This window comes from Hyperolius riggenbachi, chromosome 7 (assembly GCF_040937935.1).
Source record: "Hyperolius riggenbachi isolate aHypRig1 chromosome 7, aHypRig1.pri, whole genome shotgun sequence".
Lineage (NCBI taxonomy): Eukaryota > Metazoa > Chordata > Amphibia > Anura > Hyperoliidae > Hyperolius > Hyperolius riggenbachi.
The window spans coordinates 102,188,999-102,261,087 of NC_090652.1; positions in this window are offsets into that span (position 1 = coordinate 102,188,999).

The following is a 72,089-nucleotide window of genomic DNA, read 5'->3' on the forward strand; positions in this document are numbered from 1 at the left end:
CAAAACCTGTCAGCTTTGTCAGAATTTTACTTCTTACCATAACTGCCATCAATATAAAAGAAAAATAATGTATAGTGCATTTTAATCTGCGGTAAAATACTTCTTGCATGCATTAATTTTACATTTGAATTTTTTTTTTAGCGATAGTGGTCCTGTAACACCCACAACAGTTGGAATGTCTTCATTATTTGGTCCTCACCTATCCATTAAATACAGATATTTAATTAGAATGGATCTTTGGAAGGTGGCAACGGGTCAGCCGCAAACTGGGCAGCTTCCAACTTGTCAATGAATTAAGTTCTTAAATTCGGCTCCAGTCGATAGAGCTTGCGTCTCTGAGATCAGCAGGTGGATTAATTAGATGTAATTAAGATTTCTCTCCACGAAAATGTTTTATAAAGATGTTTACTTTCTGTCTCTTTCCCACCCTCGGAGAGTTACTCGAGAACGTTTTATTTCCTGCTCGGCAATTAACGGTTGCTGATTGTGCCTCCAGCGCGGTATTGTTGTACTGATAACAACTGAATCTACGACAAAGGCAGGGGAACGACCACTCTGGAATAGCTAATTTACTGGCAAAGCTCTTTTATTTTGTTTTACAAGCTGGCCTAGTTACCCTGCCCTTCCCTCCTTTGTCTCAGTTCAAAATTTAGGTGCCAGCTGCTGGCTGCAGACACCGAGCTGAATGCTGAATTGTTAAGTTGTGGGCAGCCTTCTGCCCATGCAAATAACTTCAGCTTACCCGTATGCATATTCATAGGCCTACAGGTGTGCATAATTACAGTAATCGCATGACCGGCTCAGCTACAGTATTTCTTAATCTATAGTTTGGGATGCAGAAGATACAAATTACCGTGCTGCAGATGCCTGGCCTCTTGAAGGTAACGCTTTTAGATAGCTTTGAAAATCCAAAACCACTCAGCAATTTAAATGCTGCATTATATCCATGAAGACAAGTCTGGTTATTGTGAAACAGCTGGAAATGTGTATTATTGTTTGGAATAGAGGCCCTGGGTAACAGAAGGCTTGTGCAAAGTCCCACAGCTTCATTGGTGTAACTAGATGGGAGCAGCGCTGTTTTTGGGCCCTAACTATTAACCTTCCCTTCCTCCGATACAGGGGACTATACTTCAGATCCTGTGATTTTGTGGCTACACTTGTTATTGGTGTCGAAGATCATGATGTCCATACTTGTTTTATGACCCAGACTGTGATGGTCAGCAAGGGGTTGGCAAGTGATTGGGTGTAAACGTTGGGAGGCCCCATCAAAGTTTTGTAATTACGCCACTGCACAGCTTCCCATAAAGCTACAGATATGCATTACCTTCAAATGTTCTGAGGAGCACTTGCCTACATGACTATCAGAGTAAGCAGAAGGCACTCCCCGAACATCCAGTTCAAGATAGGTAGCCCAATCACTCAACTGCTCACAACGGTTAGACCACCAGGGAATCAACCAGTCAGCACCGGGACCAAGAGGAGGTTCAGACAACATTTAAGCTGAGGTGCAGAAAAACTTGTGGATAATTCGCTAGCCAATTTTTTTTTTTATGCAAGCCTATCTGCAGAAATTGCCCCCTCTTACCGCTAATCGGATGCCTCCGGCACCAAAATTTACATTCATAGCCATATGTTACGGCAAAGAAGGGAACATTGGGCGTTCTGAGGCGCCCGCTAGCAGCCATCGCCATGCGCCCAAATTCCCATATCATGGCGCAAAATGCAGCTTTTATTATAGGCGCCTCTGATGGTGCCATTTTTACCAAAAGGGCTCCTGTGCCCTTTTTTCCTGCTTCGAGTAGTGTGAGTCTCAAATGATATGTTGTTTGGCATAGCCACAAAGCCACAAGCAATTCTGAATGCCCATGTTGACCCCCATCCACCTGCACAAATGTCAGCAATCTGCACAAGTCCATGGTGCAGGATATTGTGTCCTACCATGCTGCAAATATTTTTCAGGAATTCTCTGAGGAACGTGACAACGATTTCAAGGTGTTGCTTTTGCTTCTTAATTTCTTAGATCTCAGTATAATCATGCATCTCTGAAATGTGCTGGAAAAACAAGTCTGACTTATGAAGCTCCCGTCCAACTCACAACCTACAGGAGTAAACTCCTGCTGACATCTTGGCACCAAATATCACTAACACCTTCAATGGTATTAAAGGAAACCTGAGGAGCATAAGGTGACAGCCATATGTATCTCCTTTCAAACAATACCAGCTAGAATATCGGTTAAAATACTGGTATTCTACTAGTTAATTCCGACAGTAAAATATCAGTAATTTTTACCAATATTTTACTATAACCTAACCCTACTCTCACACAAATCCCTCCATCTACCAATGCTCCCCTCGGAGATGCTTAAAAGAGCCAAGACACTGATTGCTATTAGTGTCAGAGGCGCTCCAGGGCCCCAAACACCACCAACCCCTTATTCTTTCGTTTTCCAGCTAGCAATCACTGCCATATATACATTTTTCTTATTTCTGTAACGATCGGTGTCAGCACACAGAGAGAATCTGATTGTTGATGATCTGCAGAATCATCAACAATACAGATGTATACCTGATTATGGATGATCTGCAGAATCACCAATAATACAGGTATGACTAACCTCTGGACACCTAATGAGTAATGTGACTGATGAACTGTAGGCTATCTCCCGAGGAGCGGGAGATATAAGTGACTCGGCCAAGAGCCACCTGAGGGGCAGGTGGCCCTGGGCAGTGCAGAAACTATCTCTTAGATAGTGGGGACCTGGTAACCAGGGATAACAGTATTAGATGGTGAACTGTACTGCAGCCAAAGGAAGTGACCACTGGCTGCTAACAGGCCGGACTCTCTGAGGTGCGGGAGCCCTGGTTGCAGCTGACACCTGGTGGAATGGTGTCACTGCTAATACTGATAAACTGTACACTCAGGGAGAGTGACAGCTAGGATGGTCGGGCAGGCCAGGTCGGCAACACACGAGCAGATGAGGTACAGAGACAGAAGACTGATTCGGTAACCGGGTACAGGCAGGGTCTGGCAACAGATAGGCAGATATGCAGAGGTACCGAATCAGAAGGCAAGAGAAAGGTCGACAGAGCAAATAGTCATAACACCCGGGAACTAGTCTAGAGTATAACACAGTATTGACACACAGTCCCTAAGCTTGGGTGTGAGATCCTTGGTCACAACACCCTGGAACTGGTCTAAGGTATAACACAGCAATGACACAGTATCCCTAAGCTTGGGTGTGAGGTCCTTGGTCACAACACCCTGGGACTGGTCTAAAGTATAACTCAGCAATGACACAGTATCCCTAAGCTTGGGTGTGAGGTCCGTGGTCTCAACACCCTGGAACTGGTCTAAAGTATAACACAGTAATGTCACAATATTCCTAGGCTTGGGTGTGAGGTCCGTGGTCTTAACACCCTGGAACTGTTCTAACATATAACACAATAGTAATCTGGCTCAGTGTGAATTCCCAGGTCCTCCTGGTTCTAACACACTGTGGGATCTGACTGGTCTGAGTGCTCACATGTAAGTATTCGCAACGGCAGACAACCAGCAACTGACAGGAAAGAAGTATATATAGTGCAGCGCTCCTCAGCGCCGCCCAGCCCCACTCAGCCAATCACTCCCTGCGCTGAGATCAGCTGACAGTCCTGATCAGCTGATCCCTCTCCTATTGGCATAAAGGTCCTGCCTCCTAGCGCGCGCGCGTAGCTCTCCATCTGTGTGCACTACTAGGCTCAGACACACCAGACGCATGCTGCTGTGCGGAAACCGCCGGTCTGAACGCGGAGACAGCCGCCCCGCTGCCAGACCGCGCGGCGGTGTCTCCGCAATCCTTTACAATTTCTCTTTGCTTCAAACACAATAAGGGAATGATAGCTAAGTGAGTTGTGTGCCCCTTCCTACACTGCGCCCTGAGGCTGGAGCCCTTCTCGCTTCTGCCTCGGCCTGTCCCTGGTGCTTAACCTTAACCTCCACCCACCTGGTGGTGCCTAACCTGAACCCTCTAGTGGTGCCTAACCTTACCCTCTCTGCCAGAGGCACCTAACTTATACGCCGCCAGTGGAGCCTAACCTTAAATAACCTGCCCCCCCATGCATAAGCCTAAACTTCCCCTCTGCCTAAACCTATCTGCCCGTAGCTATTATCATTAGAAAGGACACAGGAGACACCCATTAAAATAGCTTGTGCAGGTGCCACCCACTTTGAAAACTGTAGCTACAAATAGCGATTAGGTACTAGCCTGGCAGTTTGTAACTTTAATTGCTGTCATAGGCATTAATGTAATTGCCACGATTGGTGGCTATCAGCAGAAAAAAGGGGCTCAATAGAATAGTGGTTCGGCTTATAGCCACTAATCGCAGCAATTAACATTAATGTTTATGACATTCCATTTTTACCTTATTCACCCTGGCAGATCTCGTTGGTTGCAGTAGTGTCTGAAATATACACCAAAAACAAGAATGTGGCTAATATTGTCAAATTTGGCAATTATGTCAGAAACACCAGATCTGCTGCATGCTTGTTCAGGGTTTATGGCTAAAAGTATTAGAGGCAGAGGATCTGCAGTATTGTTGGGCAACTGGTATTTACTGTTTAACTCTTTCTGGACCAGCAGCCTCTGCCCCCTTAAGTACCAGAGGGTGCTGGTCCAGCAAACCGCCGCTTCCCGACGAATTGCCGCAAGTTACCGTCGCTCCCGCCAGACAATAATTTTATTCTGTCCAGGTTCCCTTTAAAGGGGAACTCCAGTGAAAATAATGTAACGAACAAAAGTGCTTATTTTTTACAATAATTATATATAAATGGTTTAGTCAGTGTTTGCCCATTGTAAAATGTTTCCTCTCCCTGATTTACATTCTGACATTTATCATATGGTGACATTTTTACTGCTGGCAGGTGATGTCAGTGGAAGAAGCTGCTGCTTGCTTTTTTGGCAGTTGTAAACAGCTGTTATTTTCCACAATGCAACAAGGCTCCAACAGTGTGATGTCAGCACCATGGTCCTGACATCACACGGTGGGAGGGGTTTCAACACAATATCAGCCATACAGAGCCCTCTGAAGATCCGTTTGAGAAAAGGAAAAGATTTCTCATGGGAAAGAGGGTCTGATTGGGATGAAGTTTAATCCATGGTCACGGTTTTTCTTTAAGGGCCTTTCCACACCAAAAATTGCCAAAATGCAAATGCAATCACAATAGTATGTGACTGTGATTTTGTCTATGCAGTTTTCTTACATTTCTCTTTTTTGCGCTCATATCAATTCTATAAGGCTCAAACGCCAATGAAAATTAGAATCAGCACAAAAGTCACCTGTCCCAATGATTTTGACTGTTAGTAGTTATTGTCACGTGACTGGGACTAACCTCTGGCTTTATCAGAAGCAACAAGTGATTGGGTGAGAAGACATGTCTATCTGGCTCCGTCGCTGTACATCTGCTCCTCCTGTGATGCTATCAGCGGCTCTGTTGAATCCTCATTACTTTAATTCGGAGAATATTCATTTATCACTGTCCTGTTGGCAATGTGTAATTTTCAACACTTCCAAGCGAGATTAATGGTGAGTTATTTATGTAAATATTTCACAAGGTCTCAGCTAAAGGAGGACAATAGAGAAATATTTCCCTAGCACCTGCATCACACAGAGCCCTGCTAATTCTCCCACTTGTCAACAATCAAGCCGCAGTTTAGGAATGGAAGGGAGCGAGGCAGAGGATTTAGGTGAGTTTATAAATAATTGCCTGCTTGTAAATGGCTGCAGCTGCTTACAGAACAGAAGGAACGCTTTGGGAAATGGATGCAGAGGATATAAGTCTTTGCTTCCAAAAATCATGGCACCTGAGCAGAGGCATAACTACAATTCATGCCACCCCCCCCCCCCCCTGCAATACTTTGATGGGGCTCCCCAACGGTCACTCTCTTCCCCTTGCCTACCCCTGGTGACTTTCACAGCCTGAGGACCCATATTGCAAGGGTCATTAAACAAGTGTGGCCATCATGATCTTTACACCAGTGATGGGCTCACGAGTAGTAACGAGTAGTCACCTTCATGATTCAAATGAGGCTTAAAGGGACTCTGTAACAAAAATGTCATTGTGTTTTCTACCATCCTACAGGTTCCTAAACCTATTATAATGTGCTCTGGCTTACTGCAGCACTTTCTATCACCATCTCTATAATAAATAAGCTTATATTTCCCCTGTCGGACTTGTCGTCCTGTGTCTGGAAGGCTGCCAACTCTTTATTGTGATCTGCTATGTATGCCCCCTCTATTCACACTCCCCTGTGTGTGTTATTTACATTAGCCAGCTTTTCTCTGCTCTCTTATCTTTTACAAGCTGGATAAATCCTCTGTTCACATACTGATGAGTCACATACTGCAGAATTACAGACAACCGGGCAGAGCTGTCTGTAAGAAACAAACAATCAGCTTGTAACTCTTCAGTGAGGGAAGAAACACACAAATGATCTCTTGAGATTCAAAAGGAAAGCTGTATACAGCCTGATTATGTATGGATGTATTTTCTATGTGTGGACATACTGTACATCAACCTACTTCCGGTTTTGGTGGCCATTTTGTTTGTTTACAAACAAACTTTTTAAAACTATTTTTAACTACTTTTAATGCGGCGGGGAGCGGCGAAATTGTGACAGAGGGTAATAGGAGATGTCCCCTAACGCACTGGTATGTTTACTATTGTGCGATTTTAACAATACAGATTCTCTTTAAATTCCTCAGCTGTGTGCAGTATCTTCAGATAGATTTTCATGGTAAATTGGATACTCTTGTAACTGGGTTGCCAGTATCACACAACCATTAAGAAGCTTTTGGGGGAATGTCTTCTACCACGCCCCAACTGGTTTGGTATCACTAAATTGGGATCGCTCCATGCCATACCCTTCTTGATGGGAGAAGTGAGACTAATGAGGTGGGAATGGTATGAAATCCCCTAGGAGCGGAGGTAGGGATAAACTTAGAAGTATAGGCAGTGGCACCCCCAAATGTATTGTATGAAGGAGAGCTTGCCTTTTTATTACGTACACTAAACGTAGGCATAATAGTTATATAAAAAATGTAAGTGGCGCTTATAGATAGGAGAGGAAAAGGTAATGAAAAAATGAAATAGAGTGAAAATGGTTTCAATAAATTAAAAATAAATTTGAAAACTAAAATCAAACAAGGGGGCGGAAAAAAGAATTTCCTCCTTTTACCTGCTGCTACCTCACTATGTTGGAGGGCCCCTACCCCCAACTTCACTTAAACAACCTTATATATAAATTATGTGAGAAGCGCTGGTAGTTTCCAAAAACTGATCTTCCTTTATTAATCAAATTATATATGCATAACAATAAAGCAATCCATATGATTTTCACATACACTCCTCTTACATCCACCCACACACAACACTGGGAGTATGCTGATGAGCTTTCCAAAAAATTGTGTGCATATAAAAAATATTTAAAAAACTTTGAACAATAAAAAAAGTATATATGCTTAAAAAACTGGATAATCCCTGTTTCAGTTTCAAAGGTATCCAGAGTATATAAGAATCTCCAATTGCACTTTATCTTATAGTACGTATGCTTACGATCCTATAGCTTAAAGTCTGTATCTGGTTTCGTATTACAGTTATAGTAGTGATGAGCGAAAATGCAAATATTCTTTTCGCCGAATTTTCGCGAAAATAAATACTATTTTCGTTTCGAAAGGCGAAAATTCGCCGAATATTTTATTTTTTAATTAATTTTCGCCTAAAGTCCGTTTTTTTCGCGTTGAATATCTAAGCCCCCTTACAAGCTAGAAACACCAAATTTGCAGGGTATATTAAGGAGATATGTGGGTACAAAAGGGAAAAGACATTTTTCAAAAAGACCTTATAGTTTTTGAGAAAATCGATTTTAAAGTGTCAAAGGAAAAAAGTATACATTTAAATGCAGTAAATGACAGTTACTGTAGCAAACCTAGCAGTAGTGTAGGTTTGCTGTACTTGGATCGCACTCACTCTGGCGGAAAGAGCAGTGGATCGTGTCTCTCACTTATTCCTGTTTTCGTGTATCTGTCTTGTCTGCTACGGACGCTTGCTGGAGGCTCGGTGAGGTAACCGTTAAGCAAGCGCTCGCGTCCTCTGTTTCATGTTTGCCTGTCGGTGGTTAGTTAGGCATGCTTGTCTCTGTTGTGCTTATCACGCGGAGACCGCGCAGAAAACGCGTTCACTGTTGCGAATGAGTGCGGTGTTCGCGTTTAGTTAGCGTTTGTTATTTTCCTTATCTTCTCATTGTATGATTTGCTGTGCCTTTGCTACTCTCGTGCTCTGCCTTGCTGTAGCCTTGTGTCACCTCTGGCAATTGCCTCTCTCGCGATTGCGTTCCTACTTCATATCTGCTGTTGTGTGTGCACCGTCGCGGGTTGGTGACTAGATTGGGGCACATACATACATTCTATCCCTGTGCTCATTCTCTTTCGCAATCGCTTCTCTTGCGATTGCGTTCTTACTTGGTTTCCTCTGTTGTGTGTCTGCCGTCGCAGGTTGGCGGCTAGATTGGTGGACATACATACATTCCTCATCTGTGCTTATTCGGTCTTGTGTCGCGGTTAGCAACCGCCATCTCCTGCAATTGTCTTCTCACCTTATCTTCCTGGTTGTGTGTTCATCGTCGCAGGGTGGCGACTAGATTGGTGAACACACATACCCTCTGTCGCTTTGATCTCTCTCTTTCAGGGCTATCTTGCCCTGCGTTTCTTCCCTTCGTGCAATTCCTGTCTGGCGTGTGTGGCAGGGCAGAGGAGCTGTTCCTCTGCACTCCACAGCTCCACCTGCCGACAGGAATTTCACTCTACAGGTGCATTGCACCTTTTGCTGGGTTCCCTCAAATTATACGCTTGTGGAGGATTTCCGCAGTGTCAGCGCACGTCTTGTGCGCTGATCACGGAGAGAATTCCACAATCATTACAGTTACACCTCGTTCTCCACGGCAGTCACCAGTAGTACTTCCGGCTCAAAGTTCTGAAACTTCCGTGCGTCTCACCACTGTTTCCTTGCGTTCCGGCTCTCACCAGCCATAAGATATCCGCTGGCCCTGCTTGGAACTTTTCACAGAAGGACAGCATATTCCAACTGATCCTATGGGGCGCCCCAATATGATCACATTAACATGTTTCAACACGCGCGGGTGTCTTCATCAGAATGATTGGAATAGTTCAAATCAATGGTCACCATCTTCTTATAGTATACAGACTCCTTCCTTCACTCCTTCCTTAAAGTAACAGAACACTATATATATATATATATATATCTACAAACTTCACTATACATTGTGTATATCCAGTTGTAGTTATATTCCTACTTGCTTTCCATTTAAAAAATTTAAATTAAAAATTGTGTATACACAATTTTTAATTTTAATTTTTTAAATGAAATATCGGAACACACTTCTTATATACATTCAACATCAGAAGGAGGTACAACTGTAGATAGAGAATTGAACAAGTGTAGCATTTTTTTATGCTGGTATGATGTTGATGGTAATTATTTTCACATTTCTTCTTAGCCAAAACACATATTCTATCCATTCTGCTACTAAGTTCCTAAGTCAACTTTTGAACTCAGAATTTATGATTTCTACATGCCAGTTATGTGATGCTTGAGTCAACAAGGGTCTATATATTTGTCATAGATTAGCAAACATCCTTTTATGCCCCTCTTTGGATGTTCTGTTGTAATTCAGGCATCTTGATAACATTTATCTATATTTGAAAATGGTTTTTAGAATTTGATTCATGGTTAGTAAATTAGCTGTTGTGTGATGTTATTTTTTTTTTTCTGAGTGTCCGAAAATGATTTAATGATAATAATAGTTGAAATTGCAACCTATCATCTTGTGCCAAAACTCAAGATCTTCATCAGCAAATATTTCATGCACGCTGCCACTTTAATATCTTTTCCCTGCTGGTCAGACAGGCAGAGCCTATAAGCACAAAACAGTGCGAGAATAGATCAAATATATTATTTACCGTGAAATCATTTATTTTCTTCGGCACGCTGTACATGGTGGGAGTACGAGTCAGGACTGCAGGCAGTTGTTTCATTTACAATTTTGTGTGTGCCCCATAATTCTCTGCAGAGGTCAAGGAGAAAGCGACAATGGAATGAAAGGCTCGGAGTCAGCAGATGAAATGCATTTTCTAAACTCAAATGCCAGGATGAGAGACAATACAAAATAATAAAGTCGGAATGACAGCCTTACAGAAAATGAATACTTGTGATGTAGACTCAATATTGCGATGGCGATCTTCGATATTAAATCTCATGAAGCAGCCAATGATTAATGTGGAATGTTTAAGGGCCTCTATAAGTGGTATATCTCAAATGCTTCATCTATTTTATTAAACTCCTTCCAGTCTTTTACATTTCTTGTAGCCATTGTTCGATTTGGAGAAATCATAATAAGACGCGGTATGGTACTCCGCTGTGCTGTGAGCAGAGATAGTGAACGTCTGCTGATGACTCATTTAGCCCTCGGAGGTGTCGTATCTGTCTTTGAGGTTCACTATGTATGCAAAACAATGTTAACTGTCACGACTTTGTGAAGAGTGCTTCTCATTTTTTTTCCTCTTGCCAAGATAATTCCTGGAATGACGATGACATTACTTTTCTGAATGCAGATTGACTTGTTCTGTGGCATTTCCAATTTTGTTGGTCCTCTAGATCAGTGGCTCCCAACCTTTTCCGGCCCGGGAAACACTGTCTGACCACATTTTTCTCCGGGGAACGGCGTGGGGGGGGGATGCGGCCCCCGGTTGTTTGCGCGACCTAGTGGACAGTGCCGTGCGCAGCAGGCTATGGGGGGGGGGGCTGGGGTGCGGCTGCATAGCTAGCATAGTTGCCCCAGTGTTGGGAGTTTAGTTGCCTCAGTGTAGCTAGTATAGTGCCCCAGTATAGTGCCCCAGTATAGTGCCCCAGTATAGCCAGTATAGTGCCCCAGTATAGCTAGTATAGTGCCCCAGTATAGCTAGTATAGTGCCCCAGTATAGCCAGTATAGTGCCCCAGTATAGCCAGAATAGTGCCCCAGTATAGTGCCCCAGTATAGCTAGTATAGTGCCCCAGAATAGTGCCCCAGTATAGCCAGTATAGTGCCCCAGTATAGTCAGTATAGCCAGTATAGTGCCCCAGTATAGTCAGTATAGCCAGTATAGTGCCCCAGTATAGTGCCCCAGTATAGCCCCCCAGTATAGCTAGTATAGTGCCCCAGTATAGTCAGAATAGTGCCCCAGTATAGCCAGAATAGTGCCCAGTATAGTCAGTATAGCCAGTTAGTGCCCCAGTATAGCCCCCCAGTATAGCTAGTATAGTGCCCCAGTATAGCCAGAATAGTGCCCCAGTATAGTGCCCCAGTATAGTCAGTATAGCCAGTATAGTGCCCCAGTATAGTGCCCCAGTATAGCGCCCCAGTATAGCTAGTATAGTGCCCCAGTATGGCCAGAATAGTGCCCCAGAATAGTGCCCCAGTTTAGTGCCCCAGTATAGCCAGTATAGTGCCCCAGGATAGTCAGTATAGTGCCCCAGGATAGTTCCCCCCACCCGTCTCCGCCGCTGTTATTACCTTAACAGCTGCCGCCCCTCCCCTCTCCGGCGCATGTATATTTCAAGCAGCGTATCTCCGGCTGCTCTGTGTGATGCGGAAGGAGGCAGGGCAGCGGCTTCCTGTAACGGCGATATGTATCGCCGTTACTATGGAAACCGAGCCCTGCCTCCTGCGCATCACACACAGAGCAGCCGGGAGATACGCTGCTAGAATAAAAACATGCGCTGGAGAGGTATGTGGTATAACAACAGAGGCGCCAAGTAGAGTAAAATTAGTTAAAATTGTTAAAAAGGGGGAAGTGGGTGGACTCACCTCCCTTCTGAAAAAATGGCCAGACAATGGGCAGGTTACTTCAAGTTTAAAGTAACATTTATTATGAGCTCCAAAAGAACGCGTTTCACGGGTAACAGTCCCGCTTCTTCAGGCAAACAATTTTTGGAGGGAGCAAAGTCGGGTCAAGAGCCAGATATAGCGCTATATCTGGCTCTTGACCCGACTTTGCAGGGCTAACTAATTTTACTCTACTTGGCGCCTCTGTTGTTATACCACATAACTGTTTAGTCCACCCTTGGTGGAGGGGTGTATCCCCATTTCCTTCTATCTACAGAGAGCGACTTCTTAACCCTGAGCGGGGTCAGGTTACAATTCTCCCCGCCTGCTTATCCAGTGGTTGCCTTGGAGGCGACCCGTCCTTGTGAGTATAACCATTGTGTGTGTTTGCATCAGACATCACCTCATTAACATACTACACCATATTGGGCTCTCGGTTCTCCCCCTTTCTTTCAAGCATGCGCTGGAGAGGGGAGAGCGGCCGCTGCTAAGGTAATAGCAGCGGCGGCCGTGGGGACGTGCGGGAGGGGGGATAAGAGCACGGCACACCAGGCAACACACTGGTTGAAAAACGCTGCTCTAGATGAAATGATTGAGCTAATGCAAAGAAAATTGCCAAGAAGGGATATATCTTTGGCTAATGGTAGAGAGGCATTTCCTCCCTCTGTCTTTCCTAAAAATGATTAGAAATGTCGCGAACCTCCGATTTTCGGTTTGCGAACCCCGTTCGCGAACCTTCGCGGAAGGTTCGGTTCGCGGAAAAGTTTGCAAACTGCAATAGACTTCAATGGGGATGCGAACTTTGAAAAATAGAAAAAATTATGCTGGCCACAAAAGTGATAGAAAAGATGTTTCAAGGGGTCTAACACCTGGAGGGGGGCATGGCGGAGTGGGATACATGCCCAAAGTCCCGGAGAAAAATCTGGATGTGACGCAAAGCAGCGTTTTAATGGCAGAAATCACATTGAATGCTAAATTTCAGGCCTAAAGTGCTTTCAAACATCTTGCATGTGTATACATCAATCAGGGAGTGTAATTAGAGTTCTGCTTCACACTGACACACCAAACTCACTGTGTAACGCACCGCAAACAGCTGTTTGCGTAGTGACGGCTGTGCTGGACTGGTGCGCACCGTGGCCAGAGTGTAGGCCGTGGCGGTTTTCAAGCCCATATGGTTGCCGGGCTGTGGTAGCTCAATGAAAGAACAGCAGTGACTGTCCAGCTGATCAAATTTGGTCTGACCACAATGAAGCAACCACCTTATTATATTTTGTGTCCCATCCCCATCCGAGACAATCAAATAGCCGGCGGTCATTGCTTCATTACATGCCTTTTGTTTTTTTGTTGCAGCCGCCCGCAGTGCAGCCAGAAAAATTAGGCAGTCTTGTACACGCACCAGAAAAATTAGTGTAGCGGCCGCTGCTAGCAGCGGCCTTAAAAATTCTGGAATCCACCTAGAGTCCTGGACCCTGTTGGTGGTGGCAGAGAAGGCAAGCGGCCTGCAGGCAGAGATGCTGTGTGTGGGGACTGACTTAGTCTTCAGTCATGCAGTAGCCCTCCGTGATCCATTCCTCATTCATTTTGAGAAAGGACAGGTACTGAACACTATCGTGACTTAGGCCACTTCTCTTCTCAGTGACTATGCCTCCAGCTGCACTGAAGGTCCTTTCTGACAGGACGCTTGCAGCAGGGCAAGAGAGAAGTTGGATGGCAAATTGGGACAGCTCTGGCCACAGGTCAAGCCTGCGCAACCAGTAGTCCAAGGGTTCATTGTCGCTTTTCGCAGTGTCTACATCCACACTCAAGGCCAGGTAGTCGGCTACCTGCCGGTCCAGGCGTTGGTGGAGGGTGGATCCGGAAGGACTATGGCGAGGACTTGGACTAAAGAATGTCCGCATGTCCGACATCACCCTGAGATCGCTGGAGCGTCCTGTCCTTGCCTGCGTGGACTTGGGAGGAGGAGGGTTACTGCCAGTGGTGCCTTGATTGCGTTGTGCAGCCACATCACCCTTAAACGCATTGTAAAGCATCATCGACAGCTTGTTCTGCAAGTGCTGCATCCTTGCCACCTTCTGTTGAGTTGGTAACAGGTCCGCCACTTTGTGCCTGTACCGAGGGTCTAGTAGCGTGGCCACCCAGTACAGGTCGTTCGCCTTGAGTTTTTTGATACGGGGGTCCCTCAACAGGCTGGGCAACATGAAAGAGGCCATCTGCACAAAGCTGGATGCAGACGTACTCTCCATCTCCTCTTGCTCTTCCTCAGTGATGGGACGCAACTCCTCTTCCTCCCCCCAGCCACGAACAATACCACGGGAACGTGGAGCAGCAGAAGCCCCCCCTGCCACGGTTGTTCTTCTTCCGCCGCCTCTTCCTCCTCCACAGAAACACCTTCCTCATCACCATCATCAGAGTGTGACTTCTCTCCTTCCCCACACGACTCGTATTCTTCCTCCTCCTCCTCCCCCCTATGTGCTGCCGCAGGTGTTGTGGAAACATCGGGTTCGGATGTAAATCGCTCCCACGAATCCTGCTGCCGTAACTGTTTTCGTTCACGCTCCTCCACAGCTGTATCCACCACTCTACACACGGCACGCTCCAGGAAGTAGGCGTAGGGGATCAAGTCGCTGATGGTGCCCTCAGTGTGACTCACCAGTTTGGTCACCTCCTCAAAGGGCTCCATGACCCTGCACGCATTTTGCATCAGAGTTCAGTTGTTGGACCTTGTACTGTAATGATACAGGTACTGGGTGACGGCTTTCTCCTGGTCTAGCAGGCGAGAGAACATCAGCAGGGTGGAATTCCAGCAAATCCGGCTATCGCAAATCTGGCGTCTCACCGGCAAGTTGTTTCTACGCTTAATGTCCGCAAAGCGTGCCATGGCCGTGTAAGAGCGCCTGAAATGCCCACAAAACTTCCTGGCCTGCTTCAGGACGTCCTCTAAGCCTGGGTACTTGGACACAAATCTTTGCATGACCAGATTCAGCACATGTGCCATGCAGGGTACGTGTGTCAGCTTTCCCAAATTCAACACAGAAATGAGATTGCTGCCGTTGTCACACACCATGTTGCCAATCTCAAGCTCGTGCGGGGTCAGCCATTGCTCCACCTGTTTGTTAAGAGCAGCCAGGAGAGTTGCTCCAGTGTGACTCTCCGCTTTCAGGCAAGACTTGTCTAACACTGCGTGACACCGTCGTACCTGGCATGCAGCATAGGCCCTGGGGTGCGGGAGCTGTGTAGCTGGAGAGGAGATCGCGGCACCAGCCAAGGAGGAGGAGGAGGAGGATGACGACAGCGAAGAGGTGGCAGCAGGCGGAGAGGAGGTGGCTGGAGGCCTGCCTGCAAGCCGTGGAGGTGTGACAAGTCGGTCCACTGCGCAGCCACGTACTCCCTGCTTGCTGCCATCGGTCACCAGGTTGACCATATGGGCTGTGTACGTAATGTAGCGGCCCTGCCCGTGCTTGGACGACCAGGCATCCGTGGTCAGGTGGACCCTTGACCCAACGCTCTTCGCAATAGATGACACCACTTGCCTCTCAACTGCACGGTACAGTTTGGGTATGGCCTTTTGTGAAAAATAATTGCGGCCTGGTATCTTCTACTGTGGTGTACCAATGGCCACAAACTTACGGAAAGCCTCCGACTCCACTAGCTTGTATGGTAATAGCTGGTGAGCTAATAGTTCCGCCACGCCAGCTGTCAGACGCCAAGAGGGTGACTGGCAGACATTTGCTTCTTACACTCAAATACTTCCTTCACGGACAGCTGGGTACTGCTGTGGACAGAGGAGAAGGAACCGCTCAAGGGAAGAGGCGGTGTGGAGGAGGGTGGCTGTGAAGGTGCAAGGGAGAAAGTGGATGAAGATGATGCACCTGAAGGAGGAAGAGGAGAAGGAGGGTGGCTTGTCTTTTGGGTGCTGCTTTTCCTCAGGTGTTCTTGCCATAGCTGTTTGTGCCTGCTCTCCAGGTGCCTTCGTAAGGCACTTGTCCCTACGTGAGAGTTGGCCTTTCCACGGCTCAATTTTTGCTGGCAGAGAAAACAGATGGCTTTGCTCTGATCTGAGACACACATGTTAAAAAATTTCCAAACCGCTGAGCCCCCCTAGGGTGATGTCACTAATGTGGCATCAGCAGCTGATGTTGAAGGGCATGTTGGCTGGCTGTCCATAGCTGGCGATACATGGCGCCGGACACTGCCCTCAGCTGTTTCTGAGGACGAGCTCCCTCTGTTTCTATCATGGAGTCGTCGTCTCCTCCTACTCCTCTCTGACTCCCCCTCTGAACTGTCCCCCTGGTCATCTTCTCTACTGGGAACATACAGTACGTGGCATCCGTACAATTGTCATCATAATCCTCCTGCCCAGCTTCGCTTTCCTCAGACACCTCCTCAACTGCACCAACTTCAGGTGGTTCACCATCCCCCTCCTCACACGTTACGTCCATACTATCGCCACCTAACTCAGACGTATGAGGTGGTGTACCTGCGCCTTTTTCTTGTTGTTGCAGTAGTGGCTGGGAATAAGTGATTTCACCACCACCAAATAACTCCTGCGAAGTGTCAAATGCAGCGGATGTGGTACTTGTTGTAGCGCTGGTGGCTGTGGGAGATGAGGTGTTCTGTGTTAAAATGCACATTGGAAGAAAGAGGCGCCCTGGTTGGATAAAAGCTTCTAAAAACAGTTGAAAAATGAAAAGAAGGTGAGGTGTCTTACCTCAATGACAAAATCTTTGTAATAAACAAAAGATTTTTAATTTAGCACAGGCAACGCGTTTCGCGGGTCCCGCGAAACGCGTTGCCTGTGCTAAATTAAAAATCTTTTGTTTATTACAAAGATTTCGTCATTGAGGTAAGACACCTCACCTTCTTTTCGTTTTTAAACTGTTTTTAGAAGCTTTTATCCAACCAGGGCGCCTCTTTCTTCCTATGTGCATAGTATACCCCCGTACACAGCCTGTACGAGGGGTGGTAACAGAATATCTGTGGTTACCACCACGGTAGCCATCTGTTTCCTTTTTCGTCAAGAGAGCAACCATATCGAGGTCCATTGGGGACCACCCCGAGTGGAGTCGGGTTAATCATCTCCACCTGCTTCTTGCGGTCGGTTGCCCTGTGCAACCCACCTTTGTGAGTAGTATTTCACTTTATTATTCTTTAACATTAACTACTGACATATTTCACTACTGGGCTCCTGTTTTTGTTTCCTGTACCTTTTTCCACAGGGTGCCAAGACACCCCCACAACATTTTTCTGTGTTAAAAACTCAAGCACGTCCTCACAATTTTGGGAAGTGATGGCACGTGCCTTCTTCTGAGCACTGTATTTTGGGACTGGTCTGCACAAAATCACAGCAACACCACCTCGCACAGACCTGCCTGTGCCTAGTGGCCTTCCTCTGGGTCTGCCTATACCTCTTCTTCTACCTGGTTTGTCCATTTTGTCCATCTCGGGGGGATGCTAGGTATATGCAGTGAGCTGGGTTCACTCAACACAACAGATAGTTAGATGCAGTGAGGTGGGTTCACTGAACAGTAAAAGTAGTTAGATGCAGTGAGCTGGGTTCGCTCAACACAACAGGTAGTTAGATGCAATGAGGTGGGTTTACTGAACAGTAAAGGTACTTAGATACAGTGAGGTGGTTTCACTGAACAGTAAAGGTACTTAGATGCAGTGAGGTGGGTTCACTCAACACAACAGGTAGTTAGATGCAGTGAGGTGGGTTCACTGAACAATAAAAGTACTTAGATGCAGTGAGGTGGGTTCACTTAACACAACAGGTAGTTAAATGCAGTGAGCTGGTTTCAATGAACAGTAAAGGTACTTAGATGCAGTGAGGTGGGTTCACTGAACAGTAAAGGTACTTAGATGCAGTGAGGTGGGTTCACTCAACACAACAGGTAGTTAGATGCAGTGAGGTGGGTTCACTGAACAGTAAAGGTACTTAGATGCAGTGAGGTGGGTTCACTGAGCAGTAAAGGTACTTAGATGCAGTGAGGTGGGTTCACTCAACACAACAGGTAGTTAGATGCAGTGAGGTGGGTTCACTGAACAGTAAAGGTACTTAGATGCAGTGAGGTGGGTTCACTCAACACAACAGGTAGTTAGATGCAGTGAGGTGGGTTCACTGAACAGTAAAGGTACTTAGATGCAGTGAGGTGGGTTCACTGAACAGTAAAGGTACTTAGATGCAGTGAGGTGGGTTCACTCAACACAACAGGTAGTTAGATGCAGTGAGGTGGGTTCACTGAACAGTAAAGGTACTTAGATGCAGTGAGGTGGGTTCCCTCAACACAACAGGTAGTTAGATGCAGTGAGGTGGGTTCACTGAACAGTAAAGGTACTTAGATGCAGTGAGGTGGGTTCACTGAACAGTAAAGGTACTTAGATGCAGTGAGGTGGGTTCACTGAACACAACAGGTCGTTAGATGCAGTGATGTGGGTTTACTGAACAGTAAAGGTACTTAGATGCAGTGAGGTGGGTTCACTCAACACAACAGATAGTTAGATGCAGTGAGCTGGGTTCACTCAACATAAAGCTGGGTATATGCAGTGAGGAGGTGGGTTAAGTAAACACAACAGGTACTGGGTATATGCAGTACTGGGTAGTACAATGTGCAGCTCCCTGTCACACACACAGGTAGTCACTGAATGTGCTGGGCTGCTGGCAGTGGCACACACACTATGAATTAGCAAGGCTGTGCATGCAAAAAAAGTGTCAGTTTGACATAGTGTTGGGCGAACAGTGTTCGCCACTGTTCGGGTTCTGCAGAACATCACCCTGTTCGGGTGATGTTCGAGTTCGGCCGAACACCTGGTGGTGTTCGGCCAAACTGTTCGCGTTCGCCCGAACTGCCAAATTACTAGCCGAACAGGGCCCTGTTCGGCCGAATACGGCCCCCCTATGGGGTCGCAGGCATAAGGGGGGAGCATGCCCCGATCGCGGGGGGGGTCGGAAATTCCCCCCACCCCCTCCGCTAGCGCTCCCCCCTCTGCCCGCTTCCCCATACAAAAGTTGCAAGAAGTACCTGTGTCCGGGTGGTAGTGGGTGGCTGTCTGGCTGGCAGTGGGCGGCACTATGCAGTGACTAAATGAGGAGGAGGAGTCCGGAGAGTGACGCGTTGAGGGAGGCCGGGCAGCGGGCGGTTCAGCAGTAGTACTGCTGAACCGCCCGCTGCCCGGCCTCCCTCAACGCGTCACTCTCCGGACTCCTCCTCCTCATTTAGTCACTGCATAGTGCCGCCCACTGCCAGCCAGACAGCCACCCACTACCACCCGGACACAGGTACTTCTTGCAACTTTTGTATGGGGAAGCGGGCAGAGGGGGGAGCGCTAGCGGAGGGGGTGGGGGGAATTTCCGACCCCCCCCGCGATCGGGGCATGCTCCCCCCTTATGCCTGCGACCCCATAGGGCCCCTACAAGCGGGATGTTCGGGGAGTTCGGGGTTCGGCCCGAACATGCCGAACATTGCGGCCATGTTCGGCGAACTTTCCCGAACCCGAACATCCAGGTGTTCGCCCAACACTAGTTTGACACACAGAAAAAAGAAAAAAAAGTACAGGATGAGCTCTGAAAAAAGCTGTTGTGGAGTGCTATAAAAGCAATAATAATCAGCCAGGAGCAAGCTAACTAATCTGTCCCTACAAGAACAAGTCTGCAGCAGCTATCCCTAGTCTGTCTCTAGCAGGCATACGAGTGAGGCTAATGACCGCCGGAGCCTGCCTTATATAAGGGGGGTGGGGCTCCAGGGCTTAGTGTAGCCTGAATGGCTACAATGTGCCTGCTGACTGTGATGCAGAGGGTCAAAGTTGACCCTCATAGTGCATTATGGGGCGAATCGAACTTCCGCAAAAGTTCGCCTGGTGCAGGCGAACGCGAACCACCAAAGTTCGCCTGGAACCGTTCGCCGGCGAACCGTTTGCTACATCTCTAATGATGATGTCTCCAATTAGTGTCCTCTAGTCTGGTAACCATGAAGAGGAAAAGAGGGTGATGCTAAGAATGCATTAGGCAATTTTTTAGATACATTTTTTAAATAAAAGCATTGCATCTAATGATGATCTAAAAATAGAGAGAACCTTGCAAAAATACTAAATTTGGCTTCAATACTTCAAGATAATTAAGAACTTTTTTTCCTATTAATAAGATGGTTAGGTCCTTCCATATCCCAGGAGACAGGATATATGGGTTTGTTTTACACTCTGTGTCTGGTCAGTACCCATAGCTATCTAATTTACACAGGGATAATATCATGTAGGTGTCTGTCTGTGAATTGCAAGGAGGCATCCCAGCTGCACCCCCTACTTCATCCACTAAGTGGGTCCACTCATAATAACCACATTATATTTTTACCCATGGGAGGAGACACATCACATCAAGGTCACCTCTCTTTCTTCTGTCTTTTTTATCTAACAACTAAATTCCCCTAGATGGGGTAGAATACAAAGCATCAACATAAAACAACTGCATATTTTGAACCAAGACTCTAGCCATCCACTGGGTTCTTGTAAGAGGCTCATAAACCATGTCCAAGTGAAGCATTATGAAAACAAGTCCCAAAGAAAATAACACCCAATGATCCAAGAACATGTTCCTTAGCTAAGAAAGGCAAAAATGTAAATAAAATTGCTCTTTTCCTCAAACCATATTACTTTTGAGAACTGGCCAGGGTGTTTATACATTTCTACCATAGTCCATCGCCTGCGTTCAAGGCTGGGAGTGTGCATTCATAGCTAATATGTGCTTCAAGATAGCATGTCTGCATAACAACTCAGGCGCTCAATGGTGTGGTCCTAGAAGGGTTACCTACAGCTGTAGTGTACTTATTTATAGTGCATGCTCTTCCTGTTTTGACTCATCCTGTTGTTGGATTCATGGTTGTCATCTAATATGTTGCTGCCTTTAACTCTGCCTACATTGGTATTTTTTTTCACCTATTCTTCATTCTTACCACTTCTAACTCCTTTCCAGCTTGATGACTTGGCACTGTTGTTTACTTGCTGCTGATCACTTGGTATGCCTTTAACTCTACTTCTGTCTGTTGCTCTTGTGTCACCTACCAGTCTGCTTGCTTGACTCCTCTTCATTGTCTTTTCAAACTTTGCTGAATAATCTTGACTTGACCAGTTCTGCAGTGTCTTCCCAGTCAGTGCTCAAGCATTGTTTGGTTTTAGGTTTCTCAGTATCTATTCAAGACCTTACGGTGCATGGGAGTACATATTCTAAATTGAGTCTTCCATCAATGTACGTTTAAAGTGAACCCGAGGTGAAAATAAACTGATGAGATAAACAATTACATTTATTATTTTTTTCCTAAAAATGACTTTTTTTTAAGTATCCCATGATTTCCTTTATATGGCCCGGTGCACACCAAAAACCGCTAGCAGATCCGCAAAACGCTAGCGGTTTTTGAAGGTTTTTTTCTTATTATTATGAAGCGTTTTGTGTAGCGTTTTTTACTTAAAGTGAAGCGGTTTTGGTAGCGTTTTTGTGTAGTAGATTACAGATATTGTTACAGTAAAGCTGTTACTGAACAGCTACTGTAACAAAAACGCCTGGCAAACCGCTCTGATCTGGCATTTTATCATGCGTTTTGCTTTTTTCCTATACTTAACATTGGAGGCAGAAAAGCCTCCGAAATCCCAAAAAATGCTGCAGCCTGGGAGTATGCGTTTCAGCTAAAACCGACCCGCTCTGGTGTGCACCAGTCCATTGAAATACATTACCCAAGCGTTTAATCAGCCGCAAGCATTCCTAAAAACGCAACCAAACCACTCTGGTGTGCACTAGGCCTATTTAAACATTTGCAAAGTAGGTTGAATGTTTTACTGTCTCTAATCAGTGGCAGCCTATTAAGTGTCCCAGACTACAAATACATGAACTACTGACTTTTTTATATCTCTTCCCTGAGCTCAGAAGTTGTATTCTGCCAATAAATCTTTTATGGCTGTAATTTGCTTATCAGTGATGTTTACTATATTGCCCACAAGGTACCGACAAGACAGAAGCTGTCACTTACATGCCTAGAAATTAACTCTTTCAGGCAGCAAAATAAAACAAGTAAAACAGCCTGGTTATCAATATGTTTTGTACTATACATACACATTTATCTCATCATGTCACATGTCACCTCGGGTACACCTTAAAAATTGATCCGAAGGCTAGCAAAGAGCAACACCTATAATGTAATTTAATGCTGGTGATTCATTGCTCTCTGTTGCCAGAGAGTCCCCAGTTTGACAGAAATATTATTGTCCTTTAAACTTAAAGGACAACTGAAGAGAGAGGTATATGGAGGCTGCCATGTTTATTTCCTTTTAAGCAATATCAGTTGCCATGGCAGCCCTGCTGACCCTCTGCCTCTAATAGTTTCAGTAATAGACCCTGAACAAGCATGCAGCACATCAGGTGTTTCTGACAGTATTGTCAGATCTGACAGATTAGCTGCATGCTTGTTTCTGGTGTTATTCAGACACTTCTGCAGCCAAACAGACCAGCAGGGCTGCCAGGCAACTGGTATTGTTTAAAAGGAAATAAACATGGCAGCCTCCATAGTCTTCTCAGTTTAGTTGCCCTACAAAATAATTAGGAACTCTCACATGGTTAAACTGCCATCAGTGCACAGTTCAGTGCTCCTAAATATTAACCTCAAAAAATATTCCAATGTGGCTGATGGAAGCAACTCAATGTGTTTTGCTGAGAGGAAAAAAAATCAACCTATTTGCATACAGAATAGCGTTTGATATCTTCAAAAACACCTAAACAGGTCTGTAGTGTTGCCAGTTTCAGGGAGCCTTTTATCATTTTCAGCGATGATTCTGCAACGTCATTTTGTTCTCCAAGTTTTGTTCACAAATAAAGCTTCATCTAATTAGTCACATTAAAAAGCTTTGAGCAGCGCAGCTCTTTGTGATATTGTTTTAGTGCCTTCTACTTTTATTTATAGCTCCTCTTCCTCTGAAGAAGTTTAAATTGCAATATGTTATTTTGATAAGAGGAAGAAAAACCTTGACGGTTTTCTTTTTTCGGGAGCTAATTAGGCTGATTGCTTTCCAGTTTCCCAAACAATGCAAATGCAGAGGGCAACACTGTAAATCGTTGCATGTGTACAACTAAACAGGAGTTAAATTACCAGGTTGGCCAGGTATCTGTCTAGTTGGCAGGCGGTATGCTGTATTATGTAGGCTGGTGTCTTGCTGTGCTGATCATCTGAAGCATGCCAAGCTGCAAGCCATCAATTGTCAAGCCATTGTTGTTGAAATGACTAAAATAGCTTTAGAGGTCCTAGATAGTTTCTAGGGGGGAAAAAAAGTACAGAAAGGAGGCATAAGGGCTAGGGATGGTCATTCATTCTGAGTTGATACAAATGTTATGCTAATTTAATAAAAATGTATGCAGCTTGGGAACCGACTTTTGTATCTGACCTCTTGGGAACCACACACAATTACAGTGCTGCCCATAATTATTCATACCCCTGTCAAATTTTGACTTAAAAATAAAATTACTTTTATTGAACCAGCAAGTAATTTTTTGACAGGAAATGACATAGGTGTCTCCCAAAAGATAATAAGATGATGTACAAGAGGAATTATTGCGGGAAAAAAAAACATTTCTCAGCTTCTATGTACATTTGAGCAAAACGTTTCCAGTCCAGATCCAGAATTTATACCCTTCACAAACTGTCACAGGCTGTGCGAAAATCCCAAGTTCTATACCATTCCAAATAGTACAAGCTGTTCTAAAGCATCCTAATTACCCTGATTCATTGGGAACAGCTGCTTTAATCAACTCAACATGTGGAAAACAGCAGCTCTCTGCAGTTGATTTGTGGACAGTCATGGCTAAGACAAAGGAGCTCAGTGAGGACCTGCGGCTGCGCATTGTGGCTACTCACAAGTCAGGAAAGGACTAGAAGGCTATTTCTAAATGTTTTCAAGTTCCAGTGGCTACAGTGCAAAGTATTATTAAAAAATACAAGATGTTCCGCCCTGCGGAAAATCTCAGAGGATGTGGTCAGAAGCCAGAAGTGACACCTGTACTGGCCAGGAGAATAGTGACTAGTAAGAGAGGTGAAAAAAAATCCAAGGATCACCACCAACACCATCCTGGTGAATCTGGGCTCTTGTGGTGGCAATGTCTCAAGGCAGGCAATCCCACGGACCCTGCACACCGCTGGGTTCCACTGATGCAGACCAAGGAGGATGCCACTTCTCCAGATAAGGCACACAAAAGCTCGCTTGGCCTTTGCAAATGTTCATCTGGACAAAGAAGAACACTACTGGTCTTCTGTGTTATGATCAGATGAAACAAAAACTTAATTGTTTGGTCATAATTATATTTCCTTCATTTGGCATAAAAAAGGAGAAGTCTTCAACCAAAAGAACACCATCCCCACTGTCAAACATGGTGGCGGAAACCCCTATGCTTTGGGAGTGTTTTTCAGCGAATGGACCGGGAAACCTAATCACAGTAAATGGCACCATGAAAAAAGGGCAATACATGAGGATTCTTCACAACAACATCAGGCAGTCTGCAGAGAAACTTGGACTTGGCCACCAGTGGACATTTCAGCATAATGACCCAAAACACACAGCAAAAGTGGTGAAGAAAAGGTTAGCAGACAACAACATTAACGTTTTGGAGTGGCCTAGCTGGGTCCTGACTTGAATCCAATTGAGAATCTGTGGAGGGAGCTAAAGATCAGGGTTGATGGCAAGAAGACCCTCCAACCTGAAAGATTTGGAGCTCATTGCTAAAGATGAATGGGCAAAAACACCTCTGGAGATATGCAAAAAGCTGGTCTGCAATTATAGAAAGCGTTTGATTGCTGTAATAGCTAATAAAGGCTTTTTTTTATTGATTATGAAGAAGGGTATGAATAATTTTAGACTGGACACTTTTTGCCCAAATGTAAATAAAAGCTGAGAAATGTTTTTCCCCTCAATAATGCCTCTTGTACATCGTCGTATTATCTTTTTTGAGACACCTATGTCATTTCCCGTCAAAAAATGACTTGCTGGTAGAATAAAAGTAACTTTGAATCAAAATTTGCCAGGGTGTATAAATAATTAGGGGCAGCACTGTATATCTATGGTATGTCGTGCTTGTGATTGTTTAAAGGACCACCCCAGCGAAAAAAAAGTAAGCAGTTAAAATCTGAAAGAACTGACAGGTTTTGGACTACTCCATCTCCTCACGGAGGATTGTCTGGGTTTTCTTTGTTTTCAAAAGCATTTTGTGAATGGGAGTTGGTAAGTCTAATTAGGGCCGGTTCTAGCAACAATGGGCCCCCACGTGCAAAATAATTCTGGGGCCCCCTGACAGACATCCCCAAATAGAAAGTGGTGTTTGGCTGTTACATGATACAGTACATATGCCTGATTAAATAAAGCATTTTTGTTCTTCACCCAATATTGTGCAGACTACATCTTCTCTTCCAAACCAGAAAGTGGCATTAGAGTGCCTTTGTTGCAGCCAAATTTCACCCCAGAGCCAGTGGTGGCTGCTGATCCCTCCCCCTAATCTCAACTGTGCTCCCTGGGGCACCTGCAGAGTCTTTAGCTCCAGTCTGTGGCTACATGCACTCCCCAACTTGATCCCCATATGGGTACCTCTCCTCCATGATCTGGCGAATGTTATTACGTAATATCAAGGTGCAGCCAGCAGTGGATGGAGACAGGAGTGCGTGGAGCCATAGAGTTGTGTACCCGCTGGAACAGGTGAGACTCTGCTCTGTCAAAGAGGGGTTGGGGGGGCACCTTGGGGCCCCTACAGGCTCTGGGGCCCTTAGCTATTGCCCCCTTTGCCTGTATGGTAGTGCTGGCCCTGATTCTAACTGATAAAATAGTGTTCAAGTGGGTAGGAAGACTTGCTGCTATCTTGCAATTTTGGAAATTAGACTTAGCAACTGCCATTCAGGAAATGCTTTTGAAACCAAAAAACTCCTGTCAGTTCTTTCAGATTTTAACTGCTTACTTTTTTTTTTGCTGGAGCGTCCTGCCTGACACAGTGTTGTCTGGCTCCTGCCACAATCAGTCACATGAACCTCTGCCAAATTCAGCTGTCCAATGACGGCAGGGTTTGATGCAGTGATCAGGGATCACTATGAGTCAATCATTTTGATCACAGATATTTTTTTTTATTAAACAAAAAGGAGAGTTCTTGTCCTGAAGTGGCTGGAGCTGTGCAGTCCCAAGGTAGTTAATTGGTCTATTTCCAAACTGCATAAATGTGTATCTACAACACAACATTTTTAGCATCTTAATCCCTGTTTAGGGTGGGTGGGTCAATTTGATGCAAATAATTCTGACTTGATCCAGGTTTATGCAATTTTATTTATATTTTATAAAAATGTATGCAGCTTGAAAATCAGTCAATTGCAGTGATGAGCGAAAATGGTAATATTTTCCACTTTTTCACAAAAAACACGAAAAACCCAAAGATTTAAGCACTTTTTCACGAAAATTTTCTCGACGATGCGAAAATTAGTTTGGCGGAAATTCACAAGCAATACTGGTCAGTTGTATCCCACCTCAGGTTCATGTGATCGGTCCAGTCCAAAGTGCAACTAAACTTTCCAAATACAATTTCTCCTTGGATAGTCAATTTTCAGCATTCCTCCTCTGTGCTACTCTCATTGGCAATTAGAGATGGCTCGACCGTCTGATTTTCGGTTCGTGAAGTTCGAACTTCTGAAAAATTTTGCGAACCTGCGAAACTTTTCGAACCGCAATAGACTTCAATGGGCAGGCGAACTTGAAAAACTACAAACACTGTTTCTGGCCACAAAAGTGATAGAAAAGATGTTTCAAGGGGTCTAACACCTGGAGGGGGGCATGGCGGAGTGGGATACATGCCAAAAGTCCCGGGGAAAATTACGGATTTGCCGCACAGCAGGGTTATTATCCCGTAAAGGCAGAAATCACATTGCATTGCTAAATTGGAGGTCTAAAGTGCTTGAAAACATCTTGCGTGTGTATACATGGATCAGCAGGTAGTGTAATTAGTGTACTGCTTTACACTGATAGACCAAACTCACTGTGTAACGCACCGCAAACAGCTGTTTGTGTAGTGATGGCCGTGCTGGACTGGTGTGCACGATGGCAAGAGTGCAGGCAATGGCAGTTTTCAGGCCCATATGGTCGGGCTAAGGTAGCTCAATGACAGAACAACTGTCCACAATGAAGCAACGACCTTATTATCTTGGGTCAGGTGTGCCCCCCAAACACACTCATATAGCTATATAGGTCATTGCTTTATTGCTTTATTGTGATACGCAAGCCCCTTCACCACAGCAAGGTAACGATCACGAAGGGGAATTGACACATGTATATGCCTTTTGTTTTGTTGTTGCAGCCGCAGTGCAGCCAGAAAAATTAGGCAGGCATGTACACGCACCAGAAAAATTATTATTGTTTTTGTTAGCGGCCGCTGCTAGCAGTGGCCTTAAAAATTCAGGAGTCCACCTGGAGTCCTGGTCTGGACCCTGTTGGTGGTGGCGGAGAAGGCAGTCAAGTGACCTGCAGGCAGAGATGCTGTGTGGGGACTGACTTAGTCTTGGGGCAGGACTTCACATTGCGTGCAGGCAGAGATGCTGTGTGTGGGGACTGACTTAGTCTTCGGGCAGACAGTAGCCCTCCGGGTTCCATGCCTCATTCATTTTGATAAAGGTGAGGTACTGAACACTTTTTTGACCTGACTGCTGGTGGTATAATACAAAGTGCAGTCACACAGAGGCAGTGAAAGGTATGCACTGAATGTGCTGGGCCTGGCACAGTACAGCAATTAACAAGGGCCAGCTGCGACAGACAGGGCTGTATATGCAGTGTCAGTGGCACACACACACAGAAAAAAAAAAATCAGAAGAACATAAGCTCTCAAAAGAGCTGTTTTTGGGGTGCTTTTCATTAACAAATATCAGCAAGGAGCAACCTAACAGACCTCCTAACTATCGCTTTCCCTATCTCTCCAATGTCTCTCCCTTCTCTCACTAATACAGCAGCACACAGAGTGAGAACATTGCCGACGCTGCTGTCTTTTATAGGGTGGAGGGGGCTCCAGGAGGCAGTGCAGCCTGATTGGCTGCCATGTGTCTGCTGACTGTGATGTAGAGGGTCAACGTTTATCCCAATGATGTAGTATAGGGGGTGGGTCGAACTCGCTAAGTGTTCTCCGGCGAACCGTTCCGGCCATCTCTATTGGCAATTCCTATCTAGTTCCTCTTTGCTCACTGTGTACTACCACATTTACTTTTGCCACAACCTCTCTAGCGTGTTTATAAAAAGTGATGAATGGCTTTGTTTTGCAGGGTCGGTGGGCTGATGAGGTACATCTGTGTTGCAGTGCTGGCCATAAACAGTTAATACAGTAGTGGGAGTAGGTTGACTGGGTTGGGCTGTCTGCTTTGTGCTGCGGAAGGACCTCCACTCTCCTGGCAATAAGGTGCTACTGGATGCAGCCAGGCATACATTTGAAAAGGGCGCCTGAAAAAAGGGCACCTAGTGTAGTTCATATATGCCAAATTGAGCTACAAAGAGCACCTGGTGTAGCCCATATGCCAAATCCTGCTACAAAGGCCACCTGTTGTAGGCCATATATGCCAAATTCGGCTACAAAGGGCACTTGGTATAGCCCATAAGCTAAATTCGGCTACACAGGGCACCTGGTATAGGCAAAATCTCAAATTTGGCTACAAAGGGCACCCGGTGTTGCCCATATATGCCAAATTTGGCTACAAAAGGCGCCCGGTGCAGCTCATATGCCAAATTCGTCTACAAAGGGTGCCTGGTGTAGCTCATATGCCAAATTCGGCTACAAAAGGTGCCTGGTGTAGCCGAAAAGCTAGTTTTAGTTAATAAAAAGGATATTGTTATAGGCAAAATTTGTTGGACTATACAAGGGCTCTAGATATATCTGTGAAAAGTGATTACTATGACCTAACTACTCCCTAGTTTCACAGAGAACCCTCCCCTAATGGTGCCTAACCCTAAGACCCTTCTGGTGGTGCCTAACCCTAACCCCCCTTGGCAGTGCCTAACCCTAATCCCCCCTGGTGATTACTATGACCTAACTTCTCCCTACTCTCACACAGGACCCCTGGTGGTGCCTAACCCTAACCCCCCCCCTGGTGGTGCCTAACCCCTCCCTGGTGATGCCTAACCCTAAGACCCCCTGGCGGTGCCTGACCCTAAGAGCCCCCCCACAGTGATAACTACGACCTAACTCCTCACTACTCTCACACAGAACCCTTCCCTGGTGGTGCCTAACCCTAACCCCCTTGGTGGTGCCTAAACCTAACCCCCTTTGGTGGTGCCTAACCCTAAAAAGCCCCTTGTAATACCTAATCCTAAGACCCCCTCCCCCCTGTGATTACTATGACCTAAATTCTCCCTATTCTCACACAGAACCCTCCCCTGGTGGTGCCTTACCCTAAGACCCCCCCCCCCCCTAGTAGTGCCTAACCCAAAGACCCCCCCTTGTGATGCCTAATCCTCCTACCCCCCCTGCACCCCTAAATCAAAAATCTCGGCTATAAAAGGGCACCCTTTTGTAGCAGAATCAAAAACCTTGTAGCCAAAAACCTTGTAGCTGAATCAAACAAATATGGGCCCTTTTGTAGGAGAATCAAAAACCTTTTAGCCGAATCAAAAATATGGGCTACAAAGGGGGTGCCCTTTTGCAGCAGATGTAAAAACCTTGTAGCTGAATCAAAAATATGGGCTACAAAGAGGCACCCTTTTGTAGCAGAATTAAAAACCTTGTAGCTGCAAACCTTATAGTCTGAAAAAAAATTTGGACCACGAAGGGGCACCCTTTGAAGCAGAATAAAAAACCTAGTAGCCAAATGAAAAATATGGGCTACAAGGAGCTCCCTTTTGTAGCAGAATCGAAAACCTTGTAGCCAAATAAAAAATATGGGCTACAAAGGGGCGCCCTTTTGTAAAAGAATCAAAAACCTTGTAGCCAAAAACCTTGTAACCGAATAAAAAATATGGGCTACAAAAGGGGTGGCCTTTTTGTAGCAGAATCAAAAACCTTGTAGCTGAATGAAAAATATGGGCTACAAAGGGGTGCCCTTTTGTAGCCGAAAAAAAACTTGGGCGCCCTTTTCAAGTCTGTGGAGGTGTTCTTTTAATACAGATGGTTCAGGCGCCTTTTTCAACTGATTTTGCAGCCAGCCACAAACCAGATAAGTACATTCAGTATTTTTATTGCAAAAAGAACAGACATTCAGTGCATGGAACTTAGTAAATTTATATTAATTATTAAAGCACCGTCAGATACATAAAAAAATGGAGGCTTTAAACTAAACCTGTTAACCATTTAAGCTTCCTGGACTTAAAGGTTACGTCCAGGAGGCCATGTGCGCTCCTGCGCGCTCCCACGGCCGATCGTGCACGCGTGCTCCCAGCCGTGGATCTTTAGCCCAGGAATCAATCAATCGGGACATGGTACCCGATGATTGATTCCTCTCCCCTGCAGAAAAAGCGACAGCTTCTCTCGGAAGACTTGCTTTTTCTGCCTCTTGCGTCCCCCTAAGTCACTCCAAGCGTACATGTTAAGCTTAGAGTTACGTCATGTAAACAAACTCATGGCTGCCATCTTGTGGCCAAAAAGTAAAACTACGTCTAAATGTAAAAAAAAAAAATACACATATATTTTTATTAAAAAATACTATTTCCATCCCACCCTCCCAAAAATACCCACATAAAATGTTTAATAAAAAAAAAAAAAATTACAATAATAATAATAAAAAAACACGTAAATATTTACCTAAGGGTTTAAACTTTTTAAATATCAATGTAAGGATGAAATATTTCTATTTTTTTTAATTATAAGCTTGTAAATAGTGATGGATGCAAACGGAAAAAATGCACTTTTATTTCCAAATAAAATATTGTCGCCATACATTGTGATAGGGACATAATTTAAACGGTGTAATAACCGGGACAATTGGGCAAATACAATGCGTGGGTTTTAATTATGGAGGCATGTATTATTTTAAAACTATAATGGCCGAAAACTGAGAAATAATGAATTTTTTCAGTTTTTTTCCTTATTATTCCTGTTAAAATGCATTTACAGTAAAGTGGCTCTTAGCAAAATGTACCCCCAAAGAAAGCCTAATTGGTGGCGAAAAAAACAAGGTATAGATCAGTTCAGTGTGATAAGGTTATAGGCTAATGAATGGGAGGTGAACATTGCTCGGCTGAATGTGAAGTGGTTAAGGATGGTCGGAAATGACAATTTCTGATTATGCAGAAATTTTGATTAGCGATAATGGCGCTTACCGATTCCGTGGATTTTTGCGGAAACCCAAATTTCCAATATCGATCACGTTCCTTCCTGTCTGTCTTGTCTCTTTTATTGTGGTGGTTACCGGAAGCTCAGAGCTCACTTTGAGCAATCTTCCCCCTGATTCTTGTCTATTTACTCCTGCTGTGATCTGAGTTGGCTCCTCCACAATGCTTTCTGGTAGTATCTCTGCCTTTCTTCCATCAGTCTTTATACCTTAAAGCGGACCTAAACCAAACATTTTTTTTTCTCAAAATATTTAGTTGCACCACTCTGACACATACAAAGATAAATAAACACTCCTTCAAGCCATGAGCATTTCAGTGCATGCTTTTCACCGTTCTCTTTTCCTAACTAGGGTTATACAGGTGGCAGCATTAGCAATTTCTCCTTTGCTGGACACCATCTACTCCACCAGTTTGCCAGATTCTGTCCCGGCAATTTAAAAGGAAGGGAGGGGTTTCTCCAATAAATAAAACATCTATCTATATATATAATAGAGCAAGTGCCTCAACCTTCAAGCAAGAAGAAGAAGTAGCGCCCTGCCCCCAGGGCCGGTCCAAGCAAGAAGAAGGGTCCGGTCCAAGCAAGAAGAAGTAGTAGTGGCATATAAAAACAAGGGCGAAGAGGGATAATTTGCATATTCAGTAGCAGTGCATTGTGGGTAACCACAAATGTTCACTTATCTTCTATATATATAATAGAGTAAGTGCCTCAACCTTCAAGCAAGAAGAAGAAGTGGTGCCCTGCCCCCAGGGCCGGTCCAAGCAAGAAGAAGGGTCTAGTCCAAGCAAGAAGAAGAAGTAGTGCCATATCAAACCAAGGGCAAAGAGGGATAATTTGCATATTAAGTAACAGTGCATTGTGAGTAACCACAAATGTTCACTTATAGCTGAATTATTGCAGATTTGCTTCTGTTTTAAGAAGGCAAATTACACCAAGCTTTGCTTTTTTTTAGTAGGAGGGCTTTTTGGTCCCTTTTATCCCCCTATACATTCTAAGTCGTTTGGGTCACCCCGAGCTGCTTGGTTACTCTGTTGTACTGGTCCAAGCCCTATCTCATACAGCCATATCAATCCCTGCTATGTATTGATGAGGACTATAAGTCTGAAATAGGCTGTCACATGTGGGTTAGATATGACTGTGTGAAATTGAAAGCTATAGACTTGATATACACCGTAGAGATGGGAAGTTTCAATGATCTGGGTGATTTCAATCGGATCATTGAAAAGATCCGGATCTTTGAATTGACTCTTCAGATCATTTTACTAGTGAAGCAGATGGGGTGAAATGACTAGCAGGACGGGACTTTCCCTGCACTGTACATTCAGCTCAAGGCTGGCTGCTATTATAGCAAACCAGTATAGCAAGCTATGTGTCAACTTCTTTGATATATTTTACTTTTAGTTCTGTTCAAAGACATGATATATAGACTTGTGCAGAATGGTAAGATAACCTTTCCTCACCTAAAGAGAGAGGTTTAGCAAGCAAGGGGCCTTATCCCCCCGAGAGTTAAAGGACTTCCGAGGACAAAATAACGAAAATGACACTTTACCTTTTTATCTGCAGAATCCACGGAGGACGCCCTCCGCGTCCTCCACTCCGTACCGCTGTCAATCTAGACCTTTTAGTTCCCCCAGGGCTTGTCCCGACCCCACCAAACGAGTCGCATCCATTCCACCCCTAAGATGGCCGCCGCCTTGATCCGCGGCTGCACAGTACGCTTTGCCGTGAGTGCGACTGCGCAGCCTTTAGCCCGCCTCCAGCCGCGTAGTGGTTCCCGGCATCCTCCTGAAGTGTACGTCAGGCGCGGCTGGAGGCGGGCTAAAGGCTGCGCAGTCGCACTCGCGGCAAAGCGTACTGCGCAGCCGCGGATCAAGGAGGTGGCCATCTTAGGGGTGGAATGACGATGCGACCCGTTCAGTGGGGTCGGGACAAGCCCTGGGGGACCTAAAAGGACTAGATCGACGGCGGTACGGATTCTGCAGATAAAAAGGTAAAGTGTCATTTTCGTCATTTTGGCCTCGGAAGTCCTTTAAGTCAACATTTTATGGCCTGCCCATGTGATTCTCCCTGAGTATGCTGGGTATTCTGTAAATCAGAGCTTTATTTATTTTTAGGAGCGATCCACCGACCGAATCCACCAGTGAAACCGCTTAGCTAATGTATTTCAATGGGATGGTGCACACCAGCGGTTTGAGGTTTTTAGCAAACCACAAACGTGGGTCCTGCATAGTGTTGGGCGAACACCTGGATGTTCGGGTTCGGGAAAGTTCGCCGAACATGGCCGCGATGTTCGGCATGTTCGGGCCGAACCCCGAACTCCCCGAACATCCCGCTTTTGGGGGCCCTATGGGGTCGCAGGCATAAGGGGGGAGCATGTCCCGATCGCGGGGGGGTCGGAAATTCCCCCCACCCCCTCCGCTAGCGCTCCCCCCTCTGCCCGCTTCCCCATACAAAAGTTTAATGAAGTAAAACAGTACCGGTCTGGTGGTAGTGGGTGGCTGGCAGTGGGCGGCACTGTTTAGTGAGTGACTGAGGAGGAGGAGTCCGGAGAGTGACGCGTTGAGGGAGGCCGGGCAGCGGGCGGTTCAGCAGTAGTACGGTACTACTGCTGAACCGCCCGCTGCCCGGCCTCCCTCAACGCGTCACTCTCCGGACTCCTCCTCCTCAGTCACTCACTAAACAGTGCCGCCCACTGCCAGCCACCCACTACCACCAGACCGGTACTGTTTTACTTCATTAAACTTTTGTATGGGGTAGCGGGCAGAGGGGGGAGCGCTAGCGGAGGGGGTGGGGGGAATTTCCGCCCCCCCCCGCGATTGGGGCATGCTCCCCCCTTATGCCTGCGACCCCATAGGGGGGCAGTATTCGGCCGAACAGGGCCCTGTTCGGCCGAACAGGGGCCCTGTTCGTCCCTGTTCGCGGCCATTTAGTAGTTCGGGGCGAAACCGAACTTAAAAGGCCGAACACCATCAGGTGTTCGGCCGAACTCGAACATCACCCGAACAGGGTGATGTTCTGCAGAACCCGAACAGTGGCGAACACTGTTCGCCCAACACTAGTCCTGCAGCACGTTTGCGGTTTGCAGAAGTGTTTCTGCCTCAAAGTAAAGTATAGGAAAAACGTAAACCGCTTTGCAAAACGCTACATCAGAACGGTTTTTCAGGCGTTTTTGTTACAGAAGCTGTTCAGTAACAGCTTTTAGGGCCCATTCACACTTAAGCGGGAATCGCGCGATTCCCACTCATGGCAAACCGCTAGCAGTTTAGTAAAAACTGCTACATATTGTTGCAAATGGCAGTGTTCTCACTGCCGCGTTTGCAGTTAGCGATAACCGCAAACACGTTTCATGCAGCAGTTTGCCGGCGATTTGCGTTTATCGATTGTGATTAGCGTGCAAAGCACGCTAATCACGATTGCTCCAAAACCGCCGCAGTGTCCAGTGATTTTTCCGCGTTAATCGTGGGAAAATCACTCCTGCAAAGGTTTGCGATTATAGGTGTGAATGGGCCCGTAACAATATATGTTATTTGCTACCCGAAAACGATCCTAAACCGCTAGGCATGTTTAGAAAACGTCTCTAAACATGCCTAGAATTGCTCTGAAAATCTGCTCCAAAAACGCTAGCATTTTGCAGATCTGCTAGCGTTTTTGGTGTGCACTGGGCCTGATAGTGGGTGTGTGAGTAGTAGTACACATTGCCAGCAATGATATTTGGTGTGTGAGTAGTAGTACACATTGCCAGCAGTGATATTTGGTGTGTGAGTAGTAGTACACATTGCCAGCAGTGATATTTGGTGTGTGAGTAGTAGTACACATTGCCAGCAATGATATTTGGTGTGTGAGTAATAGTACACATTGCCAGCAATGATATTTGGTGTGTGAGTAGTAGTACACATTGCCAGCAGTGATATTTGGTGTGTGAGTAGTACACATTGGCTATCATTCATAAAGCATTTCCGCATGTGGAAATGCTTAAAACAGCTGACTTTACCGCCCACGTAGCAAATTCAGCATTCATAAAGGCTCCTTCCGCATGAAAAGCTGACCTTACCGAGCAGAGCGATAAATCACCTTTGCGGTGATTATTGTAAAAAATGTAGCAAAATGTTAATTCATAAAGATCACCGCAAGCGGTGTGAGGTCGGGAAGTACCGCTCCCTCTGATGTAGCGATAACAATGTAAGTGAATGGAGACACACAGACCTCCCAGGCAGTTGCAGCAGAGCGGAACACGGAGAAATGTATCAACTCGGCAGCTTCCGTGTCTCCGCAAGCCTACCGCCAGCCTAGTTCGGGGAATCTCCGCACTGCTACCGCACCTGAATACTTTTTTATGAATCAGCAGCCAGAAGTCTAAAACACCGCACTGATTCTCCATACCGACAGCACTTTCATGAATTCTGCATGCGGAAATGCTTAAAACAGCTGACTTTACTGAACACTCAGCAAGTGCAGCATTCATAAAGGCTGTTTCCGCATGAAAAGCTGGCACTACCGAGCAGAGCGATAAATCACTGCCTTGTGCGGTGATTATCGGAACAAATGTAACAAAATGTAAATTCATAAAGAATACCGAAAGCGGTATGAGGACGGGAAATACCACTCCCTTGGATGTGGCAATACCAATGCAAAGTTAATGGAGACACAGGCCTCCCAGGCAGCTGCAGTAGAGCGTAACACGGAGAAATGTATCAACTCGGCAGCTTCCTGTGTCTCCGCAAGCCTACCGCCAGCCTAGTTCGAGGAATCTCCGCAGCGCTACCGCACCTGAACACTTTTTTATGAATGCCCACCCAGAAGTCTAAAATACTGGCAGCAGTGTTTTCCCACATTGATTCTCCTTACAGACAGCACTTTTATGAATGATACCCATTGCCAGCAGTGATATTTGGCGTGTGAGACAAGGAGTTAACTTTGTAAACAAGAGCTGCTGCCTGTGGTGCCTGTAACCTGATCCCTCAGTGAGCTCAGCTGGGATTAGTTGCCTCTCTCACTCCATCCCTAACTCTTGGCTGCTCTTCCTGTTTCTTGCACTGTGATCCGAATTGTTCACTGTGATGATCCGGATGATTCGACTCACAAAAAGGATTCGGATTAAAGATCTGAATCGTTCATGATCCGGACAACACTAATACACCAGCGGTTCTAGATGCTTGCTTGACTTACCAAGGGTGAAAAGGGATAATTTGCATATTAAGTAGCAGTGCATTGTGGGTAACCACAAATGTTCACTTATCGCTGAATTATTGCATATTTCCTTCTGTTTTGAGAACGCAAATTACACCAAGCTTTGTTTTTTTTAGTAGGAGGTATTTTTGGTTCCTTTTATCCCCCTATACATTCCTAGTAGTTTGGGTCACCCTGAGCTGCTTGGTTACTCTGTTGTGCTGGTCCAATCGATATCTCATACAGCCATATCAATTCCTGCCAAGTACTGATGAGGACTTAAAGTCTGAAACAGACTGTGTACATGTGGGGCTGATATGACTGTTTAAACTTTAAAGCTATATGCTTGCTATACACTAGCGGTTGTAGATGCTTGCTTGGCTTACGAAGGGTGAAAAGAGAATATTTGCATAATTGGTAGCAGTGCATTGTGGGTAACCACAAATGTTCACTTATAGCTGAATTATTGCAGATTTCCTTCTGTTTTAAGAAGGCAAATTACTCCAATACAGTGGGTAGCATTGCAGGAAGGGATGACAGTGGAACGCATGCTGGAACATGGAAGCGGTGAGTCATCCCCACCCGCTGCCTCTTACTAATAGTGTGGGCTGCTGCTGAGCTTAAGCAGGACGGGGAGTGCACATGGGGAACCCAGGCTAGGGAGGGGGGTCCTGCTGAGCTTAAGCTAGAGGGGGAGCGCACATGGGGGACCCAGGCTAGGGAGGGGGGTCCTGCTGAGCTTAAGCTGGAGGGGGAGCGCACATGGGGGACCCAGGTGAGGGAGGGGGGTCCTGCTGAGCTTAAGCTGCAGGGGGAGCGCACATAGGGACCCAGGTGAGGGAGGGGGGTCCTGCTGAGCTTAAGCTGGAGGGGGAGCGCACATGGGGGACCCAGGTGAGGGAGGGGGGTCCTGCTGAGCTTAAGCTGCAGGGAGAATGCACATGGTGACCCAGGTGAGGGGGTCCTGCTGAGCTTAAGCTGGAGGGTGAGCGCACATGGGGGACCCAGGCGAGGGGGGGGTCCGACCCCCCTCCCCGCCGCTGTGCCCAATACCCCCTTCCTGCCCTCTACCCCCTTATGCGGTTGCGGTGTATGCTACGCCATGGGTCGGCTAGTATTTTATATTTGTCATCATGCAGCTGAAAAAAGGCTGCTATTTGTTATTATAATTTAGAAAATAGATTTCATTTCTGAATTCTTGTATTTTTAATTTGGGTCCACTTTAAGCATTTGAAGGTCTGTGTGCAACTGTCAGAGTCAAGTACTACCTGGGCAACCACTGCTCCAAGGCCCCATAGCAGCTGCTATATGGCCACTATGGTGATTGCTACACCTCTGCTAAACATAGTGAAGTGTGCGGAGGAGATTGGATTGACATGGAAGCTGAACCGAAGACAGGGAATCTGCCAGGCCTTACAACTATGATCAATGTCTTGATATTTTTATCCTCTCCCTTAATTTTGTATTCTCTCCCTTAATCCGTAGATTTCAAGGAGAGTGAAATTAAACCAGAGACTTTAATAATGTGTTTTCTGGAATGATGGCTATTACTGCGGGCATACTTGTCATTTCTTGTGTTGTCTGCTAGGTCATAATGAGCTGCTACAAGTGCTGATGATTTCAACAATTTTGCTTTAAGGATCTTCACAGTAGTGGTTCTCAAACCTGTTGTAGATTCCAAAATAAAAAAGTGGAAATATTTTTTCCATTGCTTTCTCTCATGCTTGTTTGACCATTCCTTAAGTCTGAGGGCTGCAGGTCTCTGGAAAAGAGACCTGTCTTTACCTTGCAAGTTTCTGACTTGATCTGCTACTGGGGAATTTGCATACACTTGTCATGCAAATTGCCTAGCTGCCTCCTTTGAAGGCTTGCAGTATAAATACCATGTTCTCCCAGGATCCTTTGCTGGTCATGATGGTTTGTTCCTGCTAACACCTGGAGTGTCAGCCTTTGCTATTGTTTGCTAAGATTGTCTTAGAGTAATTCCTTGGGATTGCACTAGGCATCCCTTCTTGTGCAGTCAGGTTGTATTATCTGTTTTGTCTGTGCGATTGCACGGTCGCCAGCGGTTGGCGATTGTGAATCATTCTGTCTTGTGATTGTCTTGTTGCCAGCGGCGGTCGACAGGAAATCATTCTGTTTGGATCGCACTAGCCCTAGTGGTAGTGGCGGTGCTTCCTTCTGTATTCTACCTTAGGGGTGCTAACTAGGGCAGCGGTTGCTACTGGTAGCCCCATCTGTTTGTCTGTCTGGATCGCATCAGCTCTAGCTGTAGCAGTGGAGGTTCCTTCTGTATCCTGTCTTAGGGGTGCTAGCCAGAGCAGCGGTTGCTACTGGTAGCCCCACCTGTCTGTCTTGTCTGGTACGAACGCTTGCTGTAGGCTTGGTGAGGTAACCGCTTAGCAAGCGTTCACGTTCTCTGTTTCCTGTTTGTGTTTCATTAGTTAGTTAGGGTGACACGCTTATCACTGGGCGCCTAACGCGCGGTGATCGTGTTTAAAACGTGTTCGCTGTTGCGAATGAGTATGGTGTTTGCGTTTAGCTAGCGTTATGTTATTTTCCTTGATGTTTTTATTTGTGTTGCTTGCTGTGCCTTTTGCTACTCTCGTGCTCTCTCTGTCCTGCTCAGTCTTGTGTCTGTTGGTAATCGCCAGTCTGGCGATTGCATTCATACTTTGTTTCTGCTGATGGGTGTTCACCGTCGCTGGGTGGCGATTAGATTGGTGGACACACATTCATTCTGTCCCTGTGCTCTTTCTTTATACTTGTGCTCTCTCTAACTCGGTCTTGTTTCCCTGTTAGCAATCGTCGTCTCTTGCGATTGCGTTCTCACTTGGTTTCCGCTGTTGGATGTTCGCCGTCGCTGGGTGGCGACTAGATTGGTGGACATACATACAGTCCTTCTCTGTGCTTATTCAGTCTTGTGTCGCTGCTAGCAATCGCCATCTCTGGCGATTGTTTTCCCACTTGGTCTTCACTGTTGTGTGTTCATCGTCGCTGGGTGGCGACTAGATTAGTGGACACATACATCCTGTCTCTGTGCTCTCTCTCTTTTAGGGCTATCTTGCCCTGCGTTGCTTCCCCTCGTACAATTCCTATCTGGCATCTGTGGTAGTACAGAGGGGTTGTTCCTCTGTTCTCCACAGCTCCATCTTCCGACAGGAATTCCTCTCTACAGGTGCATAGCACCATTGCTGGGTTCTCTCAGATTATACACTTGTGGAGGATTTCTGCAGTGTCAGCGCACATCCTGTGCGCTGACCACGGAAATAATTCCACATTTGTTACAATATGATTTTGGCTCTTTCTTGCATTCAATGCCTGATTATCCAGTGCAGGTCTAGACAGAGGATTAGGCTCCTGTAAATGACATATGGACAGAGTGGGGACATTTCTAAGTATGCTAAAAGGGTTTTTTTTGGAGTTGGCAAACTAGGATACATAATTATTTATAATGATTCTTGTAGAGAACATACCAATTATAAGTCTGGAAATTTAGGTCTGATTCACTAAATAAAAGTATATATTGATTGTAGCCATTCCCATTTGCAACTACTTAGTGCTAAGTGACACTTTCTTGATAGAGGAAATGGCAAGAAAACACAGGTCTGAAAGTCCTGACCACAACAATCAACAAGGAAAGGGCAGGGGGAAGATAATGGGCTGCAGTACTTACTACTTACTACAGAGGTGAAATGGATAACTGCTAAAATTGGGGACCTGGAAGAGTTATTGGCAGCACTTTAAGGCCAGGACTGGAGAGGTTAAAGAGGCACTAAAATGAAAAAAAAATGATATAATGAATTGGTTGTGTAGTACGGATAATTACTATAACATTAGTAACAAAGAAATTATTCTCATATTTTTATTTTCAGTTATATAGTGTTTTTTATAACATTGCATAATTCTCTAATATTTGCAGTTTACACACTACTCAGTATTCTAAATTATTTTACAGAGCAGGCTAGTGAACTTTTGAACTGTCTTCTACAGAGAAAAAAAAACTACAATGACTGACAGTTGAGATAATAAGCTTCAGAAGAGAAGGCAAAGCTCTCTTTGACTTTGAAAGTCGTAGAGATCAACCTTGTCTTTTGTCTTTTGACAATTGTTAAAATGTTTCTTACCTTTCTTTTTCTCAATCAATAGAAATTTATTGGAATAAAAAAAGAAAGTCATAGAGATCAGTGGCTCTTTTGCATAGATAACAACTGGAGAATTAGAATTATGTCTCTGCTCTTAATGTTTTATTTCTTAGATGTACTACACATACAAATCATTATATCATAAGTTTATTTTCACTTCAGATTCCCTTTAACCTCCATAGCGGTAACCCCGAGCTGAGCTCGGAGTAAGCCGCCGTGGAGGATTGCTCCGGCCCCGCTGGGCTGATTTGCATAATTTTTTTTTTTAATACACGCAGCTAGCACTTTGCTAGCTGTGTGTTACCTCCGATCGCCGCCGCTCCACGCCGATTCGCCGCTACCGGCCGCGTTAGAGGGTGCCCCCCCGAGACCCCGAGCGCTGCCTGCCCAATCAGTGCCAGGCAGCACTGAGGGGTGGATCGGGACTCCCTCTGACGTCACGACGTTGACGAAGTCGGTGACATCATCGCGCCCATCGCCATGGCGATGGCGGAAGAACTAAAGGAAATCCCATTCAGAACAGGATTTCCTGATGGGCCTGATCGCCTGAGGCAATCGGAGGGGGTGGGGGGATGCCACTGCTCAGCAGCTATCATGTAGCTAGCGCTAGGCTAGCTACATTAATTTTAAAAAAAAATTGAAAAAATAGTGCTGCGCTGCCTCCCTGGCGGATTTAATTGACCGCCAGGGAGGTTAATGGCTGCAATACTTTATGCAGTACAGTCATTAATCCCCTGGTCCCCAAATGCAGCTGTTAATTCCTCCTGGTCAGCAATGTGCATCCAATAACTTTGCTGGGTAGACTTATACTTGAGTCAATAAAAAACTTCTAGCTTAAGATGGTCAAATGTTGGATTTGGTTTATACATGTGGTCAATTTATATTCGAGGATATATGGTAAGTGATCCTGGAAAACTGTTTGGGTTTAGGAATAGTGTTGTTTTTTGTATTTGGGTTTATAACTAATTCACCCCAATCATCCCAGATCTGAGTTCAGAAGTCTAGAACTGAAAATATGAAATGTTTACATCATAGTAACAATTTTTTCAGGCATCCCCACAATGTTCTAAACTGCTTGGACTATAGCTCCAGTAACAGACTGTGAATACCAGTCATTTTAATGGAGCACTATAGTGAAATTAATGGCAAAAAAATGTAGCAGCAAATTTATAGGTATATTTATTTAAAAAAAGTATTGGAAAGATACATTTTACCTCTTGAAATACTAATTTTTAAAAACATGGGGCAGAGGAGAGTTGGGGGCTCTGAAAAATGGGGGGTGTGCCGCACCGAAAAATGGGTGTGGCCATGACATTGTATGGGCGGAGCTAGCATAATGATGTAACAGCGAGGCATAAGAAAGCAGTGTTTACGCCATGATGTGGTCAAACGAGGATTCGCATCATGGGTGTGCAGAAAGTGTGTGATGCTATTTAATAGTATACCGTAACCCCAAAGCAGCAAACATAGCCAACTATGACCATTAAATAATACATGCATGCAGCAACAGTTACCCCAGTCACCAGAAAATAATTGCAATGTGGGCAACATGTCAGCAGAAAAAAACCGCAATGGGCAACATGTCAGCAGAAAATAAACGCAATGGGCAACATGTCAGCACAGAATAAACGCAATGTGGGCAACATGTCAGCACAAAATAAACGCAATGTGTGCAACATGTCAGCACAAAATAAATGCAATGTGAGCAACATTTCAGCACAAAATAAATGCAATGTGGGCCACATTTCAGCACAAACTAAACGCAATGTGAGCAACATTTCAGCACAAAATAAATGCAATGTAAGCAACATGTCAGCACAAAATCAACACAATGTGGGCCACATTTCACCTGTAAAAAAAAAGTATTTACTGACCTGACATAAGTCTCCAGCCTCTGGTGCGCTGCTCCCGGGACCATGTTGCTCCTGCACTGCAGTCTCTCGCGCTGACAGGCAGAGCAGGGCTACGGGAAGATGGCGCCCGAAGCCGTGTACTAGAGACACAAATAGTCTCCAGTACAGGGCTTCGGCAGCCATCTTCCCATAGCCTGCTCGCCTGCCGCAACAGAAGAGTATGCAGGCTGGTACAGGGCTGCGGGCAATGAACTGGCACAGCATCTATAGACGCCGCAGTCAGTTCATGCAGATACGGAGGCCAGAGTCCCAAGACCGGGACGTCCCGCGGCTAAAAGCGGGACATTTCCCGGGAACTCATGCAGCCTGGGACAGCGGACCCCGAAGGCGGGACGTGTCCCGGGTAAAGCGGAACGTATGGTCACCGTAGCTAAAAAACTGACAGTGATGACCGATAGATCTCTAGCCATGTATTAGATCTTGTAAACTATACTGAGACTGCATTCTATGTTGTCTTTTGAACTCTGAAGGAACTCACTTTTTAATTTTCTTTTCAGAATTTCAATACAGATGATAAAGAAAGTATGAAAACCATTCACAATACACAAAAACATAAAACAAAAGCAAAAAAATGCTTTCTTCATAAACACAGTACAGAAACCACATCCTGTGCACAGTTACTATGGAGAATAGTTTCCCAGAAGTCAGTGGGAATGTCCCAGCACACACTTGTGGGAGTTGTCATCCTGTGACACGTGAATATGTTACAGGAAGCAGATCAGCTCAGCCATGTCATGTATTTGCTTCCCCTAGAGTCTCCTTCCTTAATTAGGTTCTTTTTGTACTTTTAAATCCTGCTCAGCCTTGTAATGAGCCTATAATGTTATCTGTTGGCTTACAAAGCAAACCCAATTAAACAATACATATTAAAACAGAATTATAAAAAATGTAATTTATCTGTCTGCTGGTGGATATGCAGTTTGTCTTTTCTGCTTTCATGAACAGGGCTTCAGTTGTTCACTTCATCTCTTGGGTTCTGGTGAGCACCAAGATACAAGTTTTTTTTAATTTTCATTTCAACAGCAAGTGTCTAAATCACTTGCAGATAAGTGAGCTGCCTCTAATGTTATTTCTAAAAACTACTAATTAAGCATGCAGGTAGTTTCTAGGCTAAATTGCACCCAGGGCGAGGGTGTCAAAATTGTTCTCCTTCCCCCCCTCGTGGACTCGCGCACTCTTCCTCTTTACGGACAGTCACACAGCCACAGGTCACACGTAGATCTGCCTAGTGCCTACTTTAGAGTGACCAGACGTCCCGGATTGCCCGGGACACATCCCGGATTCGTGGTCCGCTGTCCCAGGCAGCATGAGGTCCCGGGAAACGTCCCGCTTTCCGCAGCGGGACGTCCCGGCCTCTGGACTCTGGCCACTCTATCCTCATGAACTGGCAGCGGCGTCTATAGACGCCGTGCCAGTTCATTGCCTGCAGCCCCACTCCAGCCTCGTCTTCCGGTGTCTGTTCCAACACCGGCAGGCGAGCAGGGCTACGGCAAGATGGCTGCCGAAGCCCTGTACTGGAGACTTTTTGTGTCTCCAGTACAGGGCTTCGGGCGCCATCTTGCCATAGCCCTGCTCTGCTTATCAGCGCAGGAGGAAGGTGGTCCCGGGAGCAGCGCGCCAGAGGCCGGAGACTTCTGCCAGGTGAGTAAATGCTTTCTTTTCCAGGTGAAATGTTTGCCCGCATTGCGTTTCTTTTCCAGGTGAAATGTTTGCCCGCATTGCGTTTCTTTTCTGGTGAAATGATTGCCCGCATTGCGTTTCTTTTCAGGTGAAATGTTTGCCCGCATTGCGTTTATTTTCTGGTGAAATGTTTGCCCGCATTACGTTTCTTTTCAGGTGAAATGTTTGCCCGCATTGCGTTTATTTTCTGGTGAAATGTTTGCCCGCATTGCGTTTCTTTTCCAGGTGAAATGTTTGCCCGCATTGCGTCTCTTTTCTGGTGAAATGTTTGCCCGCATTGCGTTTCTTTTCAGGTGAAATGTTTATTTTCTGGTGAAATGTTTGCCCGCATTGCATTTATTTTGTACTGACATGTTGCCCGCATTGCGTTTATTTTGTACTAACATGTTTGCCCACATTGCGTTTATGTTCTGGTGTCCGGGGTAACTGTTACTGCATTTATTATTTAATGGTCATAGATGGCTATGTTTGCTGCTTTGTGGTTACGGTATACTATTAGCTTCACACAGTTTCTGCACACCCATGATGCAAAGTCTCGTTTGTCCACATCATGGCGTAAACACTGCTTTCTGCTTTCTTATGCCTCGCTGTTACATGCGCCCCCCCCCCCCCCGCACACCCCCCTCCCTGTCCCAGGTTGGACCCACAAAAATCTGGTCACTCTACCTACTTACAAGTGACCAGCCACTCATCCAGGAGGAAGCAGGGACCAGGAAAACACACAGGTGAAGAGAGCCTGGAAAGCTGACTCCTCCATGGGTGCCGTGCACTGACAGCCTGCAGTACCGCTACAGGACATCAGGGCCCATGCACAATTAACTTTTTCACCTGAGTTTTCTCCGAGGTGATATTCTCACAATCTCTATATTTAATTTTCAAGCGTCCCTGCGTCTGTCCCTGTGTCAGTGCTTTTTTGCACTGCGCATGTGCAGGGACGGACGCAGAGATACTGCCGAGACCTGGATGAGGACGGGGCCAAAAGGGGCGGGCGTGTGTGCGTGCACGTGGCATGCAGGCGTGCGTGTGTGTCACAGGCGCGTGGCGGGCGTGGCGGAGTAGTGACAGACCTAGCCCGATTTTAAATGGGCTAAGGTGACTAGTTTGTAAATAAAATGCCTTTTAAACTGCCAGCAAGCAAACAAATACTCAAAATAATTTTTACAGTATTGTTTCACCTACTATTTGGTACTTTTTCAATCACAAAGTGCTAAAAAGTTATTTTAAATTGAGGATGAAAAATTATCTCCTAGGAGAAAACTCAGGAGAAAAAGTGAATTGCATATGGCCCCAGGTGTCATCACGCGATGGTGACATGATGATGACTTGACGTCTGACTCAGGCAGCCCAGGAGGAGTCAAGGAAGATGATCGTTAATAATCTGCTTTCTTCTTCTATTTGGCTGCACTACGTGTCACCAGCTCCCTATCGGTTATGTCCTTCTGCCTGAGCCCCCCTTCTTCTACTTGCTGGTCTGCGCCAAGGGTGGTCGCCCTGACCGTTTTGTCCAAGAAAGAGCCCTGCAAGCATATTTCCTTTCTCATATAAAGTTCCTAACCCTTCCCTCCTCAATGTTCTGAATGCTAGGTTTATGTTTAGGTGTACAAACTAAAGTCAATTAAAGTGATGATGGCCTTATCTTGGGAATGTTGAGTAGAAATAGAAGACTCGCCACATGACAAGAAAACGCTGGGGTCCTCCTGGAGGGGGGGGGGGGGTTGTCCCAGTGGGAGGTCAGATGCTCCTTTTCATGTAGCCTGGCCGGCAGGAGGGGAGGTATTCCTGGTCTGCATCACCTGGTCTGCATCACCAAGTCAGGATAGCCTTAGCAATAACAGGGGGACATGGGCCTGCACCCAAGAATGTGTGATAGACAATTGTATACCAACTAAAAGTGAATCCACTTATCTCTGCTATGCAGTGGGGTCAGATGCTTTGTCTGCATCCTAGGCAGATGAGGTCGAGACAGAAGTAGGAGGAGCGAGTGGGGGAGAGACCCCATAGGGTGGAGACAACAACAAGGTGTAGCAGTCAGAAAAAGCAAGCCATGTGTTTAGTGCACAGGATAGGATTTGGAGTGTAAGAAGCCACTTTAGACATCTCAGCACATTGCAGAAACTTGGAATATTGGCCTAGCTGTAAAAGTTTTCCACATTTTATGTGTGAACTACTGGATCATTGCTAACACAGAGGTATTTCTTACACTGATGAGCAGCAGCGCCACTCCACTGTGTTTTAGAAGATTAGTCAGAGTAACCAGCTCTCCTTATTACTATTTTATTTTAGTTTTTTCTTTATTTTTTTGGTGCCTCAATTATTACTCTTATAGTCTTGATTGATAAATGTGCCTATTGCATTATTCTGGTGAGGAGTACTGCAGAGAATTAAATGTAACACCTAATTGGCTGGTTTGGATCCTGATGAAGACAGCTGAGGCTTGTCGAAACATGTCGATCTAAATCTGAATGTGCCTTGGTAACCTTGCATGCACCCTGTAAACTGTGAATACAAGCGGCATATCCACCAATAGAGGAAGCGTAGCTGGAACGCATAAGACCGCGGGGATGCAAGGAAGTATATCAGATCTGAATCTGAATGTGCCCTGGTAACCTTGCATGCACTTGTGGTGCACCCTGTAAACTGTGAATACAAGCGGCATATCCACCAATAGAGGAAGCATAGCTGGAACACATAAGACCGCTGGGACGCAAGGAAGTAAATCCACCAGGACGCAACAAAGGAAGTGACATCACTGGAGACAGCAGCAGCTCCCGAGACAGCACCAGCGTGAACGGGAGAGCGAGCGGAGCCACCGGCCGGGACTCTGCTCAACAGCTCTTACAGATGTCAGTTGGAAGCTGGATAGAAAGGAATTTGTAAGTTAACCCCACTGAAATTGCACTTTCTTGCATGAAACATTGAATGAGTGTTTATTGTAGAGATACTGGTATACAACGACTTTAATCAAAGTGTTATAGAAGCAAGGACTTGATGGTCTTAAAGGGATAAAAAGCATTTATCTATGGAATTGGGCAACTTTTATGAAAAAGTGGATTTTTGCTGACAAACTTTTTTTTTTTGAATAGTTTTTTTTTTTTTTTTATTGGTGCACATTGTTTTCATTCATTTTGTATAGGGGACACCAGAACGCTCTGAAGAGTGTGTATGTAGTGTGTGCATGTTGGTGCTAAGCATGTGCATAGATGACAACATAAGAGAGGAGATTTTATAATCTTTTTAATCAATCTGTATTACAGTCAGTGCTGGTCGAATACCCCTTTTCAAAATCCGGATTGATCCGGATACCCAGATATCCGATCCGGGTCGGATATCCAATTTCAAAATTTTCCAATCCGAATCGAATCGGATATCCGACCCTAGTATCCGGGATATCCGGGCAAATTCGGATATCCGGATAGAAAAACTGGACGTGGCCTTTAAATTGCTTTAAAAACGTTTTTTTAGGGTATATAAGGCATGTAGCATCATTATTTTGTAAAGAGGAACACTAATTGATGATGTGGGGACTTAAAATCCCACCCCCCACCCCCCCAAAAAATGGCTGTCAATCAACATTAGGCCTAGGTTCCAGACAGCGGTCGTGCAGCCCACATTGTGTCCAAAGTCCAACCGCACAACTGGGACATGACAGTTTTCAGCCAAGACACCTCCCAAAAATTATGCATAAAATTGTGTTTTGGGTTACATATAGGTGGTATCAGTGGCCTGTGGCACCCTGGCCTTGCGGTGGGAGCTGCACAGGCAGCAGGAGCAGGGCAATGCAGCAGCAGCAGGTGCATGCCAGACGTGGCACATTGCAATTGGCACTTAGCACTTGGCAAGTGCCACGTGACACATGGCAAGTGCCACGTCACACATGGCAAGTGACACGTGCCACATGACACATGCCAAGTGCCGAGTGACAGTCAGACAGCAAAGGAGAAGGCACTAGTGCACACTAACTGTCACACTGGCACTGCTCACAGCACAGCAGTTCTGTAGAAAGCTAACACAGTAGTACTACTACTCTAACAACTACTAGCACACTGACTGCAGCACTAAAGTACTAGCTGCACAATAACACAGTAATCTTATCCCCTAATTTCTAACCTAACCTATACCTAAGGCTAACAGCTGGCAGCAGCTGGCTTGGTCTGTGCACAGCACACACATAGACACATAGCAGCTGCCTGCAGCACACACTCTGATTGTCACACAAATTACATCAAGCTAATTAATGATTTAACAATTGTGTAGTGATAGTGAAGGGGTTAATCAATGAACAGCTTATCACTGTGTAAAGCCCTTGGCCCAGCAGCACAGGAGCACACACTCTGACTGTCACGCTATGACATAAATCAAGCTAATTAACGATTTAACAATAGTGTAGTGATAGCAGTGAATGGGTTAATCACTGAACAGCTTTAGGTTTATAACTGTGTACAGCCCTTGGTAGGCCACCAGCACTGGAGCATGTCTCTCAGTGAGCATTCAGCAAGCTAAGACGATATGTCTCATCATGGCAGACCTCCTTATTATACAGGGGGTCTGGCCAGTGTTCCTTTCTGTGATTGGGTGCCAGGGTTTAGGCTGGGAGCGTTCTGATTGGCTCAATGAGGTCAGGTGGGGCTGGCCAGGGTTCCCCTCTGTGATTGGTTGCTAGGGCTTCTGCTGGGAGCCCTCTGATTGGCTCCAGGACGTCATCTCCTTAGTTACAGTATTTGTGATCCGGATACCTGCAATATCCGCAGTTATCTGAGTTATGCGGCCAAATATCCGCAGATAGCTATCCGGAACCTGAATCCGAATCGGATAGCGTAAAAAAGTTTGGATATCCGGGTTACACGGATATCCGGAATCCTGAAGAGCAGTACTGATTACAGTATAAAACGAAATAAAGTGTACACAATTTTTATCTCCAGCGCTCCTCAATATTATTGTTTTTGGTTTGGATGATAGCCTTACTTGTTCATTGCATCAGGTTTACATTTGTACTAATCAGTCATCTCTCAGTTGGATCTCGCAAAGTCAAACCAATAAAAAATAGCATGTCAGTCCTAGTTTTATTTGCTCTCTTGTAGCTATCGATTTTCCTGTTTTGTTTGTATATTTAATCTGAAGGTTACATTTATGTTGGGGTTTGATCAAAGCTATCCTTAAAGAGTTGGATATTTTTTCTCTTGCTTTCAGTTCACAAAGACAAAATCATGAAAAATTTATCTGAAATATTTGCCCTAGAATATTTGCTTCTCTTATCCGTGCTGTGAATCAATACAGTCTCTGGGTCAGCTTTGAACTGGAGAGTTAGGAGTATACAGTAGCATCAATGGAAAACAAAGATGTAGGTACTGTTTGGTTATGTTTTCATTTATGGAAACCTGTACTGTGACAATAACACAGTTATTGTTTGATTCCATCTCCGTTAAAGAAACCTATAGAGTGGAAAATATGGAGGCAGACACTGTAGTGTGGGTAATATGTAGGTAGACACTGTAGTATGAGAAATATGGAGGCAGACACTGAAGTATGAGAAATATGGAGGTAGGCACTGTAGTATGAGAAATATGGAGGCAGACACTGTAGTGTGGGAAATATGGAGGCAGACACTGTAGTGTGGGAAATTTGGAGGCAGTCACTGTAGTGTGGGAAATATGGAGGCAAACACTGTAGTGTGGGAAATATAGAGGCAGACACTGTAGTGTGGGAAATATGGAGGCAGACACTGTAGCATGGGAAATATGGAGGTAGACACTGTAGCGTGGGAAAAATGGAGGCAGACACTGTAGTATGGGAAATATGGAGGCAGACACTGTAGCATGGGAAATATGGAGGCAGACACTGTAGTGTGGGAAATATGGAGGCAGACACTGTAGCGTGGGAAATATGGAGGTAGACACTGTAGCGTGGGAAAACTGGAGGAAGACACTGTAGCATGGGAAATATGGAGGCAGACACTGTAATGTGGTAAATATGGAGGTAGACACTGTAGCATGGGAAATATGGAGGCAGACACTGTAGCATGGTAAATATGGAGGCAGACACTGTAGCATGGGAAATATGGAGGCAGACACTGTAGCGTGGGAAATATGGAGGCAGACACTGTAGCATGGGAAATATGGAGGCAGACACTGTAATGTGGGAAATAAGGAGTTAGACACTGTAGCCTGGGAAATATGGAGGTAGACACTGTAGCGTGGGAAATATGGAGGCAGACACTGTAGCATGGGAAATATGGAGGCAGACACTGTAATGTGGGAAATATGGAGGCAGACACTGTAATGTGGGAAATATGGAGGTAGACACTGTAGCATGGGAAATATGGAGGCAGACACTGTAGTGTGAGAAATATGGAGGCAGACACTGTAGCATGGGAAATATGGAGGCAGACACTGTGCATGGGAAATATGGAGGCAGACACTGTAGCATGGGAAATATGGAGGCAGACACTGTAGCATGGGAAATATGGAGGCAGACACAGTAGTGTGTGAAATATGGAGGCAGACACTGTAGCATGGGAGATATGGAGGTAGACACTGTAGCGTTGAAAATATGGAGGCAGACACTGTAGCATGGGAAATATGGAGGCAGACACTGTAGCATGGAAAATATGGAGGTAGACACTGTAGTATGAGAAATATGGAGCCAGACACTGTAATGTGGGAAATATGGAGGTAGACACTGTAATGTGGGAAATATAGAGGTAGACACTGCAGCATGGGAAATATGGAGGCAGACACTGTAATGTGGGAAATATGGAGGCAGACACTGTAATGTGGGAAATATAGAGGTAGACACTGCAGCATGGGAAATATGGAGGCAGACACTGTAGCATGGGAAATATGGAGGCAGACACTGTAGTATGAGAAATAGGGCGGCAGACACTGTAGTATGAGAAATATGGAGGCAGACACTGTAGTATGAGAAATATGGAGGCAGATACTGTAATGTGGGAAATATGGAGGTAGACACTGTAGTATGAGAAATATGGAGGCAGACACTGTAGCATGGGAAATATGGAGGCAGACACTGTAGTATGAGAAATATGGAGGCAGACACTGTAGCATGGGAAATATGGAGGCAGACACTGTAATGTGGGAAATAAGGAGTTAGACACTGTAGCCTGGGAAATATGGAGGTAGACACTGTAGCATGGGAAATATGGAGGTAGACACTGTAGCATGGGAAATATGGAGGCAGACACTGTAGCATGGGAAATGTGGAGGCAGACACTGTAATGTGGGAAATATGGAGGCAGACACTGTAATGTGGGAAATATGGAGGTAGACACTGTAGCATGGGAAATATGGAGGCAGACACTGTAGCATGAGAAATATGGAGGCAGACACTGTAGCATGAGAAATATGGAGGCAGACACTGTGCATGGGAAATATGGAGGCAGACACTGTAGCGTGGAAAATATGGAGGTAGACGCTGTAGTATGAGAAATATGGAGGCAGACACTGTAGTGTGGGAAATATGGAGGTAGACACTGTAATGTGGGAAATATGGAGGCAGACACTGTAATGTGGGAAATATGGAGGTAGACACTGCAGCATGGGAAATATGGAGGCAGACACTGTAGCATGGGAAATATGGAGGCAGACACTGTAGCATGGGAAATATGGAGGCAGACACTGTAGCATGGGAAATATGGAGGCAGACACTGTAGTATGAGAAATATGGAGGCAGACACTGTAGCATGGGAAATATGGAGGTAGACACTGTAATGTGAGAAATATGGAGGCAGACACTGTAATGTGGGAAATATGGAGGTAGACACTGCAGCATGGGAAATATGGAGGCAGACACTGTAGCATGGGAAATATGGAGGCAGACACTGTAGCATGGGAAATATGGAGGCAGACACTGTAGTATGAGAAATATGGAGGCAGACACTGTAGTGTGGGAAATATGGAGGTAGGCACTGTAGCGTGGGAAATATGGAGGCAGACACTGTAGCATGGGAAATATGGAGGCAGACACTGTAATGTGGGAAATATGGAGGTAGACACTGTAGTATGAGAAATATGGAGGCAGACACTGTAGCATGGGAAATATGGAGACAGACACTGTAGTGTTGGAAATATGGAGGTAGACACTGCAGCATGGGAAATATGGAGGCAGACACTGTAATGTGGGAAATATGGAGGCAGACACTGTAGTATGAGAAATATGGAGGCAGACACTGTAGCATGGGAAATATGGAGGAAGACACTGTAGTATGAGAAATATGGAGGCAGACACTGTAGCATGGGAAATATGGAGGCAGACACTGTAATGTGGGAAATAAGGAGTTAGACACTGTAGCCTGGGAAATATGGAGGTAGACACTGTAGCATGGGAAATATAGAGGCAGACACTGTAGCATGGGAAATGTGGAGGCAGACACTGTAATGTGGGAAATATGGAGGCAGACACTGTAATGTGGGAAATATGGAGGTAGACACTGTAGCATGGGAAATATGGAGGCAGACACTGTAGCATGAGAAACATGGAGGCAGACACTGTAGCATGGGAAATATGGAGGCAGACACTGTGCATGGGAAATATGGAGGCAGACACAGTAGCGTGGAAAATATGGAGGAAGACGCTGTAGTATGAGAAATATGGAGGCAGACACTGTAGTGTGGGAAATATGGAGGTAGACACTGTAATGTGGGAAATATGGAGGCATACACTGTAATGTGGGAAATATGGAAGTAGACACTGCAGCATGGGAAATATGGAGGCAGACACTGTAGCATGGGAAATATGGAGGCAGACACTGTAGTATGAGAAATATGGAGACAGACACTGTAGCATGGGAAATATGGAGGTAGACACTGTAATGTGAGAAATATGGAGGCAGACACTGTAATGTGGGAAATATGGAGGCAGACACTGTAGCATGGGAAATATGGAGGCAGACACTGTAGCATGGGAAATATGGAGGCAGACACTGTAGTATGAGAAATATGGAGGCAGATACTGTAGTGTGGGAAATATGGAGGTAGGCACTGTAGCGTGGGAAATATGGAGGCAGACACTGTAGCATGGAAAATATGGAGGCAGACACTGTAATGTAGGAAATATGGAGGTAGACACTGTAGTATGAGAAATATGGAGGCAGACACTGTAGCATGGGAAATATGGAGACAGACACTGTAGTGTTGGAAATATGGAGGCAGACACTGTAGCATGGAAAATATGGAGGTAGACACTGTAGTATGAAAAATATGGAGGCAGACACTGTAATGTGGGAAATATTGAGGTAGACACTGTAATGTGGGAAATATAGAGGTAGACACTGCAGCATGGGAAATATGGAGGCAGACACTGTAATGTGGGAAATATGGAGGCAGACACTGTAATGTGGGAAATATACAGGTAGACACTGCAGCATGGGAAATATGGAGGCAGACACTGTAGTATGAGAAATATGGAGGCAGACACTGTAATGTGGGAAATATGGAGGTAGACACTGTAGTATGAGAAATATGGAGGCAGACACTGTAGCATGGGAAATATGGAGGCAGACACTGTAATGTGGGAAATATGGAGGCAGACACTGTAATGTGGGAAATATGGAGGTAGACACTGTAGCATGGGAAATATGGAGGCAGACACTGTAGCATGAGAAATATGGAGGCAGACACTGTAGCATGGGAAATATGGAGGCAGACACTGTGCATGGGAAATATGGAGGCAGACACTGTAGCATGGAAAATATGGAGGTAGACGCTGTAGTATGAGAAATATGGAGGCAGACACTGTAGTGTGGGAAATATGGAGGTAGACACTGTAATGTGGGAAATATGGAGGCAGACACTGTAATGTGGGAAATATGGAGGTAGACACTGCAGCATGGGAAATATGGAGGCAGACACTGTAGCATGAGAAACATGGAGGCAGACACTGTAGCATGGGAAATATGGAGGCAGACACTGTGCATGGGAAATATGGAGGCAGACACAGTAGCGTGGAAAATATGGAGGAAGACGCTGTAGTATGAGAAATATGGAGGCAGACACTGTAGTGTGGGAAATATGGAGGTAGACACTGTAATGTGGGAAATATGGAGGCAGACACTGTAATGTGGGAAATATGGAAGTAGACACTGCAGCATGGGAAATATGGAGGCAGACACTGTAGCATGGGAAATATGGAGGCAGACACTGTAGTATGAGAAATATGGAGACAGACACTGTAGCATGGGAAATATGGAGGTAGACACTGTAATGTGAGAAATATGGAGGCAGACACTGTAATGTGGGAAATATGGAGGCAGACACTGTAGCATGGGAAATATGGAGGCAGACACTGTAGCATGGGAAATATGGAGGCAGACACCGTAGTATGAGAAATATGGAGGCAGATACTGTAGTGTGGGAAATATGGAGGTAGGCACTGTAGCGTGGGAAATATGGAGGCAGACACTGTAGCATGGAAAATATGGAGGCAGACACTGTAATGTAGGAAATATGGAGGTAGACACTGTAGTATGAGAAATATGGAGGCAGACACTGTAGCATGGGAAATATGGAGACAGACACTGTAGTGTTGGAAATATGGAGGCAGACACTGTAGCATGGAAAATATGGAGGTAGACACTGTAGTATGAAAAATATGGAGGCAGACACTGTAATGTGGGAAATATTGAGGTAGACACTGTAATGTGGGAAATATAGAGGTAGACACTGCAGCATGGGAAATATGGAGGCAGACACTGTAATGTGGGAAATATGGAGGCAGACACTGTAATGTGGGAAATATACAGGTAGACACTGCAGCATGGGAAATATGGAGGCAGACACTGTAGTATGAGAAATATGGAGGCAGACACTGTAATGTGGGAAATATGGAGGTAGACACTGTAGTATGAGAAATATGGAGGCAGACACTGTAGCATGGGAAATATGGAGGCAGACACTGTAATGTGGGAAATATGGAGGCAGACACTGTAATGTGGGAAATATGGAGGTAGACACTGTAGCATGGGAAATATGGAGGCAGACACTGTAGCATGAGAAATATGGAGGCAGACACTGTAGCATGGGAAATATGGAGGCAGACACTGTGTATGGGAAATATGGAGGCAGACACTGTAGCATGGAAAATATGGAGGTAGACGCTGTAGTATGAGAAATATGGAGGCAGACACTGTAGTGTGGGAAATATGGAGGTAGACACTGTAATGTGGGAAATATGGAGGCAGACACTGTAATGTGGGAAATATGGAGGTAGACACTGCAGCATGGGAAATATGGAGGCAGACACTGTAGCATGGGAAATATGGAGGTAGACACTGTAATGTGGGAAATATGGAGGTAGACACTGCAGCATGGGAAGTATGGAGGCAGACACTGTAGCATGGGAAATATGGAGGCAGACACTGTAGCATGGGAAATATGGAGGCAGACACTGTAGTATGAGAAATATGGAGGCAGACACTGTAGTGTGGGAAATATGGAGGTAGGCACTAGCGTGGGAAATATGGAGGCAGACACTGTAGCATGGGAAATATGGAGGCAGACACTGTAATGTGGGAAATATGGAGGTAGGCACTGTAGCATGGGAAATATGAAGGCAGACACTGAAGTAAGAGAAATATGGAGGCAGACACTGTAGTATGAGAAATCGAACACGGTAAATCCAGCGCTGGAGACTTAGGCGCAGCAGCGCAGGAGACTTGGGCGCAGCCGGCGCCACCATAGGCCGTAATAGGAACTACGGCTATCGCAGGCTCAGGGAGTAACTTCAGCGCCGTCAGAAGACGGACCTGAAGTTGCTTTTAAAACAATAATTCGGCTTCCAGCAATTGCTGGAAGCCAAATTATTTCATTCCCCCACTATCCATGTCGGCCTGGAGGGGGAATAGTAATTAACACGGCCTGGACTTGTGCGGCAGCAGGATCAGTCATATACTGGCTGTGTCCTGCGCCCAAGTTTTCGGCGCCGTTCTCTCTCGTACGCTGAGAAATATTGAGGCAGGCACTGTAGTATGAGAAATATGGAGGCAGACACTTTAGTGTGTGAAATATGGAGACGGCCATTGGTGACCTTCTTATTTTGTGCTCTGTCTACAACCATGCAATACAGAGTATGAACTGTTTCCAAGATTCGTCTACCTCTGCTTCCATCCCGCACCACATGAGGCAAATAGAATATATCTGAGATATTTAAAAATAAACATGCCCCAAAATTGCAATAAAATGATTTCACCAGAGTTCTGAAAATGTCTCAGTGGGAGTGTTTTCTTTCCTTACCCCACCCCACCTTCCTGACATGAGACAGACAAGGGATAGCTCAAAACTGAAGGCAGCAGTTAAAGTGTTGCGGACCTATTTATAAAAAAAAAAAAAAAAACTCAGAAAGAAAGGAAAGAAAATGGGAGATCTGATAACACATCATCATCATCATCATAAGATCCTACTTATGAAGGGGTGATTGATGCACTTAACTCTATACTTAATAGACTTCTGAATGGTCGGTTTAGACTAATTTGAATCAGCTTTAAGCCAGAAGAAGCTGTTACAGTATCTGATTGTTTGAATATTGTGAGCAGGCCATAGTACCTTCTCTAGCTAACCTAGTATATGAGGTATTTCATAGAATATGGGTTTCCGATAACAGATATTTCTTGTATTGTACTGAAACAATAGTTTTCAAATTTGAAACAGCTAAATAATATTAGTTTTTTGTTTTATTATGTCTAGAAATCAATTCAATATAAAGTTGGCTTTCCAAGCACTGTAGTTCATCTTCCTCACCATGAAATGTAATTTCCTCTTGGCTTTGACCTTTCATTTCATTGCCACCATTTTGTCCTTGAATGTTACCTTTATTAGTCAGTACATATCAGGAACTCACCAATGTCTCTGGGCTGATAGCCTGCATCTGTTGTAGCTTTGTCCTTTCCTTGCAGATACATACATCATAAACACCACTGTGTAACAATTCCTGTGAATTACACAAATGATATTGCTAGTGTTTCTACAAGCAAGTTCAGTGATTCACAGAGTTGTGTCCAAGTACTGCAGACAGTTCATGTTTTGTCATTATCCACTATGCCACTAGATAACTAAAGCACACCTGAAGTGAAAATGAACCTATAAGATAGATACTTGCCTCTTCTGAACTATTTCTAAATATAATTTTTCTGGAATCCCTAATCCTTATTTTCATGTTAGTTGTTAAAAATCTAGATTGAATTGGATGAAAATTGGTGCTGCCAAGTAGTGTTGGGCGAACACCTAGATGTTCGGGTTCGCGAACGTTCGCCGAACATCACCGCGATGTCGGGTGTTAGCGCCGAACTCTGAACATAATGGAAGTCAAGGGGGACCCGAACTTTCGTGCTTTGTAAAGCTTCCTTACATGCTACATACCCCAAATTTGCAGGGTATGTGCACCTTGGGAGTGGGTACAAGAGGAAAAAAAAATATTTGAAAAAGAGCTTATAGTTTTTGAGAAAATTGATTGTAAAGTTTCAAAGGAAAAACTGTCTTTTAAATGTGGAAAATGTCATGTTTCTTTGCACAGGTAACATGCTTTTTGTCGCCATGCAGTCATAAATGTAATACAGAGAAGAGGTTCCAAGAAAAGGGACCGGTAACGCTAACCCAGCACAAGCAGCAGAACACGTGATGGAACAGGAGGAGGCGCAGGAGGAGAAGGCCACGCTTTTTGAGACACAGCATCCCAGGCCTTGCATAAGGACAAATAGCGTGCGGATATAGCAATGCTTTTTGCCGCCATGCAGTCATAAATGTAATAAAGATGAGAGGTTCAATAAACAGGGACCAGAAACGCTAACCCAGCAGCAGCAGCAGCACACGTGATGGAACAGGAGGAGGCGCAGGAGGAGAAGGCCACGCTTTTTGAGACACAACATCCCAGGCCTTGCATGAGGACAAATAGCGTGCGGATATAGCAATGCTTTTTGCCGCCATGCAGTCATAAATGTAATACAGATGAGAGGTTCAATAAACAGGGACCGGAAACGCTAACCCAGGCCAGCAGCAGCAGCAGCACACGTGATGGAACAGGAGGAGGCGCAGGAGGAGAAGGCCACGCTTTCAGACACAACAACCCAGGCCTTGCATGAGGACAAGAAGCGTGCGGATAGCATGCATTTTGCCGCCATGCAGTCACAGAGCACAATGCTATACAGTGGTGGGTGAGCGGTGTACCACTATTCCCAGCAGCGACACAGAGCACAATGCTATACAGTGGCGGGTGAGCGGTGTACTACTGTTCCCAGCAGACACAGAGTGGCAGTAAACACAATAATGCTATATAGTGCTGGGTGAGCGGTGTACACAGAGTGGCAGTAAACACAATGCTATATAGTGTGGCTGAGCGAGCGGTGTACTACTATTCCCAGCAGACACAGAGTGGCAGTAAACAGAATGCTATATAGTGTGGCTGAGCGAGGTACACAGAGTGGCAGTAAACAGAATGCTATATAGTGTGGCTGAGCGAGCGGTGTACTACTATTCCCAGCAGACACAGAGTGGCAGTAAACAGAATGCTATATAGTGGGGCTGAGCGAGGTAAACCGCCAAGGGGAGATCTAGCGGTGGTGATCCGCTGACAAGTGCATATTGACTTACATCTTGTGAGTATAATTTTATTTTGCGATTAAAAACTTTTATGCAGTAATGCACTATGGAGCGCTCCTTTTTTATCTAGATTGCTGTACATTCCCAACGCCAGAAGCAGAACCGTGCATTTATTGCTGTGATACAATAAGTTGTTGGAAGTGGCTACACTCAGTGTGTTTGCGCGAAGATTTTTCCTGCTACAGAGTGGCAGTAAACACAATGCTTTATAGTGTGGCTGAGCGAGCGGTGTACTACTATTCCCAGCAGACACAGAGTGGCAGTAAACAGAATGCTATATAGTGTGGCTGAGCGAGGTACACAGAGTGACAGTAAACACAATGCTATATAGTGTGGCTGAGCAAGCGGTGTACTACTATTCCCAGCAGACACAGAGTGGCAGTAAACAACATGCTATATAGTGTGGCTGAGCGAGGTACAAAGAGTGGCAGTAAACACAATGCTATATAGTGTGGCTGAGCGAGCGGTGTACTACTATTCCCAGCAGACACAGAGTGGCAGTAAACAGAATGCTATATAGTGTGGCTGAGCGAGGTACACAGAGTGGCAGTAAACACAATGCTATATAGTGTGGCTGAGCGAGCAGTGTACTACTATTCCCAGCAGACACAGAGTGGCAGTAAACAGAATGCTATATAGTGTGGCTGAGCGAGGTACACAGAGTGGCAGTAAACACAATGCTATATAGTGTGGCTGAGCGAGGTACACAGAGTGGCAGTAAACACAATGCTATATAGTGTGGCTGAGCGAGCGGTGTACTACTATTCCCAGCAGACACAGAGTGGCAGTAAACAGAATGCTATATAGTGTGGCTGAGCGAGGTACACAGAGTGGCAGTAAACACAATGCTATATAGTGTGGCTGAGCGAGCGGTGTACTACTATTCCCAGCAGACACAGAGTGGCAGTAAACAGAATGCTATATAGTGTGGCTGAGCGAGGTACACAGAGTGGCAGTAAACAGAATGCTATATAGTGTGGCTGAGCGAGCAGTGTACTACTATTCCCAGCAGACACAGAGTGGCAGTAAACAGAATGCTATATAGTGTGGCTGAGCGAGGTACACAGAGTGGCAGTAAACAGGATGCTATATAGTGTGGCTGAGCGAGCGGTGTACTACTATTCCCAGCAGACACAGAACAGTAAACAGAATGCTATATAGTGTGGCTGAGCGAGGTACACAGAGTGGCAGTAAACAGAATGCTATATAGTGTGGCTGAGCGAGCGGTGTACTACTATTCCCAGCAGCGACACAATGACTGGGGGGACCCTGGCTAGCATGGCTGGAGTGCGAACTACCCTGCCTGCCTACCCAAAGCTAAACCCACAGACAAATGGCGGAGATATGACGTGGTTCGGGTATTTATTTACCCGAACCACGTGACAGTTCGGCCAATTAGAGCGCGTTCGGGTCCGAACCACGTGACCCGTTCGGCAAATCACAGCGCTAGCTGAACATTCGGGGAACGTTCGGCCATGCGCTCTTAGTTCGGCCATGTGGCTGAACGGTTTGGTCGAACACCATCAGGTGTTCGGCCGAACTCGAACATCACCCGAACAGGGTGATGTTCTGCAGAACCCGAACAATGGCGAACACTGTTTGCCCAACACTACTGCCAAGTGCATGCCCGACCGACAAAGCGACCAAATTTCGGGACGGTCGATCGCACATGCTGGAAAATTTTGGACCGAGGTCGGTTGGTCAGGTGCGCGGTAGGACGGCGGCTGAGTTGCGAACGAGTGACGAGTTGGCGAAACCCCCGCCGCTGCCGCCACAATGTATAAATGTATGCAGTGTGTGTATTTATACATTACCTGACCGCTGTCGGCCTCCACGTGGTTTCCGTCCATCTCGCCGGGTTCCGCATACACGCCGGCAGCGCTCTGACGTCACGAAGGCGCACATCGGCTGACGTCAGACGCTATGCGCTGCTAGCGTGTATGCGGCTTACCCGGCGAGATGGACGGATGGACCCGGCGAACTGCTACAGGACAGGTAATGTATAAATGCACTTCATACATACATACATTTATACATTTTGGGGGCAGCAGCGGGCGGACGCGGTGGCTCAGCCGATTCCCTGATGATTTCATGCTGAAATCGGCCTGTAGTGTATGAGCAGATTTGATTAGAGACAAATTTATCTCTAATCAGATTCGATTAGAGATAAATTTGTCTCTTGGGCGAATCTGCCAATGTTTGTTCTAATGTATGGGCATCTTTAGCATCTTTCTCCATTCACCACTCATAAACCTGTACAGCACTACCCAGTACCAACTTGATTTACAGATGAATCTACCATGGGATATGTAGTTGACACCCAAAGGAAATAAACTAATCCAGATGACCATGCCCCGGCCGTAGGGGCAGCCTAGGCAATTGCCCAAGGGCCCCCAAGATCTGCCGGCCCCCCAGGTCTTCCCCCAAAACATTTTGGGTCCTCGGGGCACCTGCTAAGTAGTGACCAAAAAGGGGACCAAAATGAGTAGGGACCAAAATAAATCGGAGAAACCTGGGGGGTCCCTGATGGAGTGGTAAATCTGGCAGCTCTAATGCTGCTTTGTGGTGGTGGGTGGTGGTGGTGGGGGTCTGTCAGGGGGCCCCCAGGTTAATTTTGCCTAAGAGCCCTGTTGTACCTAGAACTGGCTCTGGCGCCTACACGGAGGCGTAACTATGGGTGGGCAAGTGGGGACAACGTGTGTGAGAGGTGGCTCACTGGTTGCCCGAAGTTCCCATGCTTCTCTCCCTACCTCTGCAGAAGAGTGCAGAATTGTTAACAGCAGTAGAAAAAGCGGGGCAAAGCTGGCTATCTAAAGGGGGGGCATCTGGCTATCTATAGGGGCACACCTGGCTATCTAAATGGAGGAAGAGGGGCACATCTGGCTATCTAATGGGGGCGCATTTGGCCATTTAAAGGGGGCACATCTGGCTATCTGAACAGGGGAAGGGGGCACATTTGGCTATCTAAATGAGGGAAAGGGGGCACATATCGCTATCTATAGGGGGGAAGGGGACACAACTGTCTAAACAGCCTTTGTTCATTTACCTCCACCCATGACCACGACCACATTCTGATGTGTGGCCCATTTTGTCCAGGGGAGTAGGGGGGGGGGGGGGGGTTGCACAAAAACTGTCTTTGTCCTGGGCGCTGAAAACCCGAGCTACGCCTCTGTGCCTACAACCAGCTTCTGCAGGTTTAAAGTAAACTCAAACCAGTCATAGGGTAGGAATAAAACTGTGGATTTAGGAGCTGCACACTAAAATGCCAACTACATAACTACCACCCTGTCCTGGGTACCAATTACCAATGTTCTTACATGCCATTTCAGAATAGTATCATACACTTTTACCATGCTGTAAATAATGCATTGATTTCCTAGCTAAATAACATTAATGTTCTTTCAGAGAATCCCAAAAGAAGAAGACCATTGAGTCTGGTTAGTGATTATAAATTACAAGCTTGAAATAAAATGCCAACTAATACATCAGGCCAGGGTAAATAGGGCTGTGATAAAATGCCAACTAATACATCAGGCCAGGGTAAATAGGGCTGTGATAAATTGCTGGCCTTCCCAGTATTGTGAAGTTACCAGTGGGGGGATACACACATAAAACAAACTGATACACATGTGGGAAAGGTCCTGCTGATCTCCAGCACTAATGGAAAGGCCTCTTGAGCCAGATCCACCACAAGAGACATTAATCTTGTCTAGAGAAGCCTTCATTTCTTGCTGAAGCTTTTCAGGCTATGTATTTATACATATAGGATAATGTACATCTACTCTATACTCGAACAATAACAGAATTCCCTGAATGGCGCCAGTGCCCAGATAAGTATTTATGCACACCTGGGGCAAGTCATTTATTACCCCCTACCTTGATTAACGCATAAGGAGTAAAGCAAGGAAATAATTATCATGTAACCTTAAAACCAACTACTAACAGAAGTAATTAGAGAATACACATGTGCTACTCTGACAATGCTACCATCATAATTTCCATTCACACACACATGCAGGGGGCCAAGGCTTGATTGCAGGGGTAAGCACAGGAGAAAGGGCCGCATGCCAGTCAGGCATGTGAGTTTGCTCTGCTGTGAACACTCTGCAGGGGCCTTGTGAACCATTATTCATCTGGGGGGAGAACTGAGGGGGGCATCAGCTGTCTCTGGGGCCCTGGGCAATTATCTGGTTTTTCCCTATAGAAGCACAAGTCCTGATCCTGAATATTAAATCACCCTTTAAAAAACTTTGATGGGGCCCACTAATAGAATTAGTTATGCCTGTGAGAGTGAGAGAGAGTGAGTGAGAGAGAGTGTGTGTGTAGGTGTCTGTGTGTGTTTAGGTATAACTATACAATTTTGATTGGGCCCATCTTTAATCACCCTTTAAAAAAAACTTTGATGGGGTCCACCAACATTTACTGCCCCTTCTCCTGTGATGGCCCCTACAATCAAGAGGCCCAGCCCTGCCCCCCGTCCTGCACCATCAGTTTGCCCCCCCCGACTACCTCTTTTTAGTGACTACATACATGCCATCAAAAGAAGAAACGCCCCCATAATGATGACAATAAAAGCACACAGACTGATAGATGAGTGTGCCAACCACGCAGATCAGTTTTCTCCACTGTGAATACTCTACAGGGACAACAATTCACTTGGGGGAGACCTGGGGGGTCTTTGGGGCCCAGAGGGAACACCCTCTATTGGGGGGGGATAAGAAACAAAGGGACCACCTTATGATGCTCATGATGGGGAAGGGGGTGGGGGTTTTGCCAAGGGGGGGGGGCAGGGGTTTGTGATTTTTGCCTTGACCCTATTGTGCCTAGACCTGGTTGGTGTCACTTATCAAGCTCATGCCATCTCATCCACCTTGAAAGTGCACACAGGAGGTCTGTTCCTCCTGCTGGAAACACCTAGCATTACATCATCGTTGGAACTTGGGAGTCTGCCTAAGCATTAAGGGGAGCTGGTTTGGAAGGGAGGGATTTCTCTTTATTTCTCATTAAAGGAAACAGCAAGGGAGGGGTAAAGAAAAAAAATCAGTATATCAGTATATTTGGTCTTTAAATTTTACCTCTTCTTACCAATTAATCAGGTAAACAAAGCTGCAGCAAGCCAATTCTTCCTCTTAAAACCGCCTAATTATCTGAAGAGAGATAATCTATTATTCTTGAAGTTGTTCAACTTTTCTGAGTACAATCAAATTAAGCCTGTGAATTAATGATGTGCTTGCAATTAATAGCATTATGTGTACAAATTAAATGTATGATTGATAAAAATATAATCACCTGGAACATAAAAAGAGCCACGGAAAGGGCTGCCTAAATGAATAAAGCATTTTTACAATTTTATGATACAAAAGATTCTACAAAAATAAAAATGGAACATAACACATTTTAAAGGGCCAGCAAATTCACTTGACAACATACAAAATTTAATATAGTAATTTACGTATTTTTATAAATACGCAGAATTGCCAGGAACTTTCCAAAGTACAATTACAGTCTGGTATAAAGGGCAATTTAAAACCTGTTTCCCAACTCCTCATTGACTATAAAGCTATCTTACCTGCCTTTGACCCAAAAATCATAATTTCCCACAAGGGCCACATCAGGCAATACTAGAAGCAGTCATACTGCATAATAATGTAATATCCTGTTTAATCTGCAAGCACAAAATAGCTATTTTCCCTTAACCCCGCTGACGGTATGATTATTTCCGGATTTTAGGATCTTTTTAACCTTGCTGGTGGTAATCCCGAGCGTAGCTTGGGGTATGGAAAAGAAGTTAGAAGGGGTAAGTCCGAGCTATGCTCAGGCTATCTAAATAGCATGCGCATGGTGCTTACATGGGTCCCGCGTGGCAATCTGCGCTGTTCAGTGGGATTCCAGGTCCCTGCTGCGGCTGCCGAGATCCCCATCTTCTCCGCTCTTCTTCCTGGATCCCGGCGGCCAATCAGCGGTGGTGCAGCGGTAAGCTAAGTTGCGACGTGCGGCGTGACGTCATCGGAGAGAGTTTAGAAAGTTTAATTCCTCCTCATTTCTCTCTAATCACAAGTTGTAATTTGATCTCTCCCCTGTGTCACATGACTTGGCAGAGATGGCAGATAAGCTCATTTTAAAGCACAGGATGTTAACAATATAGCCATTTGGTTCCCAACTAAATTTGAACTTCTGCTTCTGCTGGTCTGCCTAACTTTTACCGATTTTTGCCTGGATTTTGACTACTCTCCGCCTGCTGCCTGCACCGACCACTGCCTTGATTTTGACTACTCTCTGCCTGCCGCCTGTACCGACCTCTGTCTGGATTTTGACTACTCTCTGCCTGCCGCCTGCACCGACCTCTGCCTGGATTTTGACTACTCTCTGCCTGCCACCAGCACCGGCTTCTGCCTGGATTTTGACTACTCACTGCCTGCCGCCTAAGACTGATAGCAAAGGGAAAAAAGTCCAAAAGGAATCACGCTTCTACTGCCCCAATTGTAATGTCGCGTTCTGTGCCATTCCCTGTGGCACTGTAACTTTGTGGTGAGATGGATGATGTTGATCTCACCAGAGTGATTCAGAACCTCGGAGGACAAGGTAGGAGAATGACTACCGATGTCTGGATCCCCCAGGAGGTGAGAGAAAATGCCCGCTGCGCGCTACACTCTGCACTGAGCTCCCGGCAGCTAGCCCGAGCGGATTGCCGCCAGGGAGGTTAAAGGAAATCTAAAGTGAAATAAAGAAGTTTAAGTTTAATTTACCTGGAGCTTCTTCCAGAAGCTCCTTACCTCCACCAAAAATAATATAACAATGTTTTTTTTTTAACTTGCTGTTATTGTTCCTGTTATGATTACTTTTTTGTCAGGACATGAAGCAAAGTAAATGGTCACAGATGTGGGACACAGATGGCATTACAAATCTAAAATAAGTTCTATTCCCTGCTCATATTATTTAAAATGTAAAAAACAAACAAACAAACAAACAAAAAATAACAACATTTTTTAAAGTGAACCTGAAGTGAGAGGAATATAAAGGTTGACATACAGTTGCCTGGCAGTCCTGCCGATCCTCTGCCTCTGATACTTTTAGCCATAACCCTAAACAAGTATGGAGATCAGATGTTTCTAACAAAATCTGACTGGATTAGCTACATGTTTGTCTCCGGTGTGTTTCAGATATTACTGATGCCAGAAAGTTCAGCAGGATGCCAGGCAAATGGTATTGTTTAAAAGGAAATAAATATGGCAACTTCCATATCGTCTCTCTTTTTGCCTTTAACCAGATGTAAACGTAACTATAACTCCCTGTGACCCTATCTGGTTATTGAAGATGCTCTAAGCTAGTCTCCCCTTTCATGCAGGTCTGGATTTAGAGTAAGACACTGCAGGGCCGGTTCTAGAAAGGCACATATGAGGGGACAGTCAGAAATGTGAAGGGGGCATAATGTTTGAGCACTTTTTTTTTTCAGTAATGCTAGTGCAGCGCGTGATGCTGCAAAAACTGGGTGTGGTCATGACATCATGTAAGCTGATAATGTAACGTGTAACAGTGAGGCAGCAATGCAAGAACCATTACTTCCAACTAGTGTTGGGCGAACACCTGGATGTTCGGGTTCGGGTCCGTTCGCCGAACATGGGCCAGATGTTCGGCATGTTCGGCCCGAACCCCGAACTCCCCTGAACATCCCGCTTTTGGGGGCCCTATGGGGTCGCAGGCATAAGGGGGGAGCATGCCCCGGTCGTGGGGGGGGGTCGGAAATCCCCCCCCCACCCCCTCCGCTAGCGCTCCCCCCTCTGCCCGCTTCCCCATACAAAAATTTTCCGTAAAGTTCAATAGTACCTTCAGTGGCTGGCTGGCACTGTGGTGTGAGTGAGTAGGAGGAGTCCGAGTAGGACGCGTTGAGGCCGGGCAGCGGGCGGTTCAGCGGTAGTACCCTTGTGGTACTTCCGCCCTTTCTCTGACCTCACGTCCTCTACGTGATGACGCATACGAGGGTACGCGTGACGCGTACCCTCGTATGCAGAGGACGTGAGGTCAGAGAAAGGGCGGAAGTACCACAAGGGTACTACCCCTGAACCGCCCGCTGCCCGGCCTCAACGCGTCCTACTCGGACTCCTCCTACTCACTCACACCACAGTGCCAGCCAGCCACTGAAGGTACTATTGAACTTTACGGAAAATTTTTGTATGGGGAAGCGGGCAGAGGGGGGAGCGCTAGCGGAGGGGGTGGGGGGAATTTCTGACCCCCCCCCCCCGCGACCGGGGCATGCTCCCCCCTTATGCCTGCGACCCCATAGGGGGGCAGTATTCGGCCGAACAGGGCCCTGTTCGGCTGGGCATTGAGCTGTTCGGGCGAACCCGAACTAAAAAGGCCGAACACCATGAGGTGTTCGGCCGAACTCGAACATCACCCGAACAGGGTGATGTTCTGCAGAACCCGAACAGTGGCGAACACTGTTCGCCCAACACTATTTCCAACACATGAAATGTAAGAACCATTACCACCAACACATAAAATGCAACAACTGTTATCTCCGACACATGAAATGCAACAACTGTTATCTCAGGCACATGAAATGCAAGAATTATTACCTCCGACACATGAAATGCAAGAATTATTACTTCCAACACATGAAATGCAAGAACCATTACCTCTGACACATGAAATGCAAGCAGTGCTTTACCATAAAGTAATCATAGTGCGGCAATTTTTCACCATAAAATAATCGTAACACAGCAATGATTCACCATAAAATAATCGTAATGCGGCAATCTTGCACCAGAAAATAACCATCATACAGCAGCGTTTCACCAGAAAATAATCATAATGCGCCAATGTTTTACTAAAAAATAACTGTAATGTGGGCAGCATTTCACCATAAAATAATTGTAATGTGGCCAGTGTTTTACCAAAAAATGATCGTAAAGTGGCCAACATTTCACCATAAAAAAGTCATAATGTGGCCAGCGTTTCAATATAAAATAATCGTAATGTGGCCAGCATTTCACCACAAACTTATGACCACCTGTAAAAAAAAAAAAAGCATTTACTCACCTGCAGAAGACTCTCCCTGGGCGCAGCTTCCCTCGACGATCTGCAGCACGCAGCCAGCCTGTGAAAGTCCCGCGCTGACAGGCAAAGAGCAAGGTTACAGGAAGATGGCGCCTGAAGCCCTGTACTGGAGACACTAATAGTCTCCAGTACAAGGCTTCGGGCGCCATCTTCTCATAGCCCTGCTCTGCCTGCCAGAAGACTATTCAGGCTGGAGTGGTGAGCTGCAGGCTGCGGGTTTCAACTGGCGCGGCGTCTATTAGACGCTGCGGCCAGTTCACCATGGGGGTCCCACAGTCTGGTGGGGGAAGGTGGGCACGTCCCCCGCCTGCTATTCCGCTGTCCCCCGCCGCTCCTTCCTGCCGCTCTGCCAGATTGAAGGGGCAGGACATTTTCTTTGAGGGGCCCTGCTCCCTCTTGCCCCGCGCTAGAGCCGGCCATGAGGCACAGTAGGCCTAAAGGTGCCTGATGATGGAACAGCGATTCACTCCCCTCTCAGAGCGCCTCCCTACCGCCTTCCCTATGCAGAGTCCAGAGCTTAGCTTAAATGAGAGTTTACTAACCTGACTCTCAGCATTCCACTGAGGAAATCTCCCTTCACCTGGGGGCACCTCTAGTTACTTAATACTGAGGGTACGCCTGTATACCTAATACTAAATGGCACCTGTAGCTGCCTATGCCAGACAAGTGAAGTAAGGGGGGAGTGACAGCTGGGCCAGCCAGCACACTTGCAGTGCAGTTCAGTGGGTGTTTGTAGGTTCATTGAGGGTGAAGTTTAGGGTGCCAGGATATCTGTGCCTAGAGGATCATGAAGTGATATAAATCCAAGCCTGCTTGTATGCCGATCTATCCTGTTTTCCCCTCTAATCCGTACTGTGTGATGAAATACACCTATCTTGTTTGTTCCACTTATTCACTGGCAGTGCATGGGTCATCCTCCCTGCCAGCCACTCATTACTAAACCATGCTCATCTAGCACAGTTTTTCATTTTAATTCCCCTGTCAGCGCTGCCTCCTGCATCCCTTTCATCTGTCCTGCTTCTTGTGGAGAGAGTGTTCCTGGTGCCCTTTCTCTCCTCTGTCCATCTATTTATCACTGTGCTGCTCAGACACGTCCAGCACTCTGCTAGGATGGCATGCATTGTTAGTGCAATAACCCCAGTGATGTATAACTGCAATGCCATTACTTGGGTGATGTACGATGGAGGAGAACCAGATAAAATACATTATAATGAGTGATGGGGCTTAATCTAGCCCAGCATGTCATTAGTGCTCAGGATACCTAATGATATATTTCACTTATACCATCCAGGCCCTTCTGGCTGAGAGCGCATCTGTAGGACACAGTGAAATTTGCTGCAGGACTTTGTATTCAGAGGAATGACTTTGAATTCATTATAACTGTAACTGGAGCAAAAAAATAAAATAAATTAACATAACTCTGGCTTACTGAAAATTGAACTCTGCTCCGGCTTCTAAACTTTTTCACTGGATGGACCAGAGAAGGCGTAGGCTTATGCAAATGTTATGTGGCTGGATAGGCACAGTTTGAGGGACAGAAATGGATTAAGATGAGTGCATCTACCTAGGCAAGGTAGTAGTTGTGCCGGTAGCAGGAAATTTGGGCCCCCGTGGCTAATGGATGATATGGGCGCCCGATAGGTGCTAATGCAGGCGTATACGTTATAGTTTTTGTAATATTACTTTGTTTGTATGTACCAATTTTACATTTGTACAGGTGTTTGTGCAAAGGGGAACAGTTATGCTGGGTACACACGTTATGTTTTTTCATGCAATTTTGCAACCCGATCGTTTTTTAGGTATGATTCCGCACTTGATTCTGCGCTTGATTTTTTTAATCTTCATTCGTTTTTCTTATCTTTTTCCATTCACTGCTATGAAAAATCGAACGTGGAAACGATCGGGAGCAATATCGGACATGACGGTTTTTATATATCTGATACATCTATTGCACGGAAAATCGTACCGTGTGTACCCGGCATTAGGGTTAGGCTTCAGGAAGGGTGTTTGTGCAGAGTGGGTGGTTATGGTTAGACATCTCCCCTCCTCCCTCTCTCCCTTCCTTCCTGTCAAAAGCCAACTCTTGCCTTCCAGGGAATTGTAGGATTTCAAAAGCCAGCTCACATACATTGGCCGGGAATCGAACCCAGGTCTAGTGCTTGGTAGGCAGCTCTCCTCACCGCAATACCACCACCAACACAACATGCTGAAGCCAGCCTAGCATGTACCATTATGATAAATCCAAGAGAAAAATGAGCTTGCTTAGGGATGTGTAGGATGTCAAAAGCCAACTTACATACATTGGCCAGGAATCGAAACAAGGCCTACCGCTTGGTAGGCTGCTATCCTAACCATTATACCACCAACACAACACACTACAATGCTACATGCTGAAGCCAGCCTAGCATGTACCATTGTGATATATCCAAGAGAAAAATGAGCTTGCTTAGGGATTTGTATGATGTCAAATGCCAACTCACATACATTGGTCAGGAATGGAACCCAGGTCAACTGCTTGGAGGGCAGCTATGCTCACCACTATTCCACCAACACTACAGGCTGAAGTCAGCCTAGCTGGCCTGGAAAGGATGAAAAGCTAGGTGGCCATGCAACCATTCCTGCTAACTTAAAGCTTACTTGTGTCTTTTACAACACATTGGCTTAAGACTTTACCAAATCCAATGCTCCAATATGGGGAAGCTTCTCTGTTTGCAGTTTTTTTTTTTTTTTTTTTTTTTTTTAAGTGTGGTGTCACAGTTCACTTATCTCTTCAAATACAAGAAAGGCCCAGGAGTAGTCTTAGCTACCGTAATATCTACAGTATGTTAAGGCAGGGCCCTTATTACACTTTCTCTTACAGGGCTATGGAAACCGTTTTGCCCATGCGATAATGCGAGGTGCAAAAATGAAATCATGCCTAGCAGAGGTTTGTTTTGATCTATCAACCTCAGGGTTATGGGCCCAGCACACTTCTGCTGTGCCACTCTGCAGTCTGCTTACATTTGTAAGGAGCATTGCTAGTATCTGGGGCACTTTTTGATACTTCAGCCAGAAAATGGGTGTGGCCATACACCAGAATGTAGGTGTGATCCTGGGTAAATCCAAAATGACAAACTTAACAGTGGTCTAAGTAGGCCTGCTCAGCAAAATGTTGGAAGAAGCCCCCACCTCCATTAATAATAAAAAACAAAAATGCAGCATATCACATAAATAGGCAGTGTCACTTAAACACAATTAGGCAGAGTTATCCGGCTTCTGTGCGGGTTGGTCTGGCTTTCTGCTGAGCGAACTGGCTTACTGCCAGTCCCCCCATAGCATTCTCAGACCTTCCAGTGGAACCCCTCCCATGCTCCCATGGACCTCCCATTGAGGCACCACAACTTCCCAGCATGCCCCCATAGAACAACCACAACTTCCTGCATGCCCGCATAAAGGCATCACATCACCTAGCATGGCATCACAGTACCCAAAATGCTCAAATAGAGGCACCATAGCACCCACCATTGCTGTGTGCTGTGGTGCCATGCTGGGTGCTATGGTGTCATGTGCTATGGTACCTCTATGGGGCATGCTGGGTGCTGGGGCGCTTCTGTGGGACATGCTGGGTACTGTGTGGTGCAATGCTGGGTACTGTGGTTCCTCTACTCTGCCTGGGGGACATCCGGGGCACCCTAGAATAGATAAGGGGCACGTGCCACTGATCTTTGGGGCTAGCAATGCCCCTGTTCAGAATTAAATTGATTGGAAATCTATCTAAATGCATTATTGGACCATTAGATTCAATACAACTCTATGGGCCATAGATCTGCTCCCAGCAGCAGATCGACCTAGATTTTCCATCCTGTCAAATAGATCAAATCGATCGAAATCGGCTGCAAATCGATTAATTTGATAGAATCGATTTCTGACCGAATCGACCAGTGTATGGGCCCCTTTAGCCTTTTAATTGCAATTTTTGTACAATTGTGTGTATTTTGAGAGATAGAAATAAATAGATATTACTATTTTTATATATTCCATGTTTTAATTTTTCCTGTTTTTTGTTTGAATTTTTGCAATGTATTCGAAGACTCAAGCTCAATGGGTCTCATGGACCCTCTCTCAAGTTTTTTCCTAGGTCTTTTACCCCCTTCCCCTTTTTAGCATCTTTTAAAGAATTACTACCCCTGTGCTCAGCCCATACTTATTATAGCCCATCTAATTTAATCTATTTGACAAACCCCTTACTTGCATGTCAACATTTTCATCTACAGTATTATTTCTTGTCAGTCTTAAAGAGGACCCAAGGTGGGATTTCCTTATGCTAGTGGGGCACAGAGGC